The 69980-nt window shown below is 35.9% G+C and overlaps 8 protein-coding genes across 16 annotated transcripts in view; 4 read left to right on the top strand and 4 right to left on the bottom strand.

Moving 5' to 3' along the window:
* Positions 1–211: 211 nt before the first annotated feature.
* On the top strand, positions 212–2206 carry LOC123915599 (putative GEM-like protein 8). The gene is made up of 4 exons (XM_045966777.1): positions 212–368; positions 539–625; positions 1493–1770; positions 1895–2206. Exons 1-4 carry the CDS (start codon positions 353–355, stop codon positions 2069–2071), a joined length of 558 nt encoding a protein of 185 aa, XP_045822733.1. The 5' UTR covers positions 212–352; the 3' UTR covers positions 2072–2206.
* Positions 2207–2382: 176 nt separating this feature from the next.
* Positions 2383–9658, top strand: LOC123915598 (probable phosphoribosylformylglycinamidine synthase, chloroplastic/mitochondrial). Of its 2 annotated transcripts, XM_045966775.1 has the most exons (6): positions 2383–3859; positions 3952–4017; positions 4135–4201; positions 4337–5534; positions 5789–8797; positions 9115–9658. In XM_045966775.1, the coding sequence occupies exons 3-5, from the start codon at positions 4160–4162 to the stop codon at positions 8794–8796; spliced, it is 4248 nt and encodes a 1415-aa protein (XP_045822731.1). In that variant the 5' UTR covers positions 2383–3859; positions 3952–4017; positions 4135–4159; the 3' UTR covers position 8797; positions 9115–9658. The 2 variants fall into 2 exon arrangements, with proteins under 2 accessions (XP_045822731.1, XP_045822732.1); XM_045966776.1 differs by having other exon boundaries at positions 3706–3859; positions 3952–4201.
* A 2191-nt stretch (positions 9659–11849) lies between these two features.
* LOC123915600 lies at positions 11850–14669 on the bottom strand. The gene is made up of 2 exons (XM_045966778.1): positions 13756–14669; positions 11850–13215 (listed from the first exon to the last, which is right to left on the bottom strand). Exons 1-2 carry the CDS (start codon positions 14610–14612, stop codon positions 11979–11981), a joined length of 2094 nt encoding a protein of 697 aa, XP_045822734.1. The 5' UTR covers positions 14613–14669; the 3' UTR covers positions 11850–11978.
* A 2210-nt stretch (positions 14670–16879) lies between these two features.
* LOC123915601 (WD repeat-containing protein 44-like) lies at positions 16880–21156 on the top strand. 2 transcript variants are annotated; one of them, XM_045966779.1, is made up of 8 exons: positions 16880–17291; positions 17437–18715; positions 18843–18933; positions 19095–19252; positions 19345–19396; positions 19570–19649; positions 19764–19857; positions 20311–21156. In XM_045966779.1, the coding sequence occupies exons 2-8, from the start codon at positions 17540–17542 to the stop codon at positions 20826–20828; spliced, it is 2169 nt and encodes a 722-aa protein (XP_045822735.1). In that variant the 5' UTR covers positions 16880–17291; positions 17437–17539; the 3' UTR covers positions 20829–21156. The 2 variants fall into 2 exon arrangements, with proteins under 2 accessions (XP_045822735.1, XP_045822736.1); XM_045966780.1 differs by having other exon boundaries at positions 16997–17291; positions 19961–21156.
* Positions 21157–23528: 2372 nt separating this feature from the next.
* On the bottom strand, positions 23529–28011 carry LOC123915602 (short-chain dehydrogenase TIC 32 A, chloroplastic-like). 3 transcript variants are annotated; one of them, XM_045966782.1, is made up of 7 exons: positions 26646–28011; positions 26408–26487; positions 26164–26323; positions 25323–25410; positions 24879–24966; positions 24706–24752; positions 23529–24093 (listed from the first exon to the last, which is right to left on the bottom strand). In XM_045966782.1, the coding sequence occupies exons 1-7, from the start codon at positions 26999–27001 to the stop codon at positions 23890–23892; spliced, it is 1023 nt and encodes a 340-aa protein (XP_045822738.1). In that variant the 5' UTR covers positions 27002–28011; the 3' UTR covers positions 23529–23889. The 3 variants fall into 3 exon arrangements, with proteins under 3 accessions (XP_045822738.1, XP_045822739.1, XP_045822737.1); XM_045966783.1 differs by having other exon boundaries at positions 25323–25404; positions 26646–27939; XM_045966781.1 differs by having other exon boundaries at positions 25323–25416; positions 26646–27450.
* A 9242-nt stretch (positions 28012–37253) lies between these two features.
* Positions 37254–42613, bottom strand: LOC123915604 (trehalase). 4 transcript variants are annotated; one of them, XM_045966785.1, is made up of 13 exons: positions 42527–42613; positions 42381–42492; positions 41669–42182; positions 41443–41562; positions 40248–40363; positions 40033–40133; positions 39845–39954; positions 39559–39631; positions 39310–39474; positions 39130–39214; positions 38170–38269; positions 37872–38085; positions 37254–37577 (listed from the first exon to the last, which is right to left on the bottom strand). In XM_045966785.1, the coding sequence occupies exons 1-13, from the start codon at positions 42551–42553 to the stop codon at positions 37494–37496; spliced, it is 1821 nt and encodes a 606-aa protein (XP_045822741.1). In that variant the 5' UTR covers positions 42554–42613; the 3' UTR covers positions 37254–37493. The 4 variants fall into 4 exon arrangements, with proteins under 4 accessions (XP_045822741.1, XP_045822740.1, XP_045822744.1 ...); XM_045966784.1 differs by having other exon boundaries at positions 39130–39217; positions 42527–42607; XM_045966788.1 differs by having other exon boundaries at positions 39130–39217; positions 42381–42560.
* A 19094-nt stretch (positions 42614–61707) lies between these two features.
* LOC123915607 (luminal-binding protein-like) lies at positions 61708–65518 on the bottom strand. The gene is made up of 8 exons (XM_045966792.1): positions 65229–65518; positions 64254–64521; positions 63943–64157; positions 63600–63842; positions 63012–63491; positions 62730–62884; positions 62518–62600; positions 61708–62428 (listed from the first exon to the last, which is right to left on the bottom strand). Exons 1-8 carry the CDS (start codon positions 65281–65283, stop codon positions 61927–61929), a joined length of 2001 nt encoding a protein of 666 aa, XP_045822748.1. The 5' UTR covers positions 65284–65518; the 3' UTR covers positions 61708–61926.
* Positions 65519–69204: 3686 nt separating this feature from the next.
* LOC123915606 (glutamine-dependent NAD(+) synthetase-like) overlaps positions 69205–69980 on the top strand; it is a 6604-nt gene continuing 5828 nt past the window's right edge. Inside the window, exons 1-3 of one of the 2 annotated variants that reach the window (XM_045966791.1) lie at positions 69205–69338; positions 69450–69870; positions 69963–69980. The exon at positions 69963–69980 is cut by the window's right edge and continues 288 nt beyond it. In XM_045966791.1, the coding sequence (XP_045822747.1) occupies positions 69677–69870; positions 69963–69980 (212 nt within the window). In that variant the 5' untranslated portion in view covers positions 69205–69338; positions 69450–69676. Of the gene's footprint in view, positions 69871–69962 lie in introns of both variants that reach the window. The other variant, XM_045966790.1, reaches the window with a different exon arrangement.

Genomic DNA, 69980 nt, shown 5'->3' on the forward strand with positions numbered 1-69980 from the left:
AATATAAATTTTCTATCCAACGATGAATTTTTTAAAATTCGTATTCGTTATAAAAATATCGAAGACTTGTGCACCATACACCAGGTAATCAGTGGTGCATATTATAAGTCAGTAAGTCACCGATGCACATAGTAGAAGATTCTAAAACAAACAAAAAAGTCACAGAATTCTAAAACAAAGAAAGAAAAAACGCGTAGTAGGCCAATTGAATAAATTAAATTCAGAAAAGCCATCTCTATCTTAGTTTTTTCCAAGCATTTTCCTTGGACAGCTGTTTGCAAGAATAACAATTAAATCTTCATTTTTATTATTATTTTTTTTGGATTCCAGAAATAAGAAATTTCCATCACTGATGAATTCTTCTGCAGGTAACCCTCCAATTAATAAGACACTGTTCTCATCCAACCCAATTAAGAATTAAGTTATAAAGTCAAATTTATTCTTTTCAACGCGTATATCAAACTATATAATAATATAATATAATATAATATATAAGTATAATAATAATAATATACTTATGTGGTTCTTGTAACTGCAGCCAAAGAAACAGCAACTGCAACTATGGAGCACAAGAAATCAACAAGCAGGAAAAAAAGCAGCTTTGCATTTAGGATTCATGAACATGGTAACTCACCTTTCAAAACATTTCTCTTACAAGTTAAATACTAGTACAATGTTTTTTTTTTAATACATCTTCAATTATTTTTAAGTTTCATTTTGGTTTTCAAGTTTTGTTTTGTTTTGGTATCATAAGTTATAGATGTTAGACACTTTGGTCTTTGTTGTCAACTTTTCATTTGAGTTTGTCGAATAGAACTAAAAAAAATTTAAGGACCAAAATGTGGTTAGCAATAGGATCATCCATAATTCCATTTCCATATTGAGGTTTGAACAACTATATAGTGAGTTGGACACCACATCTTAACCCAAAACTTTAAGTGTTAGGTTTATGAATCCTCTTAGTTATAAATGTTTAATCTCCACTTTTCTAAATAATGTCCGACTTAACTCACCTCACACTTGTCACTACAGAATGATTATGAGTTGCGACCATCTACCGAAACTAATTAACCATATATTTGAATTGTGTTAACTATCTAATTTAACTTGTTGTTGAACTTTGTGTTGGATTTCAAGTTTAAGTGATTAAGTCCCTGGTTCGACTGAAATTTTTCCATTCGAGATAACAGTCCCACATCGATTATGTATGGGAAAAATGTTGGATTTATATGTATGGGAAAAATCTTGGATTTATAAGAGAGGTGACCCATTAACCTAATGCCTTACGGTTTTGAGTGGAGATGTGGCGTCTCTCTCGTGGTCCTGGAGCATTGACCCTATTGTTTCTCTCGAGTTCCCCCAGACTCCCCAACACTTTGATGTCAAATTTGTGTGTTATAAGACAACTTAAAAAACCAACTTTTTTTCTGTGTGTAACTTCTATTGAATAGTGGATACATTTCTAACATGTGGCATATATGTTGGATTGCAGTAAAACTAGGTCCTAAACTATCAGAGACACTGAAGGGTAAGTTGAGTTTAGGTGCAAGGATAATACAAGAAGGTGGTAGAGGGAACATTTTCAAGAATATTTTTGGTATGCAAGAAGGAGAGAAAGTTTTGAAGGCTTCACAATGCTATTTATACACAACAGCTGGTCCTATTGCTGGAGTTCTCTTTATCTCCACCAAAAAAGTTGCATTTTGTAGTGAAAGACCAATAACCTTCTCTTCTGCAATAGCAGGAGAGACGGTCAAGGTACCGTATAAGGTAATTATTGTAATTTGGTTTGCGGTTGATTTGGATTAAACGTAAAATTTTATGATTAATTAGTCTTTATCGATTGAGTCGACTTTGATGACAAGGATTTAATTAGGTGCATTTTATTATGCAGGTTATGATACCAATTGGGAAGGTAAAAGAAGTTAATGAAGGACAGAATGTGAACCAGGAAGAACAAAAGTATATAGAAATAGTTACTCAAGATGATTCTGAATTCTGGTTTATGGGATTTTTACGATACGAGAAAGCTTTTAAGAATCTTCAGAAAGCCATTTCTATGTCTATTTAGCCCCCAAAAAGATGCAATTGCACATTGTTTAGTTTTTCTTATATTTGAGATGTACATAGGTATTTGACATATCAGGAAGTTCTGCTATGTAAATGGGATTTTCAATGTTAAGTTATAGAATTATAATTGTATGAACTATGTACTGCATAGTTGCCTCATCAATCCACTTTCGTTGGTAACAATACTTATTATGCTTATCCCAATTTTCATAATGTATTACTATTTCGATTAGCATATACAAAAACATGTTGTGGCGTATTTGTAGAGGTTGTCTTCTCACTAGAGTTTTTGGAGGCATGACCGGGTGTGAATTGCTCGAGTTACTGTGCTTTTTGTGAAGATGGTGCGGAAGATAGTCTAATTGTCCCAATAGCATTCAGTGTTGGCAACAGATTGGTCTCTAGCTTATTATACAACAGAATGATAGATTATTTCCAACCGTTTTCACAATTCTGCAGCACTTAACCGAGGAGCAAGTTTCTAGTGTTGTGGCTATGCTTTGGAATATTTAGCAAAGAAATAACAAAGTTTGAAACAATTTGTTGGAGCCTGTTTCGTTGGTGTGTGTGTGAGACTGTGGCAGCAACACGCTGGTAGAGTGGCAGCAGGCGCAAACAGGCCTATAGTTACCGTCGACAGAGATCATAAAACAGAAATGCTCCTGCAGGCTCTACTTTATCCACTTGGACCAAACCTCAAACAGGTACTTTTAAATTGCAATGTTGACGACGCTTCATTCTCCACGCAGCAAAACAAAGTCGGTATTGGTATTTGTATCTAAGACGATCGGGGTCATTTTGTTCTCGCAAAAATTGATTGGTTTTCCCTTTCTGGATGTTGACAGCCACAAAAAAGTGGGTATTGGTATTTCATATTCCAATTTCTCTGATTAGTGTTGTTGATTGTTGTTTACGCGACGAAAGACACCGAAAAATCAAATAGTCTTTGATTCGGAGATTCATCAGAACAACAACAAAGCAAGGAAAATTAAACAACTAGCCAAGCAAAAGGACCAACAAGAAGGAACATTTGTGGCTTTTCGACCAAGTGTGTCACCTTGAAACCATTATTTCCAACTTGTCACATTTTGAAAATTATATCCCGAGTGTCACACTTTGATTCTTTTGAAAATTATATTCCCAAATGTCACACTTTGATTAATCTTGAATTTTTTTAAAACAAGATCGGTCAAAGTGTGACATGAAAATAATTTTCAAAAGATGGCAAGTTGGGAATATTGATTTCAAAAAATGACACTTGGGTCAAAAAACCAACACTAAATGAGGCTCCACGCTTATGAAGGATACATATCCTCTCCAACCATTTATCTCATGTTTCTCATTTCGCGTTGATTTTAGCCGTTGATCCACCAATTGATATCTTTAAACTTAGATGAGTAGCTAAAATGTCAAACTTAAAAGGACCAGGATTCCATTTTTATTTTTCTTTCTTTCAATACAAACCATAAATAAAAAAAAGGAGCATTTGAATCAGATTCAGCAATAGAAAAAGGTACAGAGAAAGAATCTAAAGAAAGAAGGGACACGTACAGTAATACCGGTTCCAATGTCGGGTTCCGGAACTCTAAGCCCATTAAATATAACCCGGCCCGGCCCGTGAAGTGAGTAACACCAACAACGAAAACAAACAAACAAAGATCCTTAATTCTTTCTTCTACTAACACTGGTCAGTGTGTCACACAGTCGCCGCGCCGCGCCGCCGCACTAACTCTCTCTTTCTCCGTTCCTCTCACCCGTTTCCCATCGCCGTCCGCCACCTCCGACAAAGGTATTGCGCTATTATCTTATCTCGTTGTTTCTCTCTATCTCTCTGTTATTTTCTTCTGAACTTTAGATTTCTAAGGTTCTTTGTTTCTACAGAACCCATTGTTCAAGCTTCGCCACTGTTACTTTTTCGTTACTCTGCGCCCACCCTTTCTTTAAAAGGTACTAACTTTATCGTTTAACACCAAAATTTAGTTACACCCATCACTCACCATTGCACACTTTTTTCCTTTGCTTTTGTTTAGTTCTTAAAAGTTTGATTTTTTCTCTCTATTTCAGAGCTTCCCAATACTTGATCGAGTATATGGCTGCTCCTGGAGAAATTGGGGTATCTGAATTCCTTCAGGTTTCATCATTTTACTTTATTCCCTCTCTTTCAAATTTCAATAAGCATCATAAAATACTCTTTTTTTTTTACCATGTTGTTGGAATGGACCATTTAGTACAATTGTGTTTATGGGGTTTGTGATTTTGGTTTCAGGGTACATGTAGACAAACATTGTTTTTGGCAAAGAAGCCTGAAAAACATAGAAGCCAATTGCTTTGGGGTACCCTTTGTAATAGGGGTCGTGTTTCGACTCGTTCAACCCGTAAGTCATTGCGTTTGAGGTGTCAAGCTCAAGAAAATCCAAGAGTTGTGGTTACTGGGAGTGTTGCAGGTTCAGTAGAACAACAATCTGGCTTGATTGAGAAGCCTTCTGCGGAAGTTATTCATTTGTACCGTGTACCGTTTATCCAAGAAAGTGCAGCTGCTGAGATTTTAAAGGAAGCTCAAGCGAAAATCTCTAATCAGATAGTGGACTTAAAGACTGAGCAATGCTTTAATGTTGGTCTTGGTTCACAACTTTCGAGCGAAAAGCTTTCGGTTCTTAGATGGCTTCTTTCAGAAACATTTGAACCCGAGAATTTGGGAACTGAGAGCTTTCTTGAGAAGAAGAGTAAGGAGGGTTTGGAGAAAGTTATTGTAGAGGTTGGTCCCAGGTTATCTTTTACCACAGCTTGGTCTGCGAATGCTGTGTCAATTTGCCAAGCATGTGGTTTGACGGAAGTTAATCGTTTGGAACGGTCAAGGAGGTATTTGTTGTACACAAATGGTGAATTACAAGAACATCAAATTAGTGAATTTGCAGCTATGGTGCATGATAGGATGACTGAATGTGTTTATACTCAGAAGCTAACATCCTTCGAGACCAGTGTAGTTCCGGAAGATTATTATTATATACCTGTAATGGAGAAAGGGCGGAAGGCATTGGAAGAGATTAATCTGGAGATGGGTTTTGCTTTTGATGAACAGGATTTGGAATACTACACCAAACTTTTCAGAGAAGACATTAAGCGTGATCCAACTAATGTTGAATTGTTTGATATTGCTCAGTCCAACAGTGAACATAGCAGGCACTGGTTTTTTACCGGAAAGATCTTTATTGACGGACAACCTATGAATAGGACTCTTATGCAAATTGTCAAAAGCACGTTACAGGCAAATCTGAATAACTCAGTTATTGGCTTTAAGGATAACTCAAGTGCAATTAGGGGTTTTCAAGTGAAGCCGTTGCGACCAGTTCAGCCTGGTTCAACAAGCCCGTTAAACTTGACAGAACGCGACATGGATATCTTATTTACAGCTGAAACGCATAACTTTCCATGTGCTGTGGCACCTTATCCTGGTGCAGAGACAGGTACAACTAAGCAAATAGTCCTTATGTGTCTTGAACTTATATTGAATGCAGTTAATATAAATCTCGTAACTTTTTTTGATAATCGATTAATCGCCAATTAAAAGGAAATCTTTTTTCAATTTTTGTTAGAGCTATTTCAGCCGCTGAAGCAGCTACCGGACATCCTTTTTTATTAACAATTAACAATATCATGACAATTCATTGACGAGTTTACTAGATCGATAATTTTCATTTTTGATGTTTAAAAATTATAGGTGCTGGAGGTCGAATTAGGGATACACATGCAACAGGAAGGGGTTCGTTTGTCCAAGCAGCTACAGCTGGTTATTGTGTTGGAAATCTCAACACATCAGGGTTATATGCTCCGTGGGAAGATCCGTCATTTACTTACCCGTCAAATTTGGCACCGCCGTTGCAGATTCTTATAGATGCAAGTAATGGTGCATCTGACTACGGCAACAAATTTGGAGAGCCGTTGATCCAAGGTTTCTGTAGAACTTTTGGAATGAGACTTCCTAGTGGGGATAGACGGGAATGGTTGAAGCCGATCATGTTTAGTGCAGGAATTGGGCAGATTGACCACCATCATATAACAAAAGGAGAGCCTGACATTGGAATGCTGGTTGTTAAAATTGGAGGTCCCGCTTATCGTATTGGGATGGGAGGTGGCGCAGCCTCGAGCATGGTTAGTGGGCAGAATGATGCAGAGCTTGATTTCAATGCCGTGCAACGTGGGGATGCTGAGATGGCACAAAAACTGTACCGTCTTGTTCGTGCCTGTATTGAGTTGGGGGATAAAAATCCAATTGTGAGTATTCATGATCAAGGTGCTGGTGGGAACTGTAATGTTGTGAAGGAAATTATTTACCCCAAGGGTGCTGAGATTGATGTCCGATCAATTGTGGTTGGTGATCATACAATGTCTGTTCTAGAGATTTGGGGTGCAGAGTATCAGGAGCAAGATGCAATCTTGGTGAAGCCCGAAAGTCACGAGCTCTTAAAATCAATCTGTAAAAGGGAAAGGGTTTCAATGGCCGTGATTGGAACTATTAGTGGCGATGGACGAGTTGTGTTAGTTGATGGTTTAGCAACTCAGAAGTGTCTCTCAAATGGACTCCCTCCACCTCCCCCTGCCGTGGATCTTGAACTTGAGAAGGTCCTTGGTGACATGCCTCAAAAATCATTTGAATTTAATCGAATTGTTTATGAGCGAGAGCCGCTTGATATTGCCCCTGGGGTTACAGTCATAGATTCTCTAAAGAGGGTATTGAGATTACCATCGGTCTGTTCAAAACGCTTCTTGACAACAAAAGTCGATAGGTGTGTTACCGGTCTAGTGGCACAACAGCAAACTGTTGGCCCTTTGCAAATTCCCCTAGCTGATGTCGCTGTTACCGCTCAGACTTTTACTGACTTGACTGGAGGTGCGTGCGCCATTGGGGAACAACCAATCAAAGGTCTGCTAGACCCAAAGGCGATGGCTCGGTTAGCTGTTGGAGAAGCACTCACCAATCTTGTATGGGCAAAGGTGACTTCACTTTCTGATGTCAAGGCAAGTGGCAATTGGATGTACGCTGCCAAGCTTGACGGGGAAGGGGCTGCCATGTATGATGCTGCTATATCTTTGTCGGAAGCAATGATTGAACTTGGTATTGCTATTGATGGAGGAAAAGACAGCCTTTCTATGGCAGCCCGTTCTGGAAGCGAAGTTGTCAAGGCTCCTGGAAATCTTGTAATCAGTGTTTATGTTACTTGTCCTGATATTACAAAAACTGTGACTCCAGATTTGAAACTTGAAGATGACGGTGTTTTGCTTCATATTGATTTGTCAAAGGGAAAGCGGCGATTAGGTGGATCTGCTCTTGCACAAGCATTTGACCAAGTTGGAGATGACTGTCCTGATCTTGATGATATTCCTTATCTTAAAAAGGTCTTTGAAGGTGTTCAAGAGCTTCTTACTGAGGAACTGATCTCCGCTGGTCATGATATCAGTGACGGTGGGCTCCTAACTTGTGCCTTAGAGATGGCATTTGCCGGTAACCGTGGACTTATTTTGAACTTGAATTCACAAGGTAATAGCCTTTTCCAAACACTATATGCAGAAGAGCTTGGGTTAGTTCTTGAGGTAAGCAAGAAAAATTTGGGTATTGTGATGGATAAATTGAACAATGTGGGAGTTTTGGCTGAAACCATCGGTCAAGTTACTGCCACTCCATCGATCGAAGTTAAGGTTGATGGGGTGACTTATTTGGAAGAAAAAACTAGTCTTCTTAGGGACATGTGGGAAGATACTAGTTTTCAGCTGGAAAAATTCCAAAGGTTGGCTTCTTGTGTGGATATGGAGAGAGAAGGTCTTAAAAATCGTTACGAACCTTCATGGGAACTGACTTATACTCCTTCTTTCACCGATGATAAGTACATGTCTGCTGCTTTAAAACCTAAAGTAGCTGTGATAAGAGAAGAAGGGAGCAACGGAGACAGAGAAATGGCTGCAGCGTTTCATGCTGCTGGTTTTGAACCATGGGATGTTACTATGTCAGACCTTCTTAATGGTGTGGTCTCTTTGCAAGAGTTCCGTGGAATTGTGTTTGTTGGTGGGTTTAGCTACGCCGATGTGCTTGATTCTGCAAAAGGTTGGTCTGCTTCTATAAGATTCAACGAGTCGGTTTTAAAACAATTTCAAGAGTTTTACAAGCGTCCCGACACTTTCAGTCTAGGCGTATGCAATGGTTGTCAGCTCATGGCTTTGTTAGGATGGGTACCAGGACCTCGAGTTGGGGGTGTGCATGGTGCTGGTGGCGACCTGTCACAGCCTAGGTTCATTCACAATGAGTCCGGGCGATTCGAATGCCGCTTTACAAATGTTACAATAAAGGACTCACCGGCTATAATGTTCAAAGGTATGTCTGGTAGTACAATGGGGATATGGACTGCTCATGGTGAAGGAAGAGCGTATTTCCCAGATGAAGGTGTGCTGGAACGCGTTGTTCATTCAGAGTTAGCTCCTGTAAGATATTGTGATGATGCTGGTAATCCAACAGAGACATATCCTTTCAATGTAAATGGCTCTCCTTTAGGAGTAGCGGCTATTTGTTCTCCGGATGGAAGACATCTTGCAATGATGCCTCATCCAGAGCGTTGCTTCTTAATGTGGCAGTATCCATGGTATCCAAAGCTGTGGAATGTTGATAAGAAGGGTCCTAGTCCTTGGTTGCGCATGTTCCAGAATGCTAGAGATTGGTGTTCACAAGATGAAATATGAGGTATTATTTTTCTCCTAAATTTTATTATTTTGGTTGGGTCAAGAATTTTTCCAACGTCATTGAGGTTATGAGATTTTTTTTTTAGAGCGAGTAAAATATCTCTATTAAGTGTATTATGTTGTTTTACCTCAATTTGTTCACTCCCGATTAAGAAAAGGGTTCTGCATTTGTTGTACTGAAATCTTAACTTTTGATTCTAAAATTTCATGTAAGGGCTGTTCCGATGCTTTATGATAACTTTATTTTAGTAATAATTTTACCGGTTATGACTTAGGTATGATTGAACTGTAGTTGATATCCTGTTGATCTGTTGTCAGGAATAAGATATCCTCAACGCTCACTGTTTGCTGGCAAGGAAAACCAGGCACTCGTCTGAAGGAGAAGCTGTGTCTCTTTCGAAGACCTAAATGCCATCCTTTATTCTTCGGTCCAAATATCAATTCAACAGAAGCTTCATTTTGTTTTTGCTGCATTCTTTTCTTAGTACTTGTGGATTGCATAGAATTGTTCTTTCTTAATCTACATTGTTAGTGTGTTAGCTATAGTCTAAGAAAATGTATTGGCAGAGAAATAGGAATTGGAATAGCAGCAAACAGACTTGTTGACTGGTTTTTTGCAGGAAAGGGAGGGAGTGATAGTCGGAGTTTGCTGGTATAATGCAGCCAGCGATAAATAATACTCCGACAGTTTTACGTTTTTGATGAATTTGAAGCATTTTCTTATTATCATTACGACATAATGTAATGTGCTTGAAAATTCTGTTTGTTTCTTTATCTTATGTGATTTCAACAAATCTTAGAGTATTTGATTATTTGGACTGTCATGAATAGAAACTTTGGACTGTCATCAATAGAAACATGATTCATGGACTAAATTAACAATCTGCATTCATATGGCAGTGTATAAATTTTGACTTGATCATGGACTATGGACCTATAACTGTATTTAGTCTTGCAATCTATATAATTATTTAAATGTTTTTATTTTGCTTCAGCATTGATATAACTTATAAGTATCTTTTTCCTTTGCAAAAAGAAGCTTGTAACAGTAATAGAATAATTTTTTAGAATATTGCGGTGATTAAATTAAGCAAAATGCTGAACAGTGCTCCGAGCACTGGTTAAACATTTGACTAAAGAAATTTTGTCTTGAAAATTGTGCATTCAATACATTGAAAGTGTAATAAAAAGTTATATTATCAACATTAGCTTTATCTTTTATTTATATTTTTGGTATGCTTAACTAGTGCCCGGGACACTGTTTAGCATGACTCTTAAATTAATAGTATGATCTTTTGTCAAAAAAAATAATAGTATGATCTTGAAAACTAAATTGGACATTTAATTTGAGGTATGAATACTACCTTTGCTAGTCATTTTAAAAAGTGCAATTATTGTCCCATAAGTCACAGTTCAATTGACAAAAAGTTGAAATTGTTAGGTCGGACGTCGTGATCCGGATTCGAACCTGTAAATTATATGTGAGTTTAATTTCAATGGATTACTACTTCATCTAAGACAAAAAAATTGCAATTATTAATGGCAAGAAAGTGATGAAATGTCAAAAAAAAAAGTGCAATTATTGAGTCAAAAATAATAATGTGCAATAATTATTAGTAATATGTAATTGATTTAATTCCTTTGACCTAATGTATGTAGTATTTTGATTTATTTTTCTCCTTTTGACTTGAAATGCATGAATATTACCTCTCATTGATATTTTGGTGAATCAACATTTAATATATATAAAAAAGTGTTTGTGATTGTGATAAATAACCAAAGACTCTTTGGATGATTATAAAATGAAAAGAAGCAAAGATGATGATATAGAAAGACTTGTTGAGCTGTTTGATTTGTCATCTCCTCTCTTCTCTTAGAGTAAAAGGATAAACATCGTTGGCATGCCATTGCTGTTCATTTATTTATTTAATACTATACTTATGGTATTAAAGACGGTGCTTACGAGTCATATATATATATAGTATGCAATCTAATCCCTCAAAAGCCAACCCACATAGTTTAATAATCACACATACATATGTGGTCATATATATGACTAATGCTAAATATAGTAAAAGGAAGTATAAAGAATAAAAATCACGACACAAGCACCACTACCTACTTGAAATCTGCCAAACCCTGCCTCTTACTTTCTAAACACACGACACGACACAAACACTTCGTGAAATATCAAGAAGGAAGTGTTTGATATATATAGTATTTTATGTTTGAATATTAAAAATGAGTCCTAATAAAAATACAAAAATTTTAAAAATAATTATTCTCTATTTAAATTATAAATTACATAAAAAGTAGTACAAAATAATAATTGTGATTGTATATAACACAAATAAGAGATATCTTAATTAAGGATTAAATTTTATACAAATATTGAAATGACTCGGTTGTTGAGTTTGTGAATAAGTTGTAATATGTATTAATTTTAATTCATAAGTTTTCCAAAAAAATAATATTATCGGTTATATATTTATTTTTTTTTATAACGAGCTGGGGATCGAACCCAGGATCTATAACGTAATACCCAAATCCCTCACCACTAGACCAAATCTAGTGGCTTTTTATCGGTTATAATTTAATTTAAAATGATTATAACAAAAATTATACAGAAAAAAGTAACATTATGGAGATTTGAACCAAAAACTTTGCAGACACTCAAATCATATCCTACCACTAATCTATTAATACACAAATCATATTCTATCACTAATCTATTCGAGAAGATCTATATATTTTTATTTTTTTTGAAGCAAATGGGTGGTGTGAAGGTGGAGCCAAGACAATTAATCACCTTACCATGTTGACAACACTAGAAGAAGTATATAGAAAATTTAATATGAGAAGAGAATCAAAATATTGTCCTCCCACACAACCCTGAAAAAGACAACAATTTACACGTACAGAACAGAAACATAATTCATAACAAATTATAATTTTTTATTATTTTATGATTAGTTCATCGATCATAGACCCATTAGTTAAGTCACGGATGTGGTAAGTGAAATGATACTAAAATTGAATAGGAAATAAAGTTAAGGTAGGAATCATTCTTATTAAACTTAGATCAAATAGTTGCAATACAAAATGAATTTGAGATGTGAAAAGAGAGTTTGGGAGAGAAGAATAACAACTTCACCAATCACATAAAAAATGAGAAATAACTCCTAGTTCACTATATATACTATCCATGTGTGATAAAATCCCTTAGTGTGATAATTCGCATCAAGCTTAACAGAATGACCTTCATTTGCCTCTTGTGAGACCCTCCACTCCTCATTTGCTGACTCATCAGTTTCTAGACCCTTCCCTTTATTTTGTCTCATTACAATACCATCCCCTTTAAAACCAACCTTGTCCTCAAGGTTGAAATTAAGATAAAGGTGTTGACTGAGAGTAGTAACTCCTAAAGTAAGCTCCAAGTTAAGCATGCCTTCTTTATGGACTAGAGAATACAATTGGATGATAGCAACATATTTCCATATGACTTCCAAGTTCAAAGCAAAGCACACCGCGCCAAAAGACAATCCACCCGGATCCCATTTCTTGGAGTGCCATGGAAAAACAATAAGATGAACACAAAGTAGATCAAGCTTTGCACTTTGTGACCAAGATCCAAGCATTCCTACCATCTCAACATTTGTAACAGCTGGCATTATTGAAGTGTGTACACTCAGTAAATGTACTAGTGTAGTAAAAGCCACATAAAAATAAGTCAGGCACGGAACTTGAATTAATGAAGCAGCAACATCTTCAAGAGGCACAACAATGACAATTCCAATACAAGTGGTGTAGTTTAGGCCAACTCCCTTGCCAACTATTGGTGCAATTAACTCATCAATCATGTTGGCATTCATTTCACAGTTGTAAGTCATTGCAGAATAGTATGCTATCATATCCTTCTTCTGCACATCATGAAATAGGTCACAAGCTTTGTGAATGCTGCCATAGTGTGCATAACAGTCACTGAATGAATGGACCAACTGATCTTTCCATATCATGAGAATGTCATTAATGTGTGATTCAATCCGGTACCAATACTCTCGATCCAACCACGGTGAACATGATGAACGAGTCTCTCCTTTGTGAGTCCTAAAATCATTTGATGCTCTCCGGCATGCAATGATTGCTTCATAATATTTCTCCTTCCAAATACTCATTGCATCAGTAAGCAAGCAATGGCTAACAACCTTTAGAGCAAACACAAACTCTTCAATTGATATATTTTCCTCTCTAAAATTCCTCCAAAGTTGAACCAAAGAAGAATGATAATCCCCTGACACATGAAAAAACAAACTTGACAGCAGCTTTTGTTGCTTCCATCCAGTGAAGATTTTATAGCCGCATACACGTCTTTGAGTTTTCAACTTTCTATTCTTTGTCCACTGAAAATAGCATATAGACCTACAAAATTTTTCATAAGAGAAATACCATATGTCTCCCATACTTTTAGTCCCAACCAATCTCTTTAAAAATTTAATGTTCTTCTCAAAGACATTGAGCACAACAAGAAAACTATGATACTCAATATTAGTCCAAGATGGAGCATTTAACAATCCAGTACAAACAGATTTTCCATGTGTAATTTCAAGAGTAGTTGCGATTTCTCCAATAGATACATTATTACCAACACCATTTGTCATAGCTACATTATCTGGTGCAATTCCATGTTCCCCAAATCCACAAAAGTGGTTGTCCAGAGGACTAATTTTTGACAGAACCTCATTAGCGACTAAGAGTGCTTCTATTAGTTTAATGATACCGTAAACTACAAGAAAGTAGCCATGAGACAATTCTATCCTACCACCCTTTAATTTCATGTATCTATAACTATTTTCATCGTACAAAATGAACATTGTACCACATGCTTCATTTTTAATTTTGCCTAATGTACCCACCACAATGCTATATTCAATATACCAAGATTTAATATGATCAGCAAACCTGGTAGCAACTACACAGCTTGTCTGATCAGGTGGTGCAGGTGGCTGTGGAGGATTCGATATTGTGCGATAGGTCCAATCTGGTGGTTTTGGCAGCAGCGACTTCATTGAGACATTTCGTCGAGCATGAGAAAGGCATGTTTGTATCGAGCTAGACAACATTATTATTGGATATGGTGATTTTGCTGTACATAGCCATTCTGAAATTGACTCGTTATCTTGTGGCTCGTGCTGTGAAATCAAGGCCATTGTCTCTGTAGTAACCTCCAAACCAATTTTAGTGAATCGTCGATCCCTCTGTCTTGGTGTTCCATGAATCCTCGTGAATGACTCTGTTATGGCGAGTTTTCCAACATCGTTATCGACATCACATGTCGGCGTCACTGTTTCCACCATTTTCGTCTCACAGACAGATTCAGGTTCCAGAATCGGTTCCAAGAATGGAAGAAATGCATCCGAAGAAGGCAGGGCAGTGTCCTTGGTTACAACATGATTCACGATTGGTGCCATGGAGGGAACAATTGTATCTGAAACTAAGAGAGTTTCGTTCACCGATTTGGAAGCAACAATTTCTTCTTGCAATAATTTCTGCTCACTAACGGAAGGAACCTCGATCTGTTTTGCAGATAAACGAAATTCATCATGCATCAATAAATTGGTATTCAACGGTTCTGGTGTAGGGATGTATTTGGGTGAGTTCGATGCACCATGGGAAGAGCTCGGCGAGCAGTTGTAGTGTTGAAGTAGAATCTCCAATTTGGAGATGATTCTGTCGAAAGCAGCGTTGTTGCGAGCGTGCATTTTCTCCCATCGATCCCATCGATCTTTTTCGGCGATGTTCTTCACATACTCTGCCATGGTGAGAATGAAAGCACCAATGAAATGATACTAAAATTGAATAGGAAATAAAGCTAAGGTAGGAATCATTCTTATTAAACATAGATCAAATAGTTGCAATACAAAATGAATTTGAGATGTGAAAAGAGAGTTTGGGAGAGAAGAATAACAACTTCACCAATCACATAAAAAATGAGAAATAACTCCTAGTTCACTATATATACTATCCATGTGTGATAAAATCCCTTAGTGTGATAATTCGCATCAAGCTTAACAGAATGACCTTCATTTGCCTCTTGTGAGACCCTCCACTCCTCATTTGCTGACTCATCAGTTTCTAGACCCTTCCCTTTATTTTGTCTCATTACAGTAAGCATAAGATCTATCGGTTATTTTTGGGCGGCAAAATAAAAACACTCACAAAAAACACATGCTGATGGCATTGAAGGTTTTATTTGAGTGGGTAAAAAAAAAAAAGGGGTTAACATAATAGAAGGATGACAAGAAAAAATGATTTTGAACAGGAAAAGATCTTTACAAGTGTGACTCATGTGTCCATCTACAACTTTATTTTATTGTAGATCAATTTGATGTATAGATAAACTTCAAAATATATAAACATAGTGGTAAATGATTTTATTTTATTTTTTAATAAAAAAAGTGATAGATAATTGTGTCTTCTTTTTTTTTTTACAAGATAATTGTGTCTCTTTAAACACACTTTAAAAATTCATCATCAGACTTATGCGAGTCTCTCTAAAATGCGTATGTTGAAGAAAACCCATCACTTAAATAAATATCAGTATTTCCAATAATATGTTTTTAGTTGTTGGTATAAAGAAAATACTAATAGCAGATGAGTTAATAAAACATGCAAGTTTAGATGACGCATTAGACTTTTGTTTTTGAAAGATTAGCATGACTCACTATTAGTATTTAGAGAGCAATGACAAAAATAATTGTCACGAAATAATACTTTATAGACTTTATTTATAAACAAATATTTTTATAGTGAATTATTCAATATATAATATATCTTATTTATGTAGCGATACACCTCTTGATAATTGATATGATAATTTTGATAGATTTATTAATATCAAGAACATGCCAAAATTATTTCCACTAGGACCACAAACTAAACAATTTCTTTTAGAGACAGCAAAAATATTTTATTTTTATTTTCAGAGATTAAAATTAAAATCCGCTATATGTTTAAAGAAGAAAAACTTATTTAACTCTAATTGTTTTTTATTTTTAATTTTGCAAATGTAACCGTTTTTTTTAAGGATTTGCAAATGTAACCGTTGTTGTTATGGGAGAGGCGATGTTCTATTTTTGGGTAAAAATTTAAGGATTTAATTGATATGCATCGATGGTGTAAAATAATTTTACACTTTCAACCAATACCAACCATGTTTTCCGCCACATCACCACACTTCACTCCACTTTCTTGACATGACATGACAAAATGATGTTTATTAATTAGACGATTGTGTAAAACTATTTTACACCGTCAGAGCATATTAATTAAACTCAAAATTTAATTTTGTTACGGTACAACTTCCTTGGTCTAGTACAAGATCAAAGCAAGAAATTTTATGCTATAATTGTCATTTTTTATTTAGAATTTTAAATTTATTTTATGCTATAATTGTCAAAATTAATTTATTTTTTTGACAATTTTAAATTTATATTGACTTATAAAAATTAACTATACAATTAAGTAAGTCACTAAGTTTGGTCTAGTGGTGATGGGTTTAGGTAGTACGCTATAAGTCATGGATTCGATTCTCAGCTAATTGTAAACCCAAAAAAAAAAACTTTATAGAATTAAGTTCTTTTTTTTTTTTGAACAACAAAATATTATTAATAATAGTCGGTCTCTGCACAAGACGAACAAAGACCGGGATAAACGAAAATACAAAACAGATGCGTCGTATATAAGCGGAACACCAATGAAAAAACTAAAAGACGTACACCACCTAGTACACTCCACAATCACCAGACCGACCACCTAGAGCAAATACCACAAACACCTGACCACAGGTACAATTAAGTTCCTTGACAAAGCTTAAAAATACTATACTTGTTATCAAAATACTTTTTTCCAATCAACCGTTAGTTGGTTCAATAATAATTGACGCTGTACTTGATAGAAAAAATCATAATTCGATTACCGTAACTACGATAAAAAGGTAACTTAAACTACTTTTTAGTGTCAAAACTGACTTGGAACCTAGATTAAACGCCCTAGTAGATTTTTCCATAAACTTCCATAAACTAATGACACTCCATAATGAGAATGAATGAGTAAAAAAGTGGTAATTAAGCAAAGCATATGATTCGTTGGTAGTATGATGTAATAATGGTGTTAACACGGAAATAGACTTAAATCAAAGAGTGGACTTAGTCAGCAGTCATAATTCGACAAAAACAAATCCTTTTCTTCATTCAACAATTCTCAATTTTACACCCACAACCGATGCAATGTTTTCTTCTTTATTATTTATATCCTAATTGAAATTCTCATCTTTTCTTCTTCTTTATTTATTTATTTATATTTTAAACTTTAACTACCCTTATGTATGTACCAGAAGTGGGTGCTGGTAGGTATTTCTGTGGATACACAGTGGCGAAGATCCCTATGAACAATTCTTTTCATTTTTCGATCAAGCTTCAATTTTGAACACAACCCAGGTCAGCAATCATCTTCTATTTCAATTCCCCTCTCTTTTATTGCTCCAATTTTCATGCTTTATACTTCAAATCCGTGTTTTTTCTTACAGCTGTTTTCTGATTTTTTTATGATTTTTTTTCTTTTCAATTTTCATCTTTTTTGCAGCTATTTCGGATACCCTTTTGCCTAAAACTAAGTAAAAAAGTTTAATTGAGGTGAAGAATTAATTTTTATAATTTTGTTTGTTTGTGAAGTAAAGTATCTGTGTATGGTGGGGAATTGGAAAAGGGTTGTGGAATTGGTGGATATGGAATTGGAAGTTGATGAGGATCAATTCTATGATACTTGTGAGGATTTGTGTTCTGTTTCTGATGAGGGTTTTGATTATTGTTTAGAATCTTATTCTGGTGGTAGTAGTAGTAATGATTATGTTACTAGGTTCAATTTTTGGACTAAAAACCTTGAAAGTGTTCATCATAGACGAGTCAATTTTTTAAGATGGATGGGTTTGGAGTATGATGAGAATTCAATTGATGGAGATGAGTTTGGAGAAGATTCATCTCGTGGAGTTGACCGAATCACTTCAACTAGTGGGGATGGTTTGAGAACTGTAAATCAGATTGTGCTGGATTCATCATCAAATGAGGCATCTAGGTTGTTAGAAAATTGCGGTGATGGTACCGAGAATTTGGCATGTATGATAAAGAATTTGGATGATGGAACACGGTATGTTGTAGATAAATTGGATCAAGATGGAACGCTTAATACCCTGCGTGTTCTCGGTTCGAACCAATTGATTAGTTTGGATGAGTTTCATAAAAATATTGGGCCGTCATCTTTTGTTCGTAGACATTTGCAGAGAGATGCTGAAAACACTAGATTGTTGGGTGTTGCTAAAAAGAAGATGAAGAAAGGTTGGTTAAGCAAACTGGATTCTATTGCTTGTTTTTATCATCATAATCAAGAGTTTGATGAAACTTGCTGCAATAAAGACTTAGACTCTAGGATACATAAAGTTCGTGTTCAGCCGCATAAGAAGCGAATTAAGGAGCTTTCCTCTCTTTATGCTGAACAAGAGTTTAAAGCACACAAAGGTGTTATTTTGACAATGAAGTTCAGTCTTGATGGAAAATATCTGGCTAGTGGCGGTGAAGATGGCATTGTGCGTGTGTGGAAGGTGATTGAGGATGTAAGATCGAATGAATTGAACATTCTAGACAGTGATCCATCCAATATATATTTCAAAATGAATGAATTTACTGGTAGTGTGGCTCCCTTTGATGTAGATAAAGAAAAATTAGTCAAAACAGAGAAGTTGAAGAGATCATCTCCTTCAACTTGTGTGGTTATCCCACCAAAGACCTTCCGCATATCGGCAAAACCTTTGCATGAATTCCATGGGCATAATGATGACATTTTAGACCTTGCATGGTCCAAATCAGGGGTTAGTTTCCTACAGAAGCAATCTACTCTTATTTGTCTTTTTTTTTGTCTCGCTCGTCAAATTTGCTTATCATTTAGTTTTCTATCAATGGAACTCACCGTTGTTTGCATTCTTTGGTTTGTTGCAGTTTCTATTGTCATCCTCTGTTGATAAGACAGTGCGCTTATGGCAAGTAGGGATCAACAAATGTCTTCGAGTTTTCTCTCACAATAATTATGGTGCGCGCCTCTTTTACCTAGTTTTTTATAAGTGCGTTGAATGATTTGGGCAATATTGGTTTTTCTGTAACTGTATTTCTCTATATTTTTCTCACCCTATATCATGTTATTTGGTTTTGTTTTGCTAAATAACAATTCATTTTGATTTTCCTTTGATGCAGTGACGTGTGTGAATTTCAATCCTGTCAATGATAATGTTTTCATCAGTGGTTCAATTGATGGAAAGGTGCGCATATGGGAAGTTGTTCGCTGTCGGGTTGTTGATTACATTGATATCAGAGAGATAGTCACAGCCGTATGTTTCCGCCCTGATGGAAAGGTCTGTTTCGTTATAGGTTTAACTGCAAGAACATTGTAGCAGGAAAGTATCTATTTTTGTTTTGTTCCTAAATTTTTTGCTTGTTATTGCAGGGCACGATTGTGGGCACCATGGCAGGCAATTGCCGTTTTTATGATATCCTAGGTATGCACACATTTAGCTCTGTAAATGTTTGGAATTGTGTTACATTATATCGTATGCTTGTGAGTTGTGACATAAAAGAGTTTCTGAATTTAAATTATCCATCTTTAAAATGATTATAATTAGCATTACTAGTTTCTAACGCTAATTTTATTCTTTTATCTTTGGTTGTTCAGATAATCATATGAAAATTGATACTCAAATGTCGTTACAAGGAAAAAAGAAGACATCGGGGAAAAGGATAACTGGCTTTCAGGTTGGTTATTTCTGCCACGCCGCACTGTTTTCCGGTTTATTCTCTTCCTTTCTCTTCCACCCTATATAAAATTATTGACACGTGGTTATTAATCTTGTATGATTATTTCATCAGTTTTCGCCCAGTGACCCGAGCAAATTGTTGGTCGCCTCTGCTGATTCCCATGTGTGTGTACTCTCTGGAGTTGATGTCATCTACAAATTCAAAGGTAGGTTCTTCACATATGATTTCCTTATTCTAAAATATTATAAAATGCATCCCACATATATATGCCTAATTCTTCTCATGTTGCATCTTTTAATTTGAGCTAGGCCTAATTTAATCCCTTAAGACCAGTTTGTAAGACGAGGACTGCCTAAGCTTATAAGCACTGCAAAGATCATAAGCATAACTAGTCGATGTGTGACTAAACCTACCCTCATGCACCTAACACAATGAAGGTGCTGGAGGCTGCAAAGAAGGCAACTCAGATTTGCCGCAATTAAGGCAGCTAGGGACAAACCGCAATCATGACGGAATTTCTAACATATCTTGATGTTTTCGTGTGTATTTTAAATTCTTGCAATGAGGACTTGATATTGGAAATATATGGGACTTTTCAATTTTTGTGTGCTTTGAGAACCGATTTCCGTTATTATATCTCTTCTTGTTTTGCCTTCAGGCCTGAGAAGTGCAGGACGGATGCATGCTTCCTTCACATCCGACGGGAAACATATCGTTTCACTTAGCGAAGGTTCAAATGTTTGTATCTGGAATCACACTGGCCAGGATAGGAATACGTCCAAAGCAAAGCAGATTTTGTCTTCCGAGAGTTTTCTATCCCACAATGCAACAATCGCCATACCTTGGTGTGGCATTGAGTCAACGCCGTTGTCTCCTTCACTAGATGAAAACTTGATTCAGCGGTCATCCTTGTCTTCTCCCGATTGTTTCTTCATGGGTCGAGGATTTCTTTCCGAGTTAGTCCCAAAGGTTTCTGCTACATGGCCAGAGGAAACACTTCTCGATTCGGGGCAAACTGTTGTTTCTCCTACAATATGTAAATCAGAGTATAAGTTCTTGAGAAGTGCTTGCAAGGGAATGTCTAATTCTCATTTGTGGGGCCAAGTGATTCTAACAGCAGGATCTGATGGATTCATAAAAGTGTACCAAAATTATGGCCTACCCGTTCGCGTTTGAAACGCGAGAATTTGTTGGTGTATTCTAAAGTAAGTTACAAAGATTCGTCGTTTGGTAACGCTGGGATGCCATCGTGTAATATTATTCTTTATACGAAAGTCGATATCGATTATATGATTCTTTAATTTTTAAGGATTGTCAGTTAAGAGAATGTAAGTTTCAGTTTTGCTGATAGTCCTTGTCAAAATGTAATTCCTGATTGTTGTATAGTATATAGAAGATTTCATTTAATTTTAATTTATAGATACATGAATTTATACATGAAATGAATAATGAACTATGCACTTGTCTTGTGCTTGCATAAATGCAAAATGAGATTTTTGTCTTTGCTTTTTTGCAGCTTATTGTTACTTAAAAAGAGATACAATCAAACTCCATTGCAGAATTATTTTATGATTTATTCTACACTTCTATTTTATGTTTAATTCACTTTTATATTTTTTTTATAGATATGATGACATTTGTAGATTCCACTAATTTTCAAATTATTAATAACCATTCATACATGATCATGTGAGTGGTTGACCTTGGGCCCAACCCAAAACATTAATCAAATTTGTGTGTTGAGATGGTGGCCTCTAAAGGAAAATTTGATTGGATGAATGATTTGTAGGGTAACATTTTGTCAAACAAAATTTTGTTAATACAAATTTCTAGAAATAATCACCTTACCTTTCTAACCACATGTTCTCTTTGAAGTAAATTTCTGTGTCATAATCATTTTCTATGTGAATTTGATAAAATCATAAGAGAAACATTTGTTGAACAAAAGAAGATGATAGTCATAACACTTTATAAAGATATTGAACATGTGGTTAGAAAAGTTTTGACTAATGCATAATAAATTAATGGATGACATGGTTTTGAGCCATTCATTTTACTTTCTTTAGCTTAAGTATGTATGTGTTGAAAAGATTTGTAATGTATATATATTCCTCTAATCTGAAAGTTCATATATGCTTTATTCAATATCTAAGTTGGAATTATTGTGGCAGTCATTGTTACTGATAATGATAATGATAATGATGACCAAAATTAGAGGGCAGCCAATTATATGCCACATTGAAGGGTTGAAGCTTTAACGTCTGAAATGCCTAGCTAGTGATTTCTTTTCTTTTTTTCTTTTTCAGTCAAGTAATTAATTTCACTCTTAAAGTGAATAAGTGAAGTGTACGAATCCCGGTTTTTGTATATAAAATGTGATGTCGCCATACCATCAATATTGTGGAAACCATATTCAAACTTCAAAGGAATTGAGAGGGGGAAATGAGTCTGATTCAAACAATCCTATTGTGGTGAGGAGGATACAGAACTGGTTTAGGAATGATGAATATATTTGATAGAGGTTTAGTAAAAAATGACCACCATGCACAACTTAATAAACTTATGCCCCATGGAATATGTTCGTGTGTGGCAATTACATGTATTATTTAACAATAATCTTTATATATAATTTAAACATTATTATCTTAATGGTAACATTATTATCTTGACAAAAGAAAAGCTATATTTTTATCAGGTGTGAGTTGTGTGACCGACTAGTTTTGTATCTTAAAGTTTGAATTTCTACTAGAGAATGTATAATCTAGTCATCTATCTAGTGCATCCTGCCATCCTCTCCCTCTCTAAAAAAATAATATAATTCTATTTAAATAATAATAATATCACCTTTGTGAATGTAAAAAATTATCTTCTTACCATTAACTTCATTTTTTTTGGCATGCTTAACTAATGCCTCAGAGAGACAGAGACAATATTTAGCGTCATCCTTTATTTTATTGGTACTCTAAAAAAATTATTTTCTCAAATTGATTATGTTATATCATGTTTTGTTTTCATGTTATCATTTTTAACAAGTTTCATTTAAAAAAACACGGGTAACATTTTAATATTGACAAAACTTTCATGACTTTTATTTTCTTATCGAGTAATTTAGTAGTTAAAATCACCTTTAAGATAAACAAGTAGAGTGTTCGAAATTCAAACTACAGTCTCTCTCTCTCTCTCTCTCTCTCTCTCTCTCTCTCTCTCTCTCTCTATATATATATATATATATATATATATATATATATATATATATATATATATATATATATATATATATATATATATATATATATAATGCTGAACTAAACTCACAATAACCTTTCACTTATTTTTTAAAATTTGAATTCTCAAATTCAAAATTCTTAAAATTAGATTATTGAATTTCTTTTGCTTAAAATCAAAGTATTTAATTTTCAACTGCAATGTTATATTTATTATTTTTGTAATAGGTTATTAGTACGAAAATTTTACAGTTAAAATATATGTTTTCAACCAAATTTTCTCTAGCTAGTGCAAGGAATAGAATTATTTGGTTTCTTTTATGGAAAAACCCTTGGAAAAGATATTTTTGTAAAAGAGCACGCTCTCTGATCCAAGAGGCGCATGTTAGTAGGTCCCATGCAAAAACACCATGAAAAAGATATACTCTTCAAATATCAACCACCACATGGAGGAGGCTGACCCCATGTTCTTGTTCTCCACTTATTTTTTGATTTACAATAGATTGTTTGTATATACTATATATTGTCCATTTCAATATGACAACTCCAAAGGAGCTTTCTCGTATATATATATATTTTGTATCATCCTCTTCCTCGTATATACATATATACAAAGTACAATTAATTACATCTCACAATAATTAACAAATAATTAAGTACAACTACATTTTTCCTGGCACTTTCACTTATAAAAGATCCAAGGTTAACATAATTCAGGCTCCATAATCATTGTATTAATCATAGCATCCAATCTAACTAGCATAATCTAACAATAAAGTACTCCCAAGGTTTGCCCTAATTAAGTAATCAAAATATATAGTTATCATATCATACATTGAAACATTTACTTATACTCCAGTTCATAAGACTAACTTAACTGGCCACAGCTAACTCTCATTCTATTGCTCTATTAAAAACCTAGAGAGAAATTATATGTATATTTTCCATAAAGTTCTATATAGTAGAAGGTTTTTTTTTCTTCTTTTTCTATTGCAATATTGTCTCAAGAAACTTCAAAATTCAAGGTGATTAATTAAGTCAAAAGCAGCTTTTGGACCCTTAGAAATCATGAGTTCGGAAACCGCCCATAACCTTGCAGCTTCAGTTGAGTTGGATCCTAATTTGGAAGTTGAGGCTTCGTTGCAGTCAGCAAAGTACTTGCCAGATACATTGAAGAGCCTTGGGTGGGTTGCTACATAGCATGTTGTTGCAGCTGCCTACATTGTTTATTTGGGGTAATTGAATTAGAGCCCAACAGAAGATAACAAAACATATAATCTTGTAATTAAATATGAGAACTATTTTTGTTAGCATAATAAAAATAAAATAAAATAAAGCAACTATAAATACAATTACCCTAATTTCTTTTATGAGAATGGCGAGAGAGTAAAAACTAAGTTATCTATTATATCACACACTCATGAAAAAAAGTTAGGATCTTCTCCATTTCTCAAAAGAAATTGAGAGTTTAAGAGATAAACACAAAAAATGAGTAGTGGGTTCCGCCACTAAATGAGTTTCACTATCATTAAGTGGATCTCACTACTTTTTGCGTCGTTCTCTCTAAATGGAACTTTCTATTTCTTTTGAGAAAAGAACAAGAATCTATCTCACATTAAAGATACTACATTCATTCCTAATTATAAAATGTTTTTAAACTTTTATTTGTCCCTTATGAATATCAATAATTTTATGGATAAATAAGTAAAAATAATACAATTTTTTGACAAATTTATCATTATAACTATTTTTTGACACATTTTTTGTTGGATGTCATTATAATAAGATACTAAGAGATTAATATTGAATTTGCTAGTACTACTATTTACCTGAGGAATAGTCTTTAAGAGCTTGGAAGCCAAAAAGAAAACTAAATCTGCAATTTAATTTTAGAACAGAAAAATAAAATATTAAATTAATTAATTAATAGCTGAATTGCAGACATTAAAAAGAGGAACCAAAACTAGCAATCACTGAAAAGAGACATTGTTGTTGTTCATACCTGTAAGAAAGCCTTCACGCTCTCTGGTGAGTCTGGTTCTCACGACCCCTGGATGAACGCAGTTCACGGTCACATTGGCATCCATTTGCTGCACAAATTTAATTATTATCCCAAATTATTATTATTTTGTTTGTTTATATCTGTTCATCATATAATAAAACAAATATACTGTAAAAAATATATATATAATAAAACAAAAATGATAGTACATTATAAACTAAATTAATTAGGCAAAAATGAGTGAGGTGAAGCCAAATTAACCAAGTCGTGGGGCATTTGAATATGATAACTCACTTGACTACATGGAAACAAACAAACCTGACTTTTAAATATAGATAGGATCGATGTAGATCATAGATCAGAATGGATATTATGTTATTTAATAATAAAAAATATTAAGAGAAATGAATGGATATCAGTGAAAGAGGTTATAGTATATGTAACCTTGAGTCTGCGGGCAAGCTCGTTTGTGTGGAAGACATTGGCAAGTTTGGAAAGAGCATAAGCACGTGTGGCATCATAGTGGCTGTGGCTGGGGGACATCACACACACACAAACATATTTCAATCCAACAAATTTCTAGTAAAGATAAATTAAAAAGGGTTATGGTGTGTAGTGTTTGGCAAACATATCACAACATTTTCATTTTACTAGACAGGTATAGGATCTTGAAGATAAAAGACATTTTGGAAGAGTCATATTAGTGTAAAATTAATATACATATATTAATTTTAAATATACATATCAATTAATATAATATAATATGACTTCTGAGTACTCTTAGTGTAAAATTAATATACTCCAGGAGTAAGTCTTCATTGACTTATTCCGCTTAATAACTCGATATCGGGATTAAATTTCTTCAATCCAACCGTTGAATTCAAATATCTCATTGAGTAGATCAACTTCACAAATTTTTATAAAAATTCAAAAAATGTAGTTAGGTATTCAGACTATTGAAATTCAACGGTTGGACTGAAGAAATATAATGTCGATATCGAGCTATCAAGCGGAATAAGTCAGTGAAGACTTACTCCTGAAGTCAACAGATCTCTCCTATAATATAATGACTTATTTAAAATTATAGTAGCACAATGTGATTTTGACAAATTTACCATGAATAAAACTCAAATACAACAAAGCCACTAAGTTTGGTCTAGTGATAAGTACGTTATAGGTTCGATCTCCAGCTCATTATAAAAAAAAAAAAAAAAACTCAAATACAATAAGTGTGGCATAGATTAAAATTGATAAGGTAAATAATAGTAGGTAGTTGGGTTGTGACCTTAATTTGTTGCGGCATATAAGAGACAAATAGGAGATGACGTCGCCAGTAAACCAATTGTGTATAGCAGACGACACGTTCACTATCCTCCCTTCTATTCCTGTCCTCTTTGCCGTTTCAACCATCCTCTTCATCAACAACTTTGTTAACACAAAATGACCTGAACCAACCATATATAATTTAATTAAATTCAACAAATATTATTATTATTAAAACAGAAAAATAACAATATACTAGTACTAACCTAGATAATTAGTGGCAAAGGTCATTTCAACTCCATCCTCGGAAATCGCATGCTTTTCTGCAAATTTTCCAGCATTGTTTCTAAACAGTAGTCAACAACAAAAATAATGAGAAAAAAATAATTAAATATTTATTTAATACTGTAGATTAAAATCATCAGAAAATAAATTAATAAAATATTATGCATATATGTATGTATGCAATGTGGAAATGGTAGAATAGTAATAGTATATACATACATGAGGAGATTGAGAGGAAAATCGAAGGAGTGAAAGCGAGTAACAAAATTTGTAACAGAATTGAGAGAACTGAGATCGAGTGCCATAACAATAATCTCCGCCTCAGGAAATTCCGTTACGATTCTACCTCTTGTTTCTTCCGCATTTTTTATGCTACGCGCTGGAAGAATCACCCTAGCACCACGCGATGCCAAAACACGCGCCGTTTCCGCTCCGATTCCAGAAGTACCGCCTGTGATTATGGCGGTGATGGAGCGGAGATCGCCGCAGTTTTCAGTGACTTGTTCTGCGGTTGATTTGGACCCGAATCCACTAGGACCTGCCGATCCGATCAAGTATTTAACCGTTTCGAGCATTGTTTAGACGTTACTCGATTTTGTGAAATCTGAATGAAAGTGGTTTTGGTTGTGGTTGGGTTTATTTGGTGAATGAATAAATCTTTGACCGTGATATTAATTTAATTGAATTTTGTGAGAAAAAGGTATTTCTCTTTTTTCAATACGTACGTGTCAGAGGATGGATTCTGAGATGCTATGCTATGCTGCTATACAATTCGGCTGTTTCTGCGTGCATTAATTAAGTAGTACAGTTACAGTACATGCAGAAGAAGAAAGGAAAAGAAAAGTGGAAGAGAAGCATAAAAAAGCTAGCAAACTGCTGCTGAGAGGGAAAAGAAACAAAAAAAGGGAAAAGAGAGAGAAGGGATATTCACTCTTCAGCGTGCGTGATAACCAAACAGCAACCCATACAAACACAACAGATTGTTTATAGGCTATACATATAAAAAATGTTAAAGCTGATTGGTTCGGTGGTGATTGACGCTAATCTAAATTTAAGAAGGACCACGATTTCATCCCACAACTACGATCAGGAGAGTCAAATTAAACTGGTAGTGAAAGTAAAAAAAAAAAAAACAAATAAAAAATGTTCTAGCTATATAATACTCATACTCACTAGCTATGGACAAAAACCTGCAAATTGAACAATCCGAAACAAAAAATGGTCAAGCAAACAGATTGTTGCTGTCGTCGGTCAAACATATTTAGACTGTTTAAAATGGAAGGGTTCAGTTTTCTAATATCAATTCAGTGGTGATCGAACCCGCCCGGGTTACATAAACGGTAAACTTTTGATTTATTCAATATAAAACATGATGAAATGACTTGATATATCTCAAGACACATAATCTCAAAACTTGTTACACTTTGTCTCTTTTAAAAGTGAAAACGAGAAATCACTAATTGTTGAAAACTGGGTTTGTCTCTCAAATACTAGTAGAAGAAAGGGAAAGAATAGGGAGATGATTTCTAGTCTATCTTATGAGTTAGGTTTCTCTCTATTTTCAATTCTTTCAATTTTTTCAATTATTATATAGTTTTAGGAATATAAATGTAAAAATGTGACATTTATTGAGTCTAAATATGTTTTATACATCATAAAACATTTAAAAAATTTGATAATAAAAAAAATAGAAATAATAAAAAATGAAGAGATCTTAACTCATACCTTCAATATTACTACTTCATTTAGTATTCTCTTTACACCGTCACCACACAATTGCGTTTTTTGTTTCATATAATTTTTCATTATTTGGTATCTTTAAAAATTTATCAAACAAATTAATTTTGATGTATCTCCTTATACTAACTAATTTTATTACACATAATAATCTATATAATAATTATTATTTTAAATTCAACGTTCGGGAGGATTGGAAACACGTCTTTAAAAGTGTACATACTTCCTCCGGAGACAAATATAAAAAAAAACACTTCAAATTTTAGACACAAATATAAGCAAAAGTCAACTACTTTTAAACTAATTAATACTACTATTTATAATATACTCTTATTTAATCATTTTTACACTTATTTCACTTTTCAAAAGTTTATGTGATTTCCAAGGCATAAATCACTAGGTATTTCTTGTTTCAATGAAATTGTTTTTTTTTTAACATAAAATTTAAAAGGGTAATTGATCTAACCTGTTGATCAGAATAGGTGATGGTCAGTCTGTTGAGCAGCAATTCGTCCACCGAAGGGGGTTGTACCTGCAGGCACTCTGATGCTTAAGTCAGCAAGAGAATGAGAAAGATACTAGAGAAAAGAGAGTGTAAAGAATTGAATATCTGGCTCTCATGCATATGAGAGCTTATATAGTTGGCCCTGGCGCTGGGCCAAAGGTTGGTCTAATGGGCTGGAATGAACCGGCCCAATTGACTCAACTGCCAAGATAATTCATGTATCGTAAGGGAGACAGTTACTTGCTCATATCTTGGTTGGAGTCGTTTCACTATATGTGGGTAATGGATAAGCTCCCTGACTGAAGAGACGGTTGGATAGCTGAGCACGTGCTTATCGTGTTGTGAAGTCGTTATGCTGGGGAGGCCACGTCATGTGCTGACGTGGTCGGGGAGGCCTCCTCTTATTGGGTTGTTCCCCAAACTCCGGGCAGGACGGTAATTGGGTCAGTTCTTGGCCCAATCCAGAACAATAATATAATAAACTTAACCCATATTTTACATTAAATCAAAAAAATTAACTATACTTAACTAAATTTCTTAAACACCGCATAAACAATTATTTTTTTTTATATTTGTGTGGTGTATATATTAGTAACATGTTCTTTCACTGTTTACCCTCCCGTTATATGAAAATGAGCATTGATAGTTCAATTCAAAGTTTGGTTCGGTGATATTCCAAGTAATGTTTTGGTCAGAATTCTCACTCATTCTTTCAAAACGGAGTAGTCCTTATTTAAAGCTAATTAACAAATCAACAATTAATGAAAAGTTGTTATATTCATTATCAACAAAAAAAGTGGTTCTTTTGTGTAAAAAATAGAAGTGGTCCTTCATCACTACTCACTAGTGCTGTCACTTGCTGGGGAGGTGGTAACCACAAAAGAAATAGAAGAAAAATCAACATCAAAAAGGCAAAAAAAGAAAAGAAAAAAAATTGTACTGTACAAGCTACATACGTGTCACACATAATAGATAACAAATACTACTAATATTTTTAAAAATATTTATTTTTTATGAAAAAAAAAATTAAGATGAAGGGATGTTCTCTCAAATTTAAATTTTTTTATGTCTTTTTATATAATATGATTTAGGGTCGGTTCTAACATCAAGTGATTTTAACTTTTTCCGATCGTAGTTGGTAATCAAACTGTAATCCTTCTTATCAAGTCTAATATCAATCATTACTGGATCAACTAACAATTGATTATTAGATCAAACTTTTATACTAGTCATTCAAATAATGTTTAATACAGTGTTTAATTTTAATTGTATTCTTAACTAGCATCCAGAAAATATTGGTTAGCATAATCTTTAATACTATATGAATATGATGGCTAATTCTAGTGTGCCTATATAATTAAGGAGAATGTTAACATGTGCCCTTAAGGCATATGTTAAGGAAGCAAAAATAGAAATTATTAAATGCTAATTTGTGCATTTTGACTTTTGAAGCATTAAATTTCTTGTATCATTAAATGTTGAATTTCTATTTTGGTATATCTTAACATGTGCCCTAAGGGCACATGTTAACAAGACCCTATAATTAATTATAATTGGCCAGTACTTATATTCATTTTAATTGCTTTTTGCTCTTGGGCTTGCTCTGTAATATGTGTGCCAGGGAAAGACACGAAAGAGATCATACCATAATAATATGCTTTTATGGCTTTATTTTTCTGTAATTATAGTAGAGGAACGAATATAGTAGACCGTTAACTTTTTCCACGATCAATGACAATGTCAGGTTCAGAGATTAGACGCTGTAATTATCAGTTTGACTTTTATAGAGAGCACAGTACTGATCCTTCTGATCCAGAATGAGTGATTTAATTGACTGTTTTTTTATTTTTAAGTGGTCTGATGACTAGAAAAATTACTTTAAATGTGAATAAATGAAGTTTTTGAATTCGAACCCAGGTTCCTGCACATATATTGTAATTTTCCTACCAATTGAGTTAAACTCAAGCTCACGGGGACTCAATTGACTGCTTTACGCATCATAATACATAATTTTGACGATTAATATTTTTAATTGTATCATAGTAAAAATTATTATAACAATTTAATATTTTAAAAATACTCATCGAAATCAATCCAATGATATCTTATATACTAATATTTGTTTTTATTTATGGAAAAATAGAAAAATATGATTAAAGCAAAATATATAAATATTACATATAGTCAAACTTACTTGGTCACTTTGGGACGAAGAGAGTACCGGTAATTAAATAAAGGGATAGTATGTCATTGTATCCATAAAAAACTAATAATTATAGTTACCTTGATATTAGTACAAATTTTTATGTCTTTAACTATAATTAATCTCTTTAATAAAATAAAAAAACTATAAAAATTAATCTCTCTCAGGAGAATTTATAAAGCATATAATATGAATTTTCATATTTCAGCTAAATTTTCTTCGTATATATGAGCTAAAGATCATTTATCATATATGAAAATTATTTTTTATAAATGAAATATTTAAAGAGTGACATGAAGACACTCATTTTTTTATGAAACAGACATGAAGACACTCATTGGTAGTTTTTAATAAACAAAAAAAATTAAATTTTATAATTTTAAAATATTGAATATACATTTTAAAAAAGAATATTTTATTTATTGATTCTTTAACAAGTTCTCGAGCAAATTCTATAAAACAGAAATAATAATAATAATAATAATAATAATAATAATAATAATAATATTCTAGGGCTCTTATCATTTAATTTTGGGCGGACTTTGATGAAATGAAGCAATGGGTTTTGTCGGTTGATTAATAAATTCCAAATGAATGTCAAAGAATTGGAACGATGGTCAATCACGAGTATCGATGCATGTTAACAACGATTTTGTCAAAGCTTGGAGGAATCAATCACCCCGCACGTGAGGATAACAATTCATCAATGTATGCGGTTTGAGGGCCAACTCCGTGGATGGGGTGGTAAAACGGGTCGGATCTGTTGAACCGGTCTAATTAAACTTCGTACATGTCAGTTATTAAGCGGTAGCTCAAATTGGTTAGAAATGTTCGGAGATTGAATAATGCTTAATATAGATGAGCTAGCAGGAGTAACATCTCAGCTGAGTGCAGGGGATTGATTCGAAACGCCCATGGCCAATGGTTCGAGGGTTTCTCACATCATATAGGATGGTGCAATGCCTAAAGAGTTGTGGGGAGCTTTTGATGTCTCAAAATTGCTTATGAAAGAGAGTTTAAACAAATTGAGTTGCATAGTGATTCTAATGTTGTGGCTCAAACGTACGCTACAAAGCGACAAAAACGGCAGTGTTGTTGATGGAGACTCATCCAAGAGATTAGAGTGTTTCTTGCTATGTATGAGCAATGACCCGTGAGTCTGAGCTCATTGTTATTAGTTGATGTTACGTGGATAACTACTCCTAGAATCATCTATTTGTAGTTTCTTTTTTCTTGGGTCTTGACCCCTTTTGCATCCAAAATAATAATAATTAGATTTTAAGTTGTTTAATGGTTTTTTTTTAGTGGTATTGACTTTAGTCCAGTCCAAAACTATTACATTGAAAAAATGTTGTGTTTAGTTCTTATTATAAATCAAATACATCAATTATTTAATATAAAAAATGGAAATTTACTTATAATAGTGCTAAATAAGATTGGTCAATCCTTGATATTTGTGTGATGCAAAACTTACCTACTCAATTGTTTGCAAAATAAAATTTTTTTCTCATTTTTGTGTGTGAATTTATGATAATTTTACCATTTAGTCTATTTTGCCTACTCATCCATTTTTCCTTTGTTTAGTTAATATGTATTTTTTTTGTTAAACCACCAACCCCATCCCACCCTCCCCCCTATATTAAAACCTACACTTGTCTCCTTGAATAAAACTTGACTTTAATATAATTAAACTTGTAAGACATATATTTTAATATTCTTTTTATTCACATCATTAACATGTATTTCTAAAAAATCTTAGGTATATATTAGTATCACCTGAAAATTCATATTCATTTGTATACAATATCAGACATTTTTTTTTGTTTACATACCAGACATAGTTTTTTGAAAGATTCACCATTGAAAAGAAATTTGTCGCGCAGTTTATTATTTGACTTTCTTTTATTTATGTGTAATTATCTTCTTTTTTTTTTGACAAAACTTATGTGTAATTATCTTAAAAACATATAGAAGAAAATATGTCGAAATAATTCAATTGGTTTGTAAATAACATAGGGTACACCTAATAATTCTTTATAGCCAAGGAATGAGTAAATGTTTGTACACAATCTCTCTTTGGTCAATGCCCTAGAGATTATCCCATCCCAATATAACAATGCTTAATTAATGGGATTAAGGACCAATATACTATCTCTTTGGTTTGTAAATAACATAGGGTACACCTAATAATTCTATATAGCCAAGGGATGAGTAAATGTTTGTACACAACAAGTACTATCTCTTTGGTCAATGCCCTAGAGTTTATCCTCATCCTCATATAACAATGCTTAATTAATGGGATTAAGGACCTTGTATACCTAAAAGTTGATTTATCCTTGATCCTTGATTATATATACCTAACCAATGCTAATGATGCTATCAAGCCCTAGATTTTGTAAGCATTTTCTAATAGCCACAATCAAAAATCAAATCTTCCCGTTTATGCATTGTTTGGGTCATTAACTATTGATTGCTAGCCACCTTTATTTATTTTATTTTTTTGGTACATATTGCTAGCCACCTTTATAATTTGACTAATCAGTTGTGGAACTTGAAAACAAATTCCATTGTTCAATTATTATTCAATTGTAATTATTCCCCACTCGCTCATTCTAGGGTGGCTATATATGCATATATTGTTTACATTATTGAGTGGTGTTATTTGAATGCAAGGATTCTCCAATGATTATTAGCTCTTTTATGTGTTAGAATCGAATCTTGGAAGACCCACATCATTGGTATTAGGGTTAAGCTTTTTCTATAGTTTCTTAAATAATCTACGATATAAAATGAATAGTGATACTAATCATCTATCCACCGCTTTATATATTTAATTATTTGATTGATCATATCCAATAATTTATAGCTTGTTACATGTGTTGATTGGTAAGGTAAGGTTGGTAAATCAGCACCAAAAAAGAAAAAGTAAAGAGAATGGAGGGGTGTGGTGTGGTGTGGGGAAGGAGGGAAAGTTTGGTGACAAATGCCAGGTGAAGTTTTCTGACTATTGTGAACAAAAATAGATATTTAGTTAACTAAATGGACACATTATAAAGATTGCAAATAATCTTATTTTAGATTAAATTTCTTGAATGTCCTACAGGTCGTGTATCTTGTGGAAGAGGAAAAAGTGAGCCTAGCTAGTGCAGAATTGGGACATAAATCGGTTCCACCATATTAAATTTGTACCAATCTTGTGCTTTCATCTGTGTGTCATTGCATTAACATGGATGACAAAAAACCTAAGTACGAAAATATCTTGAATGGAAACAACCACAAAAAAAAAAAAAAAAAAAAATACATTGGTATCACGATGAATACGTCAGAATCATGGTGATCCACCCCATTTTTCCAAAAATTACATTTTATAGTTTCCATAAAATTATGGTGGATCACCATAATTTACACTTAGTTTACACTTTAGATTTACTTTTCTTAATAGATGTTTGGATGTATATTCTTGTACGGTGAATTCAACACTAAATTTGTGACTTAAAATAAATTTTGGAGGGGAAATTTCAAACCTCAACTTCAAGTTAGAATAGATTCTTTGTGTGTTTTTAAATGAATGAATTTAACAAGATAATATAATTTTATAGAGTGATCCAAATTCTTCGATGTAAATTACTTTTTATCATTTTCGTCTTTAAATTACAAATGTTAGATAATTTAGTCTCTTATATTTTTTTCGTCTTATTTTTATACTTTAAGTTATGAATGTTGAAAGTTATTGATTGATGTTATCCATTCGATAAGACAGAGCAATTTAGAATTTAGTTTAATGGTTAACGACATTATTCTTCTTACGTCATCTTCTTATGTAAACTTTGAGGTTAAGTTTGTTAGGAGACAAGCAAATTTGGTTGCTCATACTTTTGCTAGGGCGGCCAATGTTTGGGCTAGTTTCCATAGATTTTAGATTATTCCCTTATGTATTGAACATTTATTAGTTAATGATATGATTTAAGTTTGTTTGGTTAAAAAAAAAGTTATGAATGTTGAACACTTTAGTTCTTTAAAATTACAAATATTATAATATTTTGATCTCTAATAGGAGACTAAATTGTCACAATTTTATAATTTAAAAAATTATGACTTAGGGACCAAAATGAAATGAATTTTTTTTAATAACTAAATTATATAATATTTGTAACTTAAAGGACCAACATCAAACAAAAAAAACTTAAGGGAGCAAAGTGAAACTTAAAATTAACTTGAGAGAACAAAAGTGTAATTAAGTAAAAAAAATAATAACCAAGCACAATGATTTTTGTATATTTCAATTTTTGCATCATAATCCATATTTTTTAAGATTTGCACTTTAGTCTCAATTTTCAAAATTTGTAGATTGGTCCCTCAACTTTCTAAAATTTTAATTTAACCATTTCAAAAATATTTTATGTTTAACCACTTTCTTTTTATATTTACACTTTTACCTCAAATTGTTCTATGATTAGAGATGGCGGAAATGCATCTCAATTATATTGATTTTGTTTTTCATTAAAAATAAATAAATAAATAAACTCTTGATTTTTTATTTTTTTTTGGTAGAACTCTCTTGATTTTTTTATTCCACGTATCTTTCAAAAACTGTGTTGATTTTAGCATGTTTCCTTTGAAGGATGTAATCTTGATCAATAAATATGAACATCTTTCCCTGGTAATTTGAACATTGATATACCGCATCGTAAAAGACTAGCCCTTTTCGTTAGATCTAATCTCAATTGTTTTAACTTTATTGAATCATCAAAAGGAATTTTTTTTTTTCTACCCCAACAATCTTCATTCTACCCCAACATATTTTTCAAAATACCCAATATACCCTTATAAAAATTAATATATTTTAAATTTTTTTTTTTTGTCGTATTATACTGTTCTGGTAGAATTTTCATCCTCTCAAAAAACTGTTCCGGTAAGGTTTTATCTTTACCGGTATGTTAACTTTACCGATACACTTTTTAAAAAGTGTTCCGGTATATTAATATTACCGGTACACTTTTTAAAAAGTGTTCCGGTATGGATCTGTGATGATGTTCTGAGAAAATAGTGAGAAACCACCGAGCTGTCACTTCACATAAATAGTGAGTCATGTATGTCAACAATATATAATAACTACCAACTATTAAACCAAAGATCATTACTTCTAAACACCAAAACATATCAAAAACAGAGTTACTCTGTTTTCTTTTTGTGAACAACTTCTTTCTCTTGATTTACTCATCCAACAACATCATGAAGAGCTTCTCAAAGAACAAATTCTTTCATTGTTTTCGCCCTGTTGTTGATATAGATGCCATGCTTGAATCCAAAGTTGCAGCTCATTGCTCAGAGAGCTGGTTCATGCAGCACCCTAAGAAACGTACAGTTTCAAAGTTGATCAAAGCTGTCATATTGGAAACCATGTTGATAAGTCTTTTACATAATTTTTTTTTAGTTGAACCCATTAATGCGCGCCTTTTATTGTAGTTGTGATCCTGTTGTAGAGACATCTGTGACTATTATATTGCAGAATAGAGACTAATTTGATTTTAATTGTTTTTTTTCAGAATAAAAGAGCTCGACGTCAAAATTGTTACGGCCTTGATTGTTTTGGTGGGTCAAAGAATAATTGTTCGACACATAAAAAAGAATCGAAAGCCTCTCCACCATCTTTGTCAACATTATGTACACAAAGTTCATCTTTTTATGTGAAGTGACAGCTCGGTGGTTTCTCACTATTTTCTCAGAACATCATGCCATATCCATACCGGAACACTTTTTAAAAAGTGTACCGGTAATATTAATATACCGGAACATTTTTTAAAAAGTGTATCGGTAAAGTTAACATACCGGTAAAGATAAAACCTTACCGGAACAGTTTTTTGGGAGGATGAAAATTCTACCAGAACAGTATAATATGACAAAAAAAAAATTTAAAATATATTAATTTTTATAAGGGTATATTGGGTATTTTAAAAAATATGTTGGGGTAGAATGAAGATTGTTGGGGTAGAAAAAAAGTTTTTCCATCAAAAGACATGCCAATAAATTTTGGGTTTGAGTAAGAATTACACGAAATATTGATGATTTCTGTTACCACCCTCCATATTTCTTTTCTCACTCGAAAACATTTTCCGAAGTTTTTCGAGTAAGAAAAAAAATTTAGGGGGGAAGAAGAGAAACTTTCCGAAATATTTTGCACCATGTTACTATTTATTGTGCAAACAATAACAAGCCCACTAGAAAACTACTAGTTTCTAGAAAACAATTTCGTTCGGATGCATCATTCAATGATTATACTTTCACTTCTATCAAAAATTAGATTTTATCCCTTGTAAAATGATTTTACTTGCAGCTATTTTCTACCAAACACTCCTTATTCCAAAAGTTAGCCGCCTAACAATGAGAAGAATACCACCAATGGAGCACTTTGGTGGAATAGATTCACTAATGCAATAATTTGTTATGAAGTATTGATATGTGATGCCAACCATCACTTTCCATATTCTCTAAACAGTGTAATCAAATATTAGATATGGAATTCAAGCTCTGCATTATCTCTGCTTTATTAGCTTTAACACGTAGCTTTTCACACAATTACTAACAGGTTTTCTTATTGTACCTTTCATTTTTTTAGAGCACATCAACATTCTATTTTACGATCTTCAGGCCATCCAAACTCCTCCAAGAATGCCAACACAACTCCATTCGACCAGCCAAAACCAGTCTGCATTGCAGTACAACCAGTCAGATTCATGTTGAAAGCGATATCATATATGAAGCATACGCTGAAACTGACAGTGATTAGAAAAATGAAAGAAATTGAATGTAACTACATAGAATATCATTTATTTATTTATTTATTTATTTATTTATTTATTCTTCCTTTGAAATAAGAATACTGGTAATAAATCTATTGAAAATATACCCAGCTAATTTATCCCAGTCACACAAGTCACAACGTTTTCAAATGTTTCCCTAGACCAAAAATTACAATGATAGAGTATAGCCATAGTCATACCTGAGGTACGTATTCCCCCCCACCTCCGAATTCTCCACAATGCTCCACGTCAAACTTTTCGTGCATTACATCTGTTTTCTTGTAAACAATATAGTTGGTAGTGATCCATCTGATGGCAATTTCCTCAGCCAATGACCTTGCTTCTTCCAACCCTGATTTTACCAGACCTTCAACTAACATGTGTTGAAGTGGAGCCCAACCATTTGGAAAATCCCTATTGCAAGTTTCATAAGAGTCATTAAAGTATGAAGATTAAGTAAAATATTTTACCTCTAATTCTAAATAGCTTATTACTTACCACTGCTGTCCTGAATCACTCAGAGAAGTTGCAATTCCAGCAGCACGAAGCAGTCCAGAAGTTTTGAGACTTTTGAGAACATTACCCACAAGGGAAGCATCTTGATAAATATAAAACACAATAATCATCAACACAAGGTAAAGTCATTGCATAAAGGCTATATACATTATATGTATTCGATTTCTGTTTGTGGTGTATGTTTGGTATGAAGCAAAAAAATTGAGGTGGAAATATGCAAAAAGACATTCTCTATTCCTCTATGTGCATTCAAAAGGAATTTCTTCATATTATAAATCAATGAATGACTCAATGAAAAGTAAACTAATCTTACACCATTAAATAGGAAATCACTAACATTTATATCCAATAACTGACGTGTTCAACATTTAGAAATGTTCTGGAAGAGATTAGATATGCATGTAGAATTTGTATACCTAATCAACAGTTTAATCTAGAACCGACATTTCTCCAATATTATGCATATAACCTTAAGGAAATTGTTGACATTTCTACATATACTAATCTCAAATTATTTAGCATTCTCTCCAGATGTTTAAAGACCAACTATTTGATTTACATACTTATTAATCTACAGTTAAATTAAATCTAAACTGTGGCATACAAGATGAAATAGTAACTGGTTAACTTATAAGTTATAATTGTCAACAAAAAAAAAAACTTATAAGTTATAATTGAATAGTCATTCCGAAGACAGTCGCGGTGTATAATAAATCATGGATGGAATGATTATATGTCTTACACTTCTATTTGATCCTAAGTTCCTAATTTTCAATAGACGCACATTCAAGGAAACTCCGCGATTTTTTATTTTATTTTTTTTCAGAAGAAAAATAACCATCAGGATTGCTGATTAGAGAAATAGCACAATTGCAACAACCAGTCATGCACTTAACTTAATTGCCACCAGAGTTAATGTGGATATATTAACAAGAGGAGTACCTGAGTAAAATGGCTTCATCCACAAAGGAACAAAATTGGAAGCAAATACATTTTGATTCTGGTGCAGAGTATCCCAATTATGAACCTTCTAGAATATTCAAAAAAGACAGTTAGCAGGTCTGCCGAAGGCTAAGACAGCTCCCCATATGGTATATTTATACGAGTAGCACTTGAAAATACCTCATGTGTATTATTGCTGAGCCAGGAATCAAGCCATTGTTTCATGTTTGCATTCCAGAAAACAGAGTTAATTGCCTCCTTTCTCACATCAGAAATTTGCTGGAAGTGTTTGGCAATGCTATGATCTCCAGTAACATTTGCAAAGAAGGCAATGTTAAGTTCCATCTGAATCAATGAGTATTTCATAATTTAATCAGGTTACAGAAAAGTTATTTCGGGTCTTCTTTTACTCTGCGGTCTGAGACTTACCCCGAGTATAAATGCATTTAAATCAACAGGTATCACTGACGTTGTAGACAATGTTGTGAAGTTGGGAGGGTGTCTGCATCAAAATATGATTTGATTTCTTAGTATCATAAGTAATGTTGATTACTTAAAAAAGCAACATGTTCGAAATAAGCTGAAGTGTGTACTAAGAAAAGTGAGCATTTGATTGTGCTGTGCTTATGCTAGGCAGTCTAATAAACAGTGAGTTGACACAGCTGCATTTCAGTGTCTACACACACATTTATATGGCTTGTATATAAAGTAGTACCTCATCCATCTTGTGCTGAAATCCCATCCTGATTCAGCTGCTGATGCTAGTTCACGGTAAAATTGTTGTTTTTCAGAAACAGATGTAAACTTGGAAGCAGATGCCTTGTCCTAAGGCATGGAATTACCCAAAATTGTAGATTAAATGTCATTTCATTTATACCACTGTTATTAACATACCACACACACCATTATGGACGACTCCGGTCTGGGTTTGTTCCACCTTGCGTAATAGCGATTCAAGGTGTGAGTGCAACCTTGAGCATCCGAAACAGTCACTTTATGTATATCTATAATTAGACGTTAAAAGATCAAACAATCAACAAGGACAACTTAAGAGGTAGGTATATTCAAGCATCATCCAACCATAGATAATAAACTCTCAAATGATATAGGGATAATACCTGAGTTCCAAAACTCATGCTCTTTTAGTAGTGCAGGTAGAGATCTTTTAACTAATTCCACATCACCGGTTCTATGGTATATCTCATAAATCATAGCGCTTAAAAGAGGAGGCTGGCTGTAAATTCATAATTAAGCTTATTGTTATATTTTCTATTTGAAAGACCAAAAATTATGATAATAATTACTTTTTATTGCAAAAGGTGCAGTAAATATATGTTGAGAATGACAAGTGACAACAAATCAAGGTGAAACAAAGAGTGTAAAATTATGATATCATATCCTTTTGAAACGTATTCATTAAGTTATTCAAGATCAAAAGTACTAAATTATAACACCCGAAAATAAATTGTTTTTTTAAGTGCAAAAAACGATCAACATATATTTCAGAAAATAGATAAGCAATTAAACATTAATCGTCGCTATAAAAGGTACTCAAATACATCATCTGCACACAAAACAAAAACTAATTAAAGGTTCAAGTTGAGACTTAGACTAGTAATTAAAACTGATGATTTAGAAAGAACAGTAATTATTACTGGATTGAAGGTACTTCACAGATTAGGATTCCGCACATTAAACGTGTGACGTAGTAATTAATTTTGTCCGTCCAATCTCAAAGCAATTTATGTAAATTATTTAAAGATGATTTGATAAAGACTAAGTGGATCGATCTTAAATCAATGATTGAGATCAATTAATGCACGTAAATGTTTGTATTTGTTAATGCCGTCTGAATCCATATTTCACACCACAGCACATTGATTCCACATTAGCATTAACCTATTTTTGACATATATAGTATCAAAAAAATTCTGATTTGTGAAAGATGACAAAAGTTTGAAATCAGTACAAGATACTGGGGGGACCAATAACAAGAGATAAAATTAGATAAAGTAAGGGCAAACAACCATTTTGATCCCGGAATGTCTAAGTCGATGTCACTACAGTCCCTACATGTATCGAAATTGCAAAGACATCTCTAGTGCCTCTTTTGTTAGTAAATTTATGAACTAAATTGACCAACAAAAAACACATTGAATGACTAAGTTGACTACCTAAAAACAAATTCGAAGACCAAAATGACTAGTAAAAGAGACCATTGTGAATGTATTTGCAATCTGATACATTTAGAGACTAATATGACAGTGAGTTACACTTCTAGGACCAAAATATGGATAAAATAATAGCAGGTACCTCCTATTAGTGTAGTATGCTCTAGCACCATTAAGAACAAACCCATATTCCTCAATGAAGGAAATGAGATTGTTGACAATACCTTTAGCAGTCTTATACATTTTACTAGCCAACAAGCCCCTGAAAAAAAAAAAAACAAAAAACACCATCACATTTCCACATTAGCAAAAACAGTACTACAAAATTAGAAAGAATGGAAATGAAAGGAACAAGCAAACAAACAAACCTAATTACCCAATAAGAATCCCAATAATAAACTTCCCGAAACCGCGAACCAGGAATAACAACAGAATCAATAACAGGAAGCAGAGTATGAAACTCAGGATGAGTCTTCACCTCACTGGAAACTTTCCTACTCAAATTTCTCCAAAGAGAATGAACCTTAATCGCCCAAGCTCTAACCTCAGGGTTTTTCACTTTAGGCAAAAAATCTTTCGGCACAGGAACAAAATCCTCTGGATCAAAGTACACCAAATCATCACCTGCACCTTCAAAATACGTTTGAATAAACCGGTTCAAATCGTGAACCGAAACTGAACCGGTGGATGATTTAGGAAGATTCTGGAAAGCGTGATCGGTAACGGAGAGAGGGAATTTGAGAGGTAAATCGACGTAGGTTTTAGGATCGAAATTGGAATGGTTATTGAATGTGTTGAATGCGGTTTGTTGAAGACGTTCGAGGAATGATACGAGAGGGATTGAAGGTTTTACATCATCCATTGATTTTGATGAAACTGTTACTGTAACGGTGAAGAGTAATAGTGTTAGTAAAATGTAATGAAAATTGTTCGCCATTGTTGCGTAAGAAACAAGGTGAAAAAGCAATAGCGATTATTATTATTATTAATAAAGTGATTATTGATAAAAGTGAATATTATTATTATTGTTGATTTTATGAAGAAGAAAACAAGAGAATAGAGAGATGACTTGAGAGTGACCTGGGGGGTGTCGGCAGTTGACGCAAGGGAGGGAGAGGTCTTTGTTTTGCTTGGAATGTCGTTTTCTGAAATCCCACTCAATCGGTTTACTTTTTATGCTATGAGAAGATGATTGTACTGTGTGTGAGAAAAGAAGAGAAAATGGAATGCAAAATCAATGTGAAAACAAACATAGAGTAAGATGCTATGGTGTGCGACAAAATTCAAAATTCATTAATTAGGGTAGTTGACCCTTATACCATACCCACCACTTAATCTTTAAGCTACCAAATGGAGCAATAAAAAAAGAAGCATCCAAATTAGGTATAGCTTTAAAAGATTCATAATCTTTTCTAAGAGAAGCACTAGTGTATAAGATACGAATACGATAAAGCAGTTGAACTCAGAAATGACATAAAAATATATATATATATATATATATTTAATTAATAATTAATTTTTTTCAAGTAAGATAATAGGGGTAATATTGGAAGAAAAAATGATAAGTTATGAGCTTAAAAACAACTTGAAATAACGTTTGAAAAATAAACCATAAGCTATTAAAATAAGCTATAAATTCTTTTTGAAAAATTGTTATCAAACAGAGCTTTTAGTTTATCAACTATAAGCTAGCTTGTATGTCTTCTCAAACATAGCCTAAGTTGATACTATAAAGGCGAAACAAAATTTAATTGGCAATAAGACGCTACAACTAGAACCACCATTATGGATTTGGATTGTATGCAGTCATGCAGTCAGAGAAAATCTAGCCGTCCGATTAAGATTAGACGGTTCAAATATAAAGCAATCATGCAGGCCGATTAATTTTTATTTATATCTTACTGGAAAAAAAAAACTTTTTTATATCTGCACCGTTTGATCTTAATCAGACGATCAGATTTTCCTTGACTGCATGCAATGCGGATCCTCACCATTATGACTATTGTGACTTCCATCTATATTAACTTTGAATGCACCATTAGTCAAAGGGACACAATTAGTTGAGATTAATCTTTGGATCAACATCGAAACATTTATTCCTTTTTATTTGTGGGTACGTTGTTAGACCTTCTCCTAAATAAAGACTTAGAATTGGAATCAAATTATTTTATTGAAAAGAATCACATTATCATGCTTAAAAATAGTTTGAAAACGCTATCAATCACACCGGACTGGTAGACCTCACCATCATCGGTTATGTCCTTCTTGATCCTAGTATGTCGACTGGCTTTGCAAAGAGGTGACATGACGACCTCACCGTCATTGACTATCCTTTAGCTCTCCGCTCAATGTTTGACCTAATGCTCTTACCTAGATTTAAACAATGCAGGTGGTTTCAGATATTTGGGGGTGCGGGAGGGGGAGGGGGAGGGGGGTGGATTTGAAAGATTTTTATCCTAGATTGATGTTTAAATCTCAATTTCTCATAGCACGTTTCAAATTCTAAAATTCGAGCAAAACAATTTTAAATTTTGAGAGGGACGTCAAAGACTTGGGTGGTGGGTTGGGGTAGAAATTCACATCTTAGAATCCTCATTTGGGCCGGCGTCCAAAAGATGACGACAGTGGGCTGGATCTCTCACTTCCATATTCTTCCAAAATTATGATAATTACCTCTCTTCTTCTAACAATATCCAGTAAAACTTAAAATTTTAGTTTACAGAAATTACGTTTATATTGCGCAAAACTCTAAAATGATAAGTGTATATCACTAAAAATTTAATATTTTTGTTTTATATTTTATAAAATTCATAATTTTAGAAAAAAATTCCATATAGACATACTTTGATTTATTTAAATTAGTGTAAAATAGTTTTTTATACATAAATCTCATATATGATATGATTGCGAAAATATTTTATAGAACTATAACAAAATAACATAACGAAATAAAATAGTATGCATGTGCGGCAAAACTTTTTATTACGATGCCCTCGTATATTAATATTATTATTATTTGAACATGAGAGGAGGATCCAGACGGAGCCATGTACATGGCTGTGTGGGCAGGAGCTCCACTTCAATTTTAATTTGCTAGGTACTAGTAATATGTATATGTGCCTAACAATTTTAAACTTTAAAATACTTTTTTTTTTTTTGAAAAAAGATGCATATATTACAACAATAAATGGCCTAGTGTGTCTTCACTACGATGCATGTATATGTTTTTCTTTTATATAGTTTCATTTCTTTAAGGGCAAACCATCATTTTAGTTTTTGAAAGTGTAACTCGCTGTAATATTGATCCTTAAATATATTGAAATTGCAAATACATTTATAGTATCTCTTTTATTAGTAATTGTATGGACCAAAATGACTAACTTAAAATACATTTGACTGCCAAATTTTTTTGAAGAGGATTTGAGTGTCAAATTGACTACCTAAAATCAGATTTGAAGATCAAAATGATTAATAAAAGAGACACTTGGGAACCTAATTACAATTTTGATAAATTATGGGACGAATGTGGGCTAATGTTACGGTAGACCACCTTCACAAGTGGTCCACCGTGGAGAAGTGATCTACCGAATATGAATTTTACGAAATTCACTGTTGGATTGAAAGTTTATATCATTTTTTAAAATTTTTTGAAAATCATTTGATATGTTATTGAGACCCATCAAGATTTACGTTATTTAATAAACCGTTAATCTTAATGTGTCTCAATAACATATAAAATTATTTTCAATTTTTCTAAATTTTTCTATGGATGATCTATATGATATAAACTTTGAATCCAACGGTGAATTTTGTAAAATTCGTATTCGTTATAATGTTATTCATGGTCCACCATGAACCACTTGATGAAACAATTATAGACCTGAAATATAAAAATTTAAACACTATGAAGAATTATTTTATTTTTGAGAGAAAAGGAGAATCTCAGGAATCCGAGTGCAAAAGTACCATCCATAAATAATCTGTATACTATGTCTCTATCAAAAATTGACAGTTTCACCCAGAAGATAAAAATTAAAACACCACAGGCAGTGAGTCAAGCTTAAGCATTTAATTATATTGCCCTGCTATGCTTTAATAAAGAAATATTAATTAAAATATGGCTTAGATGCTAAGCTGTTAATTTGTCTTTTGGCAGTAAATAGAGAAGCAGAGCACAGAACAGAAGACATCAGTCCTGGGATTCCGGACGTTAGACCAGAGATACCAAAGACTACTGATAGCACAAATTCAGCTCTATGTTTGACCAAAGTTACCAAACTTCATTTCCTTACTATATTGCCTTTACTATCACCATTTTCATTATTATTCAACCTCAACCATAATTTGAGCATTATTAACTCTTACCAACAACATAACAGATAGAATAGATTCCTTGTACTCTTCTGCTTGCTTCACTCAAGGAAGAATATGGAACCTTCTACATCTTCAGAAAAACAAGCACCAAAAGGAAGAGTTTTGAAGGAGAAAAGAGCAAAGTTTTACATTATTAGAAGATGCATAGTTATGCTTCTCTGTTGGAAGGATAAAGGAGACAAGTAATACCGGTAAAACACTTACTTTAAAGAAAACTGTTTCTACTGTTCACATATATATATATATTCCATTATTCTAAGGTAAATAAAATAGGTATAATATTGCAGCTATTTTGTTCTGTTCTGTTATGCTCAAGGATGACCTGAGAAGTACTGCAAGATGTCAAAAGCAACGTATATTGCAAGGCTTTTTCACCTACCCAGAGAATGTGAAGATGTGTTGATCTACTATATGATTCTTTTTTTTATTTCAGTAAGTTTATATTTTTGAATACAAAAGCAATACATCTGTAATAGGAGCTATAGAGAGTGTATCAGTTATTTTACATTTTTACCCACACTCAAGCACAGACAAAGAAACAAGGTAGATGTAAGAGATGAATGAAACCTAGAACATAAAGGAAATATAGACCTCAGCTTAGCTCAAATTAGTCTCACATGGCATCCTCTTATTCCTCTATACATACACAGTAACATGTTGTTTTGTAGAGATATTCATTACCTATGTTTCCCATCCCCCATAACCCTTTCATAGACTCACACTCAGAAGTGGTGCATGCTATTATAAATCGTTAGTCATTTTAGTGCAAAATATTATGTTATGTTAGAGTCCTAACTAAGAATTTTCAAGATTAATTTGGCATTCATAACATTTTTTATATGGACCGATTTGATTTTAAGTATTGCGTTTTATGAACTAAGTTAAAATATTTGCTAACAAAGAATAATATCTAGAGTAAAATAATCAATAATTTACAGTTTTGAGGACTCTCCTTAAAAAAATTCTCCCATTTCAAAGACTAATTCCCCACAATTTCATAGATGGTTTTGAGGTTTTGTTGTTTATTTTGTTACCATATTATTATAGGTACAATAGGTACAAAGTTTTCACCGCTGTTTAACGATGATTAAACTCTGTCGGGGAACCTATTGGGTTCTACCCTTCCAACCAAATTTTCTCCATACGCGGTGATCAAATTTGTGACCACTTGCTCTTTTGAGGTTTTATAATACACATAAAATATTAACCATCCAGCATATTTATACATAAATCAATAGAAGATTAACACATCTTCATTTTAATTAGATGGTAATAACACGAATTCTTGTTCCACGCACAATAATTTTACATTTTATTGATGTGTTAATTATTTTTGACAAGGATGACGTACAACTCAATGTTGATGGGTTTAATTTGCACTTGTCTCTCTCCTAATACTAATAGCGAATTTTGAGGACTAAATAGAACTTTGAACCTTCTGTGGTAAAATTATGACTGAACAATAAGACCATAACAGTTGTTCCATCCCTTTCAATTTGGTTATCTTTTCCATCCTATCATACAATTGTAGCTATATATAAATTTCACAAGTTCCATTTTAAGACAATATTAAAAAACTCAATTAAAATCCTTAAAAAGTGTTTTGAGCTGTTTTCCAAGTGTTGAGTATGCAGATTCCGTTAGAGCCCCATCAGCTTCAACCAGAAAGCAATCATTTGACATCCAAATGAATTGAAACTAGGACTTGCAACCAGCTTATTGGAAAGCATCAAGGGCATTTTACATGTGTCCAACAAGGGCTAATTAGAATGAACTTTTATTTTAACCTGTACTAACTAAATGATGGGTTCAACCTTAAATTTCTATCAGTTATTCTTTAGACTCTAACCTGTCCCTATTACCCGGATATAATCAAATTCTATGGATCGAATGAAGACAAAGTCTATTTAAGACAAGACCAGGTTGGTCCAAAGGACGATCGAAACAACATTATAAGGTAATGATTCAATTATGATTTAAAGTTGAATGTGAAAGATTGAACTTTTTTAGTATTTCATGTATCCACACTCAAAACTCTGTACTACAAGATTTCTACCTAATGTAACATAGACTTCACATCAAATATTTTGTTTATAAAGCCTAATTACCTAAGTAAAAGAGATAACTATTAGGCGTGAGGGGTCAGTAAGGGATGGGTAGCAAGGATTATACTCAACCCTAACCCATCCCTAAATTATGGTCGGACCAATTGTTTAGACCCTATCCTGTCCTTAGACCCGAAAAAATCCAATGTTTTGCGAGTCAAATGGCTAAGAGACAAGCCGAGCTTAGGATTGATTCTTGCATACCCTTAGTATAAAGGGAAGCAGCTGGGATTGGTTCTTGCATACCCTAAATATTAAGGGAAGCAGCTGGCAACGACATATCTTTCATTTTTTCTTTATCACTCAGACACCTTTCTAAACGAACCCAATAAATCAAAACATTCCACCGAATGTCCACATCTTTACATCATAATTCAATAACATCTACACAAAATTCATCACATTGCATCTCATTTCATATCGGTATCCTAATTAATAAATCCAGTCCTAGGCAAGGCTAAGAGATTGACTAAATCAGATTGTTAGATTAGAATTTAGATCCACATCATTGATTAATAAAACAGTTTCCAATTATTCAAAATCAAACATGAATGAACGAGATTAATATAGAAACAATAGCATAAGATCTCAAACATTAATTATATAAGCACACAAAATGGAATCAAATGTTAATTATCCACCATATTGAAGATCCACAAAGATGTGCATAAATCGAAATCCGAATCCCTTACTTATTATACATTTAATAATAAAAAAAGGAGAAAAAGGTATATACAGCGAACCAGCATCGACGACGAAGACATCGATCGTATCGATTCAAACGGGAAGATTGGTGACGTCGTTTGTGTTCTGAACGGAGGGATTAGGATTGTTGACGGAGGTTGGTGTAGTTGCGGCGGTTGGTGTGGTTGTTGCGGAGGCGTAATCTTCTTCATCTTCGTCGTTATCTTCAGGGTCAGAAGTAGCGACGTTAACGCAAGAAAAGCGTTCCAAGGAAGAGAAGAAAGCGGAAGAGACGGTGGAGCCCACCCAGGTGGCCACCTGATCGATCATGCTGCCGTTGTTTTCCATCGTCGCCGCCCAATCAGATCCAAAATCTGTTCTAATTCTTTTCTTTTTCCTTTTTTGATAACTGAAACGGTTTTTTTTGTTTTACTTGAGATTCTTGATGAGAAGAAGCAACAACAACCTGTGAAATTACCAATTGCCCTTTTTTCTATAATTTCAAAGTCTGCGCGTTATTGGTCCATGGCCGCCTTCCCATAGTTTTCACTTTTTACAATTATGTCAATTTTATTTATTTTATTTTCAAATGATAAAAGTTTTGATCACGTGGTCGGAGTTGCATTTAAAAAAAAAATGGTTGACAGAAGAAAAAAAATCCACATAAATTCTTTGGCAGAAATCAAATATATCGCTAAAAACAGTAAGAATTTCTACAATATATAACCCCAAAAAAAAAAAAACGAATATAATATTGTCGTTTAGTCGTCTCTAATTTTTTTTAGAAAACATATGTTGTATATGGAAAAGTCAGGAACCATGTCACTAGTTTAAAACATACGACTCTCTCGCAAGGGTTTTCTTAAACACTGAACCTTTCAAGCGCGGGGATGACTATAACCTTTTGGTCCTAAGGCAAGTGCGAAGTAAACGACGTCATCGGGTCTCAAAATTTTAAAACTCTGATATAGAAATGTTTTTCTAAGTTATGGATTTAACTTTTCAAAAATCATGTTGCTGTATTTTTTAATGTAACAACTCTACGTTTGAATTACTTATCCTTAAGGAACACGTTAGACAAACTCTAATAGTTATAACACAGATATACACAAATGTTTTTTTTGTGAGACAATCGAATAGTATGATTATAGATGAATATGATATATATACTTCTTCCAGATTTATATATAACAAATTTTTACTTTTGGATCAATTTAAAAAAATAAATTCAAAGTCCTATTCGATCCAACGATTTTCATAAAAGAGTATTCAATAATATTCAGATTTTTGCAGTTTTTACTTTTTTTAGATTGATTTGTGGTTTTAATTTGAACACTATTTTGAACACTCATGCTTTGAAGTGGTCGAATAAATTCTTCAAATCCTTGTCATTTTATTATAATACTCTCAAAATTAAAATATACTAATCAAATTATTCATTTACCCCTCTTTATAAAAACATCTCTCAATTAGAGTATTTACAAAACAAAACAAAAAATATTGAACATAATAATACCGACCAGCAATCTTTTAAAAAAATTTAAAATACTAAACATGTTGTTCTGGGCCGAGCGTCGAGCTCGAGCATCAGAGGGTGTCGAACACATACACCATCCGAGCACGTCCTAACGGTCAGATACCCTTGCGTATTGTAACGGCCGTAAACCGGAATGATGAGCATTTACTGCACATCAAGGCCTCCAAGCCGTTTTCCGGCAGCCACTTGATGGCCATTAATGCCATCAAGGGCCTTAGCCCAGCGCTGGGGGCTATATATATGCATCTCCACTTCATTTGCAAGGTACGCATTTTTATAGCTAAGAAAACCTTACACACATACTGACTTGAGCGTCGGAGTGCCTGCAGGTACACAACCCCCCTCCGCTCCAACAGGGGTCTCAAACGCTCTCAACCACCGTCAAACGCCGGCGAGGTCGCATCTTTCTGGTCTACACGATCAGTGGCGCCGTCTGTGGGGAGATAGTTTCCCTGTTTATTCAAACCAAAAACTAAAAAACTTCCTCAAAACACCTTCTTCACGACCAATGGCTGGCGTTAACAACCACCAAATCCCGGAGCACGTGGCGGAGAACCATGGATCACCGATGGACTACGCAGCGTACCACCCAGGGGACGGCCAATTCGCCTCCGTAACGGAAGATGGCCAGGGAGAGCAAAACGCGCATTATGAGCCCTACAACCCAGAAGAACCGCAGATCCCTGTGGCTACCCCGCCACAGGCGACTCCGGCAGCGGCTATCCCTCCGGGCGTTCCCATGCAAGAAATGATGGCTGCGCTGGTCAATGCAATCAACCGCCAGTCGGACTTACTGCTGCAACAGAACCAGCGATTCGAGCAGCAGAATCAAAGGCTCGAGCAACAAAGCCGTCGCATCGACGCAATTGCCGAGTCGAGGATCACGGCGCAAGCTCGCCCAGCTCGCCGTTCACCCACACCAGTGAGGAGCAGAACCTACTCCAGGTCTCGCTCACCACCTCGCCACAGAAGCGAAAGGAGAAACGAGGCTATATCTCGAAACTCCACCCCGCCGAGGAGACATTCCCCTAGAAGGGACAACCCTCCTCGTCGCCAAAGGAACCGATCCCCGGAAGAGAGAGACAATCACCAAGGCCCCCTCTCCCGAAGGATCCGAGAACTCCCCCTACCGGTCGGACTCGAAAAACCACCGGCAATGGATACCTACGATGGCTCGACAGACCCGGACGAGCACATCGAAAATCTTGAAGCTCTCCTCGAGTACAGAAATGTACGAGGCTCTATCAAGTGTAAGCTCTTTCCCACAACTCTGAGGAAAGGCGCTATGGCTTGGTACAAGAGCTTGGCGCCAGGATCCATAGATTCTTGGTCGGACCTGTGCGCCCGTTTCCGGGCTCACTTCACTTCCTCGAGGCGTCACCCAAAAACTGAAGCGACCCTCGAGGCCATCATCCAAGGCGAGAACGAGCCTCTAAGGGCCTACCTCGAACGGTTCAACAAGGCAGCCGTTGAAGTGAAAGTCGATGAGAGCATGAAGCTGTACCTCCTCGACAGGGGATTACATCCAGACAGCGACTTTGCTAAAGCTGTCGGTATCGAAGAGCCGAAAACGCTGGATGCATTCTTCGAAAAAGCGAAGAAGTACATTACCTACGAGGAGAAACAAAGGGCCAAAGATATAAGAAGGCCGAAAAGTCAAGAAAAAACCAGGAACCATGAAAAGGACGAAGCTGGAACCTCGCGAAGAGGTAACGAAAAGCAAAGGGAGGAAAGGATAAAAGATTCCAAACCTCCTCGAGGAAAATTCACAACATATACTCCACTGAATGCGTCAAGAGATCGCATTTTCGCCGAAGTCTCCGCTGCGGACTTCAAAAAGGCTGGGATCCACTTCCCGAGACAGCAGCCCATGAAGGCAAATACTGATAGGACGAAATTTTGTCGCTATCATAAAAGCCATGGACACGTCACTGAGGACTGTGTCCACTTAAAAGATGCCATCGAGATTCTGATACAAAAAGGTTATGCCCGAAGATATGTTCAGAACGATGAACAAGCACAACAACAACAACAACAAAGGCGGGAGCCTCAAGAGGTCGCAATGGCCATTGATGTTCCCGAGCAGGAAAACAGAGGCATCGTCCCTCAGGCGCTTGCCATCTCAGCTCCTGAAATTCCACTTCCATCCCCGGGGTCAGACGAGGGAGCGCTCCTGAGGCATTTCAACGCCCACCTGAATGGCTCATGGGAAAATTTCCCAAAAGCACTGGTGATAACAGGTGGAGGGCTAAACAAAATCACCCTCGGATCGGTAAAAAGAAAGTTCGAGGAGCTGGAAAACGTTTGCTCGGTAACTCCCATCACCGTCACCAAACCTGAGGGAGACTCCGACCCGCTGGCCTTCTACAAATCAGAAGTTCCTGGGGGCTCACCAAACTATCAGATACCACTGTTGGTGAGGGCTCGCATGGCAAACTTCGACGTCCACCGCATCCTCGTAGATCAGGGGAGCTCGTGCGACGTAATGTACTCGGGGCTATTCAAAACTCTACAGCTGTCGGAGAAGAACTTGGTTCCATACGTAGGACCCGACCTTCAGGGGTTCAATGGGTCGACTACCAAACCTTGGGGATACGTGGACCTCATTGTCACCTTCGGCGAGGAAAAGGCTATGAAATCCGTAAGGACGCAATTCATGGTCGTCGACTGTCCCTCGCTGTACAACTGCATCATCGGCAGAACTACTTTAGCGGAGCTATTTGCTGTGTCGTCCACTGTTCACTTGAAGCTGAAATACTACACACCGGACGGCCAGGTCGCCACCATCAACGGCGACATAGCTGCTGCGAGGAGATGCTTCGAGGCCGCGGCAAAGAATCTGAGCACCGTGGCAACCCCCAAGAAAGCTGAAAAGAAAAATCCGGGGGTAAACACTGTTGGAGGTTCCGTCGACATCGATGCTCGACTCACAAAAAAGGAGCATCAAGAAGAAAAACAGAAGGACCTCGCCGATGCTGAAAAGAAAATCTACCGCCCCATCCCGGACGGAGATTTCGAACTGGTGCCCTTGGGCGAAGACCCCCTCAAAGGGATCAAGATCGGAACTGGACTCCCCGACTTGGTCAAAAAGCAGCTGATCGCCTGCCTTAAGGACAATGCTGAACTGTTCGCCTGGAGCGCTGCAGAGATGCCTGGTATCGACCCTGAGGTCGCTTGTCACCAGCTGACTTTAGACCCTAGGGCTAGTGCCGTTGTTCAGCGGCGTAGGAAGCAGTCTCCCGAAAAAGCGGAGGCTGCCGAAAAAGCTGTAAAAGACCTCCTCGAGGCAAATTTCATTTCGGAAGCTAGGTATACCACCTGGCTATCCAATGTTGTACTTGTTAAGAAATCGAATGGAAAATGGCGCATGTGTGTTGACTATACCGATCTTAATAAGGCTTGCCCTAAAGACGCTTACCCTTTACCTAACATAGACAAATTAGTAGATAATTCATCAGGATTTAAATTACTATCGTTTATGGATGCGTACTCGGGTTATAATCAAATAAAAATGGCTGAAATCGATAAAAAGAAAACAGCGTTTATGACCGAATCCGGTAATTATTATTACAACGTAATGCCTTTCGGGCTTAAAAACGCAGGCGCCACATACCAAAGGATGATGAACAAAGTCTTCAATAATGAAATCGGTGACATGCTCGAAGTCTACATGGATGATATGATCGTCAAATCCGAAAAGGAAGTCGATCATACAGCCCATCTAAAAAGAGTATTCGACCAAGCGAGAAAGTATAACATGAGATTCAATCCTGAAAAATGCACGTTCGGCGTAAAAGCTGGGAAATTCCTCGGGTTTTACTTAACTGAAAGAGGAATCGAAGCTAACCCCGATAAATGCAGAGCATTCTTTGAATTCCCTACGCCGGACTCAAAGAAATCTATCCAATCATTAAACGGGATGCTCACCGCCTTATCTCGTTTTGTCGCAAAATCCGCTCAACACGCGCTACCTTTATTCAAATTACTTCGAAAAGAATCCGCATTCGAATGGACAAAGGAATGCGAGGATGCGCTACAACATTTAAAACGAGCACTATCCGAACCTCCAGTCCTAACACGACCCAACGAAGGGGAAACATTATATCTTTATCTCGCCGTAGCATCGGAGGCCATCAGCGCCGTCCTCATAAGAGAAACCGAGCAAGGGCAAAAACCCGTCTATTTCGTGAGTAAGGCTCTGCAAGGACCAGAACTCCGGTATTTACAGATTGAAAAAACGGCCTTAGCAGTAGTCATGGCCGCAAGGAAGCTAAGACACTATTTCTTAGCTCACTCCATCGTGGTTCGAACTGATCAACCAATTAAGCAACTCCTTGTGAGGCCAGATATGACAGGACGAATGCTAAAATGGTCGCTCGAGTTGTCCGAATTCGAAATCTTTTTCGAAAGCAGAAAGGCTTTAAAAGCCCAAGTGCTAGCGGACTTCATAGCCGAGATGACCACACCATCCACCCCGGATAGAAACAAATGGACCATCTTCGTAGATGGATCCTCGAATCCGCAAGGGAGTGGTGCAGGTATCATACTCGAAAGCGGTGAAGGAGCGCTCATAGAAGTTTCACTCGAGCTCGCCTTTCCAACCACAAACAACCAAGCCGAGTACGAAGCTTTCTTGGCAGGATTAAGGTTGGCTCAGGATATGGAAGCCGAGGAAATTAAGATATTCACGGATTCACAGCTCGTCGCATCCCAAATAACCGGGGAATACCAAACAAAAGACGAGCGACTCACGGAATACTTAAGCTTGATCAAAGAAAAATTAACCAAATTCAGACAAACCGAAATCAAGCATGTTCCTCGCGAACACAATGCAAGAGCAGATATCTTATCAAAGCTCGCAAGCACTAAGAAAAAGAAAGGTGGAAATCAATCGCTTATTCAGGAAACGCTATCCAAACCAAGCATAGTGAAACCCACCGAGGTATTCCTGATATGCGAGATCGACGCCAACGGCTGGATGACACCCGTGTTCGAATTTCTGAACACTGGAAACCTCCCACTTGATAAGAAGGAGGCGGCTAAGGTAAAAAGGAGAGCCTGCGCATATGTAATCCTAAATGGAAAAATGTACCGCCGGGGATTCTCCATCCCTCTACTAAGGTGTGTCGAGGAAAGCGAGGTAACCTCAATCCTCGGCGAGATCCACGAAGGAATAAACGGTCAACACATCGGTGGACGCTCCTTGGCCAGAAAGGCCTTGCGAGCAGGATTCTATTGGCCTACCATGCAAGCAGACGCAAAAGAGCATGTCAAAAAATGCGACAAATGCCAACGCCACGGAGATATGCACTTGGCCCCTCCAAACGAGCTAAAGACGCTATCATCCCCGTGGCCGTTTTCTTGGTGGGGGATGGACCTCTTAGGACCGTTTCCAACGGCAGCAGGACAAAATAAGTACTTAATAGTGGCTGTCGACTACTTCACGAAATGGATCGAAGCCGAACCTCTCGCCCACATCACAACATTCAACGTGTTGCGATTCTTCAAACGCAATATACTTGCGAGGTTTGGGATCCCTCAAGTTGTCGTCACAGATAACGGGACTCAATTCACGGACAAGAAAGTGCGAGAATTCATGGCAAAAATAGGTACAACCCAACACTTCACCTCTGTCGAACACCCTCAAACGAACGGCCAAGCCGAAGCTGCAAATAGGGTTATACTGCGAGGACTCAAAAGAAGGTTGGATGAAGCAAAAGGAAAATGGACAGAAGAACTACACAGCGTACTCTGGTCCTACCGAACCACTCCACATTCTACAACGGGAGAAACGCCTTTCCGACTGACGTACGGAACAGAGGCCGTAATTCCAGTAGAAACCGGAGCATCATCTTTCCGAACGGAAGTACCCCTCGAAAGGGAAGACAACCACGAAATGCTCAGAGAAGAGCTCGACCTCTTGGAAGAGCTCCGAGACGGCGCAGCCCTCCGAGAAGCTACTTTGAAACAAAAAATAGCAAAACGGCACGACAAAAAGGTCATCAAACGAGAATTTGACGTTGGGACACTAGTACTCCGACGCAACCAAAAAGATTCTCGCGAAGGTAAACTCGCGGCAAATTGGGAGGGACCTTATCGTGTTCGAGCCAAAACCGAAAACGGTGCCTATTATTTGGAAGATCTTTACGGAAAAGAAATTCCTCGACCTTGGAATGCCGAAAAACTCAAACAATACTACAGTTGAGAGAAGTTCAAAACCATCCCTCAACGAAGGCTGTGTCTTCGCCCATGAGAAGCACGCCTATACAACGGAGGAGTGCTTAGGTACGGGCATGAATCTTAAAACATAAAACAAAGTCGAGACGTTTTGAGCTCGATGATGTTGGCGAGGAAAGCTCTAGACCACGGAGCACCATCGTCATAGTACACGCCCGGTAGAACCCCAGCTCGCGATGGGATGTTCACACCCCGAGGAGGAAAGCTTAACAACAGCCCCTCTCCTCGTTATTAGTTTGGATTAACATCTCCAAACACTTAGAATGGTTCCCCGCACCTTCTAAGCCCGGCATCTAATGGTACCAGCTACCACAATGATGACCACGATCCAAACACACACTAGCGCGAAGAAACGAATAGTTCGGCGTATAAAATGTTTGGAAAATTACCAAGTTAAAAACCTCAAAATTGGTCGAGCGCAAACAAAAAGACAATCAAAGCATAAGCTTAAAAGCGTTGAGCGTACAAACGATCGATTCGACATTCAGAGGAAATTAAAAGCATCGCCACACAAACCCTAAATCTAGATATGAGATAAAGGTAAAAAGGCAAGAGAATAAATCAAAGTACTGATAGTTAAAGACCCCGAAGGGCCATAATTGTCGGTTACATCAAAAAGGGCAAGTGCCCGAGCGAAACAAAGAAGAAAAAATAAATTTACACTTCCTCATCAGGAGGGGTAACAATGGCTCCATCTCTCACCTCCTTCTCCTCATCTAAACCCTCCTCGTTCAAACCGGGGTTGAGAATCCTAAGCTGAGCCACTGCGTTGTTGAAACTAAAAGCTGCAGCAGCCACCATGTTGGACTCAAGCTCCTGGATCTTGGCGATCAAATCAGCACGAGAGGAGGAAGCATACTCCCCTTGAGGATCGAGCTCCTTTTCCCGATCTTCAACAACCCCGGTGACTTGAAGCCTCTCCAACTTCCCTGTCAACTCGCCAATCATAGCCTTCTGTTCCTCAACCTTCTGCACAGCGCTGTCCCTCTCCTCCGAAACTGTCTTGAGCCTATCCTCCGCTTCCTTAAGGTTGGCCGAGAGGGTCTTACGCTCCTCCCTGAACACCTCGCAGGAGGCCTCGGATTCTGCCAACCTCCGCTGCAACAACGGCAACTCCTTGCGAGCTTCGTCCCTTTCCTCCAGATACTTGCATTCCCGGCCATTCAAAAAAGTCGCCACCCCGACTAATTTGAGCAGAGCCATCGATTGAGCGGCAATTTCAGTCCGGAGACCCTCGGGACCCATATCCGAGAGGATGGCCTCATCTGCCGGATCAACCTTCACTTTGGTCTCTCCGGACAGCAGTCTCTCATGAGCATAAAGTGGAGGAAGGACGAAATTTTCAGCAGGGACACCAGCAGTCAACCTGTGAGGTCCGGGGAGAGGAGGATCATCCTGACCAGAAAGATCCACAACCACATGATCCTGACGAGAAGAGGTTTCCTCCTCCAGTCGTATCCTCTTCGAGCGATCCAAGTTTGAAGCTGTGGGAGATTGAGGGGCAGAAGAAGTTGTGGCAGCACTGCTCGCCTCCCTCTTGTTCTTAGCAGCACGAGCTTTGCGGAGAGCAGCAGATCCACTGGTCATTGTACCTACACAAATCAGAGCAACAGTTAGCAAAACAGAGGGCGAGCAAATAAAAGAAGCAAAAACAGTTGGTAAAAAAGTAAATAAAAGAAAGCTGCGAGCATACTCCAAAAAGCAGTCAATTCTTCCGAGGTGTCGCAAGCGAGCAACTCTTTCGTAGCGATCACCTTCGGGCAGGTCAACCTTCGACCATCTTCCCCAAGCAAAGGCTCGCCATTCGAGTCACTCAGAAGGAACGGAGGCAAGCCCTCCACAAACTCTAATAATTTTTTATAGTCAGCTCTCTCCTCAGCTGACAACGCTCCCAGCGTAAACACAAATTCTTTGGTCGACATGGAATAATGATCCCTGCGCCAATAGAAAGGAAATCTGGCAAAATCCTCCTCGATAGGGAGACCCTGCTCATCAAGCACTTCCTGCCCAAGCTCATCAATTCGATGCCCCCTACGAACGAAATTGTTCCAACCTTTCGTCGTGATTGGCCTAACTCCATAGAACACGGACTTGAACCCTCGTACCGACTCGTCAAACATATCAAAGAGGCGTTTCCGTTGCCTCAAAGAAACCCATCCATGCTTGGTGCTCGGTACTGGGGCTCCCTTTGCGAGCTTCCCTTTCGCCTGTTCCCCCCGAGGACAGCTCCGTTGAAGGCCAAAATGGTAAAAGAATAAAGGCAAGGTGGGGCCCAGACCCAAATACTCTGCTGTTTTTTCGAAAGCCTTGATAAAGGCCAACGAGTTCGGATGAAGTTGAGAAGGGGCCAAGTGAAGATGGCGAAAGATGGACACTTCCAGATCTGTGAAGGGCAGCCGAATTCCCAGATGCTTAAAGGCAATCTCGTACATGGGAATCGTCCCCCAAGCCCAGTTGCCGCAGATCCGGTGGCGAGCAGTGGGAATCCGCACCTCGAAATCTTCGGTGGGAGGAGTCTGAATCTCCGTGCACATCGTCTCTGGGATGTCACTCTCGCAACCCTGATAAACTGACTCCGTCTCTCGGGGTTCATCCGCAACCCACGAAACGTCGGCTCGGATGCGAATCGATGAGGAAGGCTGTTGATCTACGAACGCGAAGTCACTTTGAGATCCCTCAGCCATCTAGAAAACCTGAAAAAGCAGAGGAAGGAAAAATGAATTCGACATTCAAATCCACCCTTCCACCGCCAAATCAAGCGAAAGGGCGAGGATCTCAAACAAAGATTACGCAGAAACTAAAGGCGACAAATAATCCCTCCGAACGCGAAATTCATGTAAACAACCGAGCACGAAACGCATGTGGTGCCCGACACTGTTCTAAGATAAAACCCAACCGTCAGTTGGTGAAAACAAGCGATTTTTCGCCTAGAAACCACGAAAAACCTTTCTTTTGGGGGGAAAAGGGTGCTAATCACCATCTACAACCTCCAAAAAGACTACCCAAACCACATGAAAAACACACACTACAACCCCCTACCGCGTAAACTATCTACAACAATCTAAAGCAAAATCCAAACAAAATCTTCAAAGATTAAAAGGATGAAACACTTACTTGTTGGTTAAATGAAGATAGGAGTAAGGAGTTTGTAGTAGAAAAACGCCGGAGGAGCAAAACCACCAGAGGAAGCTTGAAAAGGAAAGGCTAACGATGGAGAAAATGAGTAAGAAACTGTAAAGTTTCAAACGAAAAAACCTCCCTCCTATATATAGGCCAACGCATCCGTACAGGAAAATTCGCGCCGCTTTCATTTGAACCACAGGATCGATCTAACGGTCCGGATCAGTCACGATCAAGTGGCCCAGATTCGATCTCAGGAGAAACGAAAAGGCGCGAAAATCCAACGGTCCAAAACGACCTCGAAGTTCAAATCTCAAAGAATAGCCACTCGAGTGCTATTTCATAGCCTTTACACGTGGCGAAAGGACACGAAGCGACTCGTCCTTTCAAGTCACACCCGTCTGCTCGCGCAAATCTCGCGAAATCCAAGACACCACATCCCGAGAAAATCGCAACCAAAAAAGGTAATGCAAGATCCTCGGATTCCATTCCCTTTATTTCTTTGCTAAAAATACGGGGAAGGCCGCAGCAACCGAATAAGAACACCGCGCTCCTCGACAAATTCATAAAGTCGAAAACATGCTCGAAACAGAAGTCCGGTTTTCGATCAAAAAGTCCGCTCGGAATCATTCGGAAAATCCGCAATATTATTAAATCAAGAGCATACATAAAGCGTGAGTGCAAATAAATTATGCTCGGGGGAATCAAAAGAGAATTATTTTATTAATGATAGTCCATTACAAAGGGAAGAGGATTACAAATGGATCCGAGCACCTAATCCTCGTGCTCGGAACCTGAGCTAATCGCGGAATCCGAATCAGTCCACAGCACCTCCTCTGGCCATATCTTAGCCTCTTTCCCAACCTGGGACCCCCCTTCACCAGAGGCAGGGCCAGGAGGATAAAGATGGGGAGATTGATGAGCCCTCAGGAACTCCTCGACTGCCCCAATGAAATCCGCCGATTCGTCGGAACTGGAGGTATCAGAAGTGTCCGAGGAAGGGAACATCACCTTAGCTTCTTTCCCCTTTTGAGAACGAGCCGGTGCAGGCTTAGGAACTTCCGCTCTCTTTTTCCCTCTTCGAGACTCAGAGCCATCAGCAACAACCTTCTTGGAATCCCTATTATCCATCGCTAGCCTTCAAACTCAGGATATGGGAAGCCAAAGGATAAGCAAGTATTTATAGCAAAACTTGCCACCCAAAGGACCAGTCACCACACCTGACATCCCATAAATGCGAGAGGCGGCTGCAGAATCCTAGGATTGACCACTTGGAATAAACGATTTTCCCTTTCCAAAGCTTGACTTTGACCATAGGGACACTGCGAAAATTCAGCTGCCCAACTCGGATCTGGTACGTTCGGTAAGTCGAGATGAATCGATAAAGCTTCAAGTCATTACCCTCGCCTACGAGCATAACGACTTGGGGGGCTCCTGTTCTGGGCCGAGCGTCGAGCTCGAGCATCAGAGGGTGTCGAACACATACACCATCCGAGCACGTCCTAACGGTCAGATACCCTTGCGTATTGTAACGGCCGTAAACCGGAATGATGAGCATTTACTGCACATCAAGGCCTCCAAGCCGTTTTCCGGCAGCCACTTGATGGCCATTAATGCCATCAAGGGCCTTAGCCCAGCGCTGGGGGCTATATATATGCATCTCCACTTCATTTGCAAGGTACGCATTTTTATAGCTAAGAAAACCTTACACACATACTGACTTGAGCGTCGGAGTGCCTGCAGGTACACAACCCCCCTCCGCTCCAACAGGGGTCTCAAACGCTCTCAACCACCGTCAAACGCCGGCGAGGTCGCATCTTTCTGGTCTACACGATCACATGTTATCTTGTATGATATTTGCAGATAAAATATTATTTTGATATTTGGCTTCACGGTAAATGTGGTGAATACAAACTTCTCAGTTCTCACTCAAGTTCCAAAAATTAATAACAATTTATATAAAAACATATCTAATTTATATAAAAACATAAACGAATTAATAACAATTTTTTATTGAAAATATTTATTAATTTATATATAAATACTAATTTCATTTATTTTATTTTTAACAAAATCAAACCAAGAGAAAAAAATAGTAATAATATAATTTTACCGCCATGTTTTTTACTATACATGTTAAATAATCTAATTTGCTACTCTTTTTACCCCCCTAAAGATGCGTCTCTCTTGATCCAATGAGTTTGTTGCAGGTTGTACTTTGTAGCTTTGCAACCGCAACATAGGATCTATTCTCAGTTACAGTCAGTTTACAACTCCAAACCGTACTCCCCAAATCTAAAAATTCACAAAACATGCACGCACGAACGCAAAATATGAACGCCAAAACAAGTACAGAAAGCTGAAAATGTATTATCTCAATAAAAATCTAAACACAAAAAAGGAAATATTACAAGTCATTTATCTATGAATAAAAATTTCGGGAGAATTCTTCACAACTCTCCCATGATCATAAAAATTTAACCTACTAAGATTCCGCTTGACCTACTACTTCTCACCATTTCTTGCTCTGCTTTAGGTGGGAGCCAAATGTGAGCAAACACAAAAATCTCTAGAGCTCATCGCGAGAGTCTTCATCTTCTTCCTCCCCCGATGCACCACCTGGAGCTCCACCTGATCTCTGGTATACAGCAGTGATAATTGGGTTGCAAACAGCTTCAACTTCTTTAAGCTTCTCTTCGAATTCTTCTTTCTCAACAGTCTGGTTGTCATCAAGCCATTCAAGTGCTTCTTTCACAGCAGTCTCAATTTTCTCCTTTTCGTCTGACTCCAACTTGTCAGCCAACTTGTCTTTGTCGCTGACTTGGTTTTTCATGTTGTAAACATAGGTTTCAAGAGCATTCCGAGCATCAATTCTTTCCTTGACTTTTTTGTCTTCCTCGGCAAACTCTTCAGCTTCACGAACCATCCGGTCAATTTCCTCCTGGCTCAGGCGTCCCTTTTCATTTGTAATTGTGATCTTTTCTGATTTACCGGTGCCCTTGTCTTCTGCCTTAACATTTAGAATACCATTTGCATCAACTTCAAAGGTCACTTCAATTTGAGGGGTACCTCTGAATTACCACAAGAAAACCCAATTAATTACAATACAGACATCAATAAAGAAAATTCAGAGAATGCATCATGATATCACAAAACCAACCTTGGAGCTGGTGGAATTCCAGACAGATCAAAGTTCCCGAGAAGACGGCAATCCTTTGTGAGACTCCTCTCACCTTCAAACACCTACATATATATTAAAACAAACGGCATTCAAGTTGAATTCAATCCCATTAAATTTCACTATGCAGTCAACATATTGTATTTAAAAGGAAAACATCCTAGCAATATGAATGTGGTATAATGGTACATTACCTGAATGGAGACAGTTGTCTGCTGATCCTGGTAGGTGGTAAAAACCTGGGATTTTTTGGTAGGGATAACAGTGTTTCTAGGAATTAACTTTGTCATCACTCCGCCAACAGTTTCAATTCCAAGGGTTAGAGGAGCGACGTCCAAGAGAAGGATATCTGGATACAGAAAGTAGCACACAACAATGAGGACGTTTAATGCATGGAAATCTACTTGTCTACTTGCATTAATAACAAATAACATTTGGCTAATGCTATGAAAAGGTTAAAGTATAGACTATGGTACCTTTGGTTTCTTCACCACCCTCCCCACTTAAAATACTTCCTTGAACTGCAGCACCAAAGGCAACTGCTTCATCAGGGTTAACACCCTTGTTTGGCTCCTTTCCGTCAAAGTAATCCTTTAAAAGCTGTTGTACCTTTGGAATCCTTGTGCTTCCACCAACAAGAACAATCTCATCAATCTGACTCTTCTGTAAACCAGCATCGTCCATTGCCTTCTTAACAGGCCCCATTGTCTTCCGGAACAAATCATTGTTCAACTCTTCAAATCGAGCACGGGTAAGTGGCTCGGAGAAATCAACACCGTCAAAAAGTGACTCAATTTCCACGCGGACTTGGTGCTGGCTACTAAGTGCTCTCTTGGCACGTTCACTCTCCCTTCTCAGTTTGCCAAGTGCTCTGTTGTCCTTGCTGATATCCTTACTGTGCTTTTTCTTGATCAATTTAATGAAGTACTCCATTATTCTCTGGTCAAAGTCCTCACCTAGTAAACAAGGAAAGAGAGTTAGCAAATATTAACGGTAGACGGAAATATTATACAGAGTATAATTTTTCTTAATTTAATCATATGCATTCTATTATAAGTACTCACCTCCAAGATGGGTATCTCCATTTGTAGCAAGAACCTCAAAAACACCGTTATCAATTGTCAAGATACTGACATCAAAAGTTCCACCTCCAAGATCAAAGACAAGAATGTTCTTCTCTCCACCTTTCTTGTCCAATCCATAAGCGATGGCAGCAGCCGTGGGTTCATTAATAATTCTAGCAACATTCAAACCAGCAATGACACCGGCATCCTTGGTGGCCTGCCTCTGAGCATCATTGAAGTAAGCTGTACATTGGAATGGAAAAGTTAGAGAAAATAAAGACAAAAGGTGGAAGAAAATAATAAACAAGGTTTAAGGAGGAACAAGCTTTAATTGTCAAATTACCTGGGACAGTGACCACGGCATCACGAATAGTCTTGCCGAGGAATGCTTCAGCGGTTTCCTTCATCTTACCAAGAATCATGGCACTGATTTCCTCAGGGCTGAACACCTTGGTCTCACCATCCTTTACTTTAACCTGAATGTATGGCTTTCCATCCCTATTGACAATCTTGTAAGGAACAAGCTTCATGTCTCTTTGAACTTCCTTATCTTCAAATCTGCAAAAAGAAACAACTTAGTCACCCTTGTTCCAATTAATATAATCGAATTATAACAAATCATTTATAAACAACATGTATATAACGATGTCTTACTTTCTTCCGATAAGTCTCTTGACATCGAAGATGGTCCTTTCGGGGTTAACAGCTGCCAAATTCTTTGCAGCCTCCCCAATGAGTCTCTCACTGTCGGTGAAAGAAACCCATGATGGTGTGATACGGTTACCTTGGTCGTTGGCTATGATTTCAACATGACCATTCTTGTAAACACCAACACAAGAATATGTTGTTCCAAGATCTATCCCAATAACAGTCCCCAACTTGGTGGCTTCCTCTTTCGAGGTGGAAATTGCAAACAGACATCCTGCAATAAACCCCACCAATGTTTATAACCACAAAAGCTCGAAAACATTTAAATCGCGTCGAATCAAATGTCGAATCAAATCACGTAATCACATCCCATAAAAGCATTAGCACAAAACAACAAAAACCAATTATTTAATGCACCGTTACTAATATAAACCTAAATGGAAAACTTCCCATTCACGGAATCATGCACTGTTTTACAAATCTACTAATTTGCAACATCACTTCACTCTTGTATAGTTATTTTGAAACTAATTGTGTGAGTGTGACACCAAGGCCGTTAAACTCTTGAAAAAAATACGTTTCCATTTGAATCCAATAATATAAATTAGTAAGCACGTAATTAATTACATTTGTTTGTACTTAAAAGATGAAAATCAAAGATCAGTGGAAACCATGAACTTTAAAAGGCAATAAAAAAAATCAATACTTATATAATAACAGTTCCATAAGATGCAAAGCATAACAATAACTTATAATTTTCGATCGAGTTTTCTTAGATGTAGATTGCAGAGAGATACACGTTAAAACTATATTACTCATTGATACAAATTATTTAGCAATAATAACTAATTAGAATGTAATGCAAGTAGGGTTAAGATCTAATCAGATCCAATAAAAATCGAAGATCTAAACAACACAAACAATAATAAATAAAAAATTGCTGAATGAGATCTGAGTAGTGGATGAAGAGAATGGAGTTACCGAGGGTAATGGTTGCAAGAAGAAGAAGAGACCCGCGAGAAGAAGAGCGAGCCATGGTGTGTTTCAGTGCGTTCGTGACGGTGTGTTGTGATTGAAGACGATGGAGTTGTATTGATGATGATGCGAGTGTTGATTTATGCGGTTTTTATAGTGTTCAGTCAATATTTCGAACATGTCATTGGTGATGACGTGGACCAATTGTAAGTCGAGTTAGGATGGTTTTAGCCAATTACATTGCCTCTTGTGTGTGGTAACACCTCATACCCTTCATAAATCGCTACTTCATGATTCATTCTTTTTTTTACGTATACTTTGAAATATTTGATCCTAATATTCTAAAATATATAATTATAAAATATAAATATATTGTAAAAAAAATATATATTCGTTTTTTAACTAGAAATATATCTGAATTAATATTTTCCCATTGTTTGGAAGATTTTTCCATTGATTATTTATAATCTTTTGTTGCATGTCGCGCGTAATCTAATTTAGTAATTAATGCATAATAATAAGTGTAACTATATTTTGGATGATCGACTGAGAGATCTCTTGCTAGCAGATTAAGAGACTTTCGATAAATATTGTGGTTCGCTGGTTGTGGAAAGAGAATCGCGTAGGAGATGATTTATTTGGCTAGACGACGATCTTCTAAATATTTGAACAATAACATATCATTGAGACGTGTATCATCCAAATGTATGAGGGAGAAGATCATAGTTAGGAGAATGGTGTACGTCATCAGACATGACTCTTGAAGGTCACGTAATATTTGATATAGAAAGTCTTCGTGATTTACCATGACGATAATATACAAGGAAGTAGGAAAGGTCGCGAAGATATACTTTTTACCCACATGAGAAATATCAATGATTGTTACGTCACTCGGTCAAGGACAATGCATCCAGTTAAAAGAATGCTAAAATAGGTTATCGTCAAGTTTGAATCGTTATCGGTTAGACCAACCTAATGGGTTATATCATTCCTTTTAACGATAGTGACAAAACCTAGTATTCTTATAGGTGAACATCATTTTCTTTTTTTGTTATTCTCCACCACAATTTTAGATTTCATGTCAGAATCAACATGTTCTATATGGATCTCATGAATTCATTGTAATGCTATATTAAATAAATAGCTTCCCTTTGTCTGACCAAATAAAGAGGAAAATCCACTTCGTTTTGACGAGAACAAAATTATTATTATTATTATCTCTCATGCAAATTTTAATTCCCACTTTATTAAGTTGAGTTGGAAAATATGTATCAATGTTGCATTTAAATCTACCTTGATCAAGTTTCTTTCACATATCAACATAATTTGAAATGACATGTTCAGTTCGTGCAAAATTTTGGGACAACCAACAAAGAATGTCTTCCCTCGTAGCACCGATTGATCGGATGCCTGTTATAACATTTCATATTATGTTGTTGCCAAAAGCTTCATATTTGCATAGTCCATTGAAAAATATGATCGTTGTCCCAAACCTACAAACAACTATTATAAGGGAAAATAAAAAAATTTGCGGTGATATGTGGGACAGAGGGAGTACATCGACAATATTGACATGTTTTGATATAACATTGCCACAATTTGATATGTTTTGGCAAATGTCCAACCAATGTCTACTTTGTTGCCAACCGCAATTTTTTTTTTCGAATTGTGAAAAAAAAAAACGTACTTTTATTCTATACACGCGTTGCATGGAGAACGTGCCTTAGTTCAACAAATTTCCTTATATTGTAATTTTTTTTTTGTGTTGAGAGGCAATTTCAACATGCTCGCTAGATTAATTTTTTTTACTTTTTGCAGAATCTTCAAACTCCAAATCAAATATCATCTACTTGTCATTTTGAACGTAGGTGAGCCAATAAACTTTTTTTATCCAAAATTTGTACACGAACATAATATTCTCAATTTTTTATATTCTTTTAACATCCTATTATCCTTCTTTTCTAACAATTTGAATTAAATGTGTAAAATTTTACCTGCCATGAGTTGATCAAACATAGTGGTTATAAGGGATTCGTATTAAGTTTACATGTTATAAACATCTAAGCTTAAATGTTTTATCTGTTAATAAAAGTTTAAATGTTTTAATTTATTTCAATCACATTGCTATATATTCTATTTCTTTCAAAATTGTATCATCACATCACTCTAAAATTAAGTGACGAGTCCAGTTTCAAAATTTAGAAAAAAAATTAGAAAATTTAAAATATCAAAATTGTGCAATTAAAAAAGCAACTATCTAAAGCACACTCGACAACAAGTTTATGATTCTAAAGTAATACCCAATTCAATGCACAAATTGTGGTTGAGAGTCAAGTCCAATCACAATATTCGTTGGATTTTTACAATGTTTGTTTTGATAGATTCATGAGAGAGAGAGCAAATAAATAAAGTATTTCTACCGTTTGGAAAAAGAGATAAATTTTTTAGGTGGGTCCAATGACAAAATAAGTTTCTCCCCAATGGGCAAGATTTATGAGTTGAATGACTGGAGAGCTGCATTCTTTCTTGGATGCCCTTCTTTTTTTTTTTGCGACAATGTGTGAACGCGTTCCATTTTTCTCTCTTTCATATACCAGTTCTCACAACTCTTTGTTGGCATAGCAACAACTTCATCTTCACCCCCTTTATTTTGTACACTCCAATTGGCTGAACAAATCATATCAATCTAAGTAATAAATTTCATATTCACTTTCATCTTATTGTAAGGGATTTGGAACAATGTCATGACTTGTGTTATTACTCCATAAATAAAAAATAGCCATGTAAATTGGAACAAGCAATGTGGTTACACCAATGATCTTTCTCATTTCCCTCAGGTTTAATGCATCAGATGTTTTTTTGTATTTCTTATTTTAATCCTTCTTTTCTTTTTTAAAATAGAAAATTTCACTTTTTTTTATTTTATTTTGTGTACTACCTAGTTTTGGTTTATTGATTTTTCGTATTGAAAGATTGATTTTCTGTTTTAAATTTGTTTAATATCATGGATGTTTCATAGGAAAAAAAATGATGTTATATGTTCAAAGTGGAGATTTGTTTAACTCACAAACATATGATCTTTGAATGATTTGGATCACATGTCCATCATAGTGTCGTAATTTATTTCATATGGGTTTTATCAATGATGGTTTTTGCCTCGATTGATTCATGTTTTTAGGATGCATGTTGGAGGTTATGCCAAATTTATGAAAAGACACTCATGTTTGCGATAATAACTAAATCTATGTCATCAATTTAGTATTATCTCATTTATTTATCTATGTCAAATAATTTAAGAAAATGACATCATTCAATTTAATCATAATTGATATATTTGTTGGAAAAATTGGAGCAGTGTTGAAGTGTATGGTTCCAACACTACATACATTTCTTGTTTTGGTTCTCGCTTCTTTTTAGAGTCAATTGTTGTGACACTTATTTTAGGCTTGAGATAGTAAAACATAAAATATATTAGACTTCTTATCGAAGCAATTATTGATCCACACATATGACTATAGTCTTGTTTGAATTATTTTATTTTTAAGTTTATGCAATATAAATTAGGTTTTATGATATTTTATAAGTTCACACTAGTGAAAATTGTATTTTTATAAAATATTTTATCATAAACTACCTTGACAAACTTATAATAATATATAAAAATTACATAAACTGTTTGCATAAGCTCAAAAACAAGTTTATTCAAACGGAGCATATATCTACTAATTGGTTTGATTTTAATTTTTTTAAATTTTAAATCGGAACCATCAAAATATGAGTTTAATTGATATGCACTGACGGTGTAAAATAGTTTTACACGATCGTCCAATAAATAACCATCATTTTGCCATGTCATGTCAAGAAAGTGGGGTGAAGTGGGGTGATGTGGCGGAAAACATGGTTGGTATTGGTTAACTGTGTAAAATTATTTTACACCGTCGGTGCATATCAATTAAATCCTCAAAATATTCATTAAAACACCATACTATGTAATTAGCCTCAAATCGGGTTTGGATCTGCGGAACATACTATGTAATTAGCGTGAAACCGGGTTTGGATCTGCTCCAGTCTTCGTATGCCTCAAACCGCCGTGTCCAAAACTCGACGAACAATCAGGTTCTGTTCTTAGTTCTCTATCTAGTTATTCAGTTTACTTATTGGTTATTACAGTCCGGGTTCGGTTTATTACGGTTTGATTTGGGTTAGCGAATTGTGTTCGAAATATAGGTTCGGTTCATAACTCACAGAAACGGTTCAGTTAATCATAAAAAAGTTCGGTTCAGTTTTCGGTCAACAATATAAACCCGTCCAAGGATCCTGGAGTGAGCGACTGAATTGTTGAATTTGAGTTTTCATCGTAGAATCAAAGCAAGCACAGAAAGAATATATAAAAAAGAAGCACCCTCGCAATTTTCCACTACAACACAACAACCCTTCCTTGTAACTCACACACGATGAGGCTCTTGACGGTAGCTACTTGCAATCTCAACCAATGGGCTATGGAATTCGATTCCAACCTTAAACAAATCAAAGACTCCATTTCCAAAGCCAAACAAGCCGGCGCCGTCATTCGACTTGGACCGGAGCTAGAGATTCCCGGTTATGGCTGTGAAGACCATTTCTTAGAACTCGACACCATTAACCACTCGTAATAATAATAATTCTATATTTTATTTTTCTTTTATTATTTCACATGTCAAGTTTTGTTTTTTGTTAAGTGAACTGGTTTTTTTTTTGCAGATGGGAATGTTTGAAAGA

This window comes from Trifolium pratense, linkage group LG3 (genome assembly GCF_020283565.1).
Source record: "Trifolium pratense cultivar HEN17-A07 linkage group LG3, ARS_RC_1.1, whole genome shotgun sequence".
Classification (NCBI taxonomy): domain Eukaryota; kingdom Viridiplantae; phylum Streptophyta; class Magnoliopsida; order Fabales; family Fabaceae; genus Trifolium; species Trifolium pratense.

Excerpts from the sequence above, each read along its gene's own strand:
- LOC123915600 (XM_045966778.1), bottom strand. The coding sequence starts at position 14,612 with ATGGCAGAGTATGTGAAGAACATCGCCGAAAAAGATCGATGGGATCGA. Across the intron at positions 13,216-13,755 it reads AGCTGTGTAGTTGCTACCAG|GTCTATATGCTATTTTCAGT; the intron begins GTTTGCTGATCA and ends AAAATTTTGTAG.
- LOC123915601 (XM_045966779.1), top strand. The coding sequence starts at position 17,540 with ATGGTGGGGAATTGGAAAAGGGTTGTGGAATTGGTGGATATGGAATTG. Across the intron at positions 18,716-18,842 it reads TTGCATGGTCCAAATCAGGG|TTTCTATTGTCATCCTCTGT; the intron begins GTTAGTTTCCTA and ends GGTTTGTTGCAG. Across the intron at positions 19,858-20,310 it reads TGTCATCTACAAATTCAAAG|GCCTGAGAAGTGCAGGACGG; the intron begins GTAGGTTCTTCA and ends TTTTGCCTTCAG.
- LOC123915598 (XM_045966775.1), top strand. The coding sequence starts at position 4,160 with ATGGCTGCTCCTGGAGAAATTGGGGTATCTGAATTCCTTCAG. Across the intron at positions 4,202-4,336 it reads GGGTATCTGAATTCCTTCAG|GGTACATGTAGACAAACATT; the intron begins GTTTCATCATTT and ends TTTTGGTTTCAG. Across the intron at positions 5,535-5,788 it reads TTATCCTGGTGCAGAGACAG|GTGCTGGAGGTCGAATTAGG; the intron begins GTACAACTAAGC and ends TAAAAATTATAG.
- LOC123915604 (XM_045966784.1), bottom strand. The coding sequence starts at position 42,553 with ATGTTTGTTTTCACATTGATTTTGCAT. Across the intron at positions 42,183-42,380 it reads CAACTGCCGACACCCCCCAG|TAACAGTTTCATCAAAATCA; the intron begins GTCACTCTCAAG and ends TCACCGTTACAG. Across the intron at positions 39,632-39,844 it reads TTCAGCACAAGATGGATGAG|ACACCCTCCCAACTTCACAA; the intron begins GTACTACTTTAT and ends ATTTTGATGCAG.
- LOC123915607 (XM_045966792.1), bottom strand. The coding sequence starts at position 65,283 with ATGGCTCGCTCTTCTTCTCGCGGGTCTCTTCTTCTTCTTGCAACCATT. Across the intron at positions 64,522-65,228 it reads TCTTGCAACCATTACCCTCG|GATGTCTGTTTGCAATTTCC; the intron begins GTAACTCCATTC and ends GGTTTATTGCAG. Across the intron at positions 62,601-62,729 it reads AGACAACTGTCTCCATTCAG|GTGTTTGAAGGTGAGAGGAG; the intron begins GTAATGTACCAT and ends ATATATATGTAG.
- LOC123915599 (XM_045966777.1), top strand. Across the intron at positions 626-1,492 it reads ATTTAGGATTCATGAACATG|TAAAACTAGGTCCTAAACTA; the intron begins GTAACTCACCTT and ends GTTGGATTGCAG. Across the intron at positions 1,771-1,894 it reads CGGTCAAGGTACCGTATAAG|GTTATGATACCAATTGGGAA; the intron begins GTAATTATTGTA and ends TTTATTATGCAG.
- LOC123915602 (XM_045966781.1), bottom strand. The coding sequence starts at position 27,001 with ATGCTCGAAACGGTTAAATACTTGATCGGATCGGCAGGTCCTAGTGGA. Across the intron at positions 25,417-26,163 it reads ATATGCCGCAACAAATTAAG|CCCCAGCCACAGCCACTATG; the intron begins GTCACAACCCAA and ends GTGTGTGATGTC. Across the intron at positions 24,753-24,878 it reads GCGTGAAGGCTTTCTTACAG|ATTTAGTTTTCTTTTTGGCT; the intron begins GTATGAACAACA and ends ATTAAATTGCAG.